The following is a 71,123-nucleotide window of genomic DNA, read 5'->3' as shown; positions in this document are numbered from 1 at the left end:
CTGGTTCCTAGTTTGACTGGTTGAGCTAGCCCAATACGGTTTAAAAAAATGCACTATTAACACTTTTAAGTAGATTGAATGAGGGCACATTACAAATGAAAATCATTCTTGAGCATTTACCAAATAAGACAAGCTTACAGGACCATGCAATGTTGTCAAACTCGTAACTCGGAGGCGGATCGGAGAGGGAAAAAAAACTCGTAACTCGGAGATCGTAACTCGACTCGGAAGAGTTACTATTCGAGTTTCTATACATAAGATAATTTATTAAACGGTCCAAATTAGTAAGCTATGACTTTTATTTAGGATAAGAAAATGTGTTGGAGATGAAAATAATTTGTAATTTTTTAGATGGGCCCAAAAAACCTAATTTTGAGTAAGCTTTTAATTTTATTTAGGGTTTCAGAGAGTAAGCTGGGAATTTTATTTAGGATTCCAGCTGCACATAACAGAGCACATCTCATATTTAAATTTTGAATTAGGTTTTATTAGGTTAAAATTGAAATGGGCCTTAGGCCCAAAGTTATGTCTCTTAAAATTTAGGTTTAGACATGTGCTGCCAGCATCTCTTCCTTCCTTATGCGCGGCGCCGTCGCAGCTCCTCCTTCCTTACGCGCGGCGCCGCCGCCACAGCTCCTTCTTCATGCTTCGCCGACGTCACAACATGCGTTTGCGGTGGTGCGCGAAGGCGGCGACGAGCACAAGCGGCGCATTAGGGTTTTTTTTGGACCGCGTCATGGATCGCGGAAGCTCATGGATCGTTCGATCCAACCCTTGGATTACTGGATCGCTCCGATCCAGAGAGGGTCCGATCTCACCTCCGATCCAACTCGTTTTTGCCTAAAAAGATCGTAAAAACGCAAGATCGGCGAGTTAACTCGCGATCTTGACAACATTGGGACCATGGTCCTTGACACCTAGGACAAACTAGACTAGATTGTCAAGAACACACTAGCCTAGGCATAAACAACAATAATACCTAGTGAAAAAATAAATAATCCTACCTTTGTAGTGACATGAGAAATGAACGATTGCCCAGCTTGACTACCTGCAGAAAAAAACCATTAATAAAAACCAAATATACAATTATTTCACCTTGACAATAGGTTGACCAACACATGGATTAGCACAAGAAAACAGGTCAAAAATTGAAATTTAATCTTGTGGAAGATTATTAAATTCTCAAAAGTTTGTTAGAAAGAGGAGAGGAAAGTAAAAAGCCATTGGAGGATAATGTATCCTACTGTTCTCTATAGCAAAGCATGTAACAACATAAAAAACATTTTCTCCCAAATCATTGTTTTATAGGGATTGAAAACCGAACAAACCGACTAGCCAGTAAATAATAAAGATTATTGGTCCCCATCTTGTCTTTGAAAACATATGGATTGATCACTACACATTCCTCCCCCGTTAAGAAGAGAAGGAATTGACTAGGACCTACTAAGTTTAGGGCTAAGCAATTAGAATTGAATTGAATTATTATGAAATTGAATTTTAAAGGTGATTCAACAGAACTGAACTAAATAGTATAATGGTAACAGCATCACGGTTTTAGTGAATTGAATCAAATTAAATTATTCTAAATTTAGAATTGCTTGAACTATATGAATGGATTGAATTACTACCAATGGACATTTCATTTTAGAATATTTTCCAATTTCATAAGTTATAGTCCAGATTAGTTCAAACAGTTTTATATAAGAACAATTCAGTCTTCAAAAATTAAACTAATACAACAATTCAGTTTAATTTTTTTATACAATTCAATTTAGAATCAATTTAGTTCAGTTCAAATATTTTTGAAAGCCCTAGATAAGTTTCGTATAAATGAAGAAATTGAAATTCATACACTGACACGAGAACCTAAGGTTAATAAAAGTCCTTAAAAAAGATTCATTGATAAGATATACTGGAATTGAGAAGAAAACCTACCATGGAAAAATGGAAAAGGATGTCAATGTTAATTGTCATTTAATAAGTAAAGAATAAAAAAGAACCCAGTGTACGAGGCTCCTGATAGTAAGGGTTGAGGATGGTAGATGTAAATAACCTTAGCCCAAAGAGCAGAAAGGCTGTTTACAGGATTTGAACACATGAGTCAGGTCACAAAGCAGTAACTTTATTGTTGCACCAAGGCTCGTCCTAATTTATGTTAAGTAATGAATATAAAATATTTTTTTAAAACAGATAAAAAAACAAGGTTTCAATATGTCAAGGCAGTGTAGCCACAGGTACAGGGCGAAGGTGCTTTATCAAGAAGTTAGACCTCAAGAATTGACATCATACAGAAGAAAATTTTAGTTTTTACTTTTTTGGAATAAGAGGTAAACCCTTCTTCAGGCCTTCCATTGAAGTTATAAATAAATTCCCTATCACTCAAATCAAGGTTCGATACAATCCAAAGCCTTATTTGGAGCTTGACAAGGAAATTTAATTTTTCTTCTTACATATAAAATAAATAAAATATATCTGAACATAAACTCTTCGAATCGAAGTTAAATGGCTTACCACACACCCGTCTGGATAATTTCCCCAACTCTGCTGCTGCTAGCTTGGCCTTTTTTCCAGCAAATTCTCTTTTTTCAACAGCATCAGAACTCCACTATAACAACACGTATAAACTCTACAATAAATATAGTACTTACTACAAATGATACAACTGAGAATCTAAAATTTCTTTACTATTTTTTTCATTAATGGTTACAAGTATTGGTTATAGGTTGCTTTTGAAAGACAAGCTTAGACACAGAATGCTGGAATTAAGAAGTACCTCTTGATCACCTCGCTGTGATGCAGAAATTAAGACATCCTCTAAAATTATTATAATGGGGTCCCAAGGCTTTTTCCATGGAATTTTTATGCTTAACTTTCCAACTCGACCTAGCCAAATTTTCAAGCTGTTAGGAAAGAAAAAATAGGAGTTCCAAAGAATTTTCCAGTACACTTCTTTCAATCAACCACTTTATCAGAAAAAATTAAAAACAGAACAGAATAGTTATAAATAGAATACAAAGCGTATGGAGTAGAAAAACAGGTCCAGATTTTTTATGGAAATGAGCTGCATTTGTTAGTTATATTTTGTAGGAGGAGGAATTTGCTATACCTTGTTTTAGTGCAAAGGGAAGCTGGAGATAATCAAATGCGTCAAGTATTACCTCCACATTTTCCAATAGTACTTCCTCTGTGAAATAATAAATGTCTCAAAAATCAGTTCGCCAAGAAAGAGGGGAAGCAGCATTGGCATCAAATCAACGTAACACTAGGGTAATTCCAACACGCACTAACATACTCCCAAAAGTTTAGTATCAAAACATAGGAAATATAATTACTGAATAAGCACAACGAGTAAATCACGTACCGAGCCTAATCTTCAGCTGCTCTTTCTGGATATCTTTGAAATATCGTCCCAAGTAACCCAGAAGCAACTGATGAACCAGTCCTTCAAACATTGCTGAAGAATTATCTTCGCAGTTGCAACATTAATATCTTAGATTGATTTCACTCAAATCAAATACCAATCGAATATGGTGTTATAGATTTTCGTGTTTGATATCGTTGTAGTGATTCGAGCGATGATCGTTGTGGGCGGAAGAAGGGAGCAGAGAGAGAAAAGAGGAAGCCAGTGCTAGTTTCGAATCGAATAGAAAATGGAATATGCTACTTTTTCTGTTTTATATTTATTTTCTCTCTTTTGTAGGGTTTTTTCGGGTTTTCATGGTAGGAGTGACACGTCATTGGCACTGGAACCCCGCGTTGGCCGAGGCGGGTAAGGAAATGGTAAAGCATTTCTTCTGCCTGCACAATTCACATTCTAAGTGTGAAAGTTTAAAAAGTTCTTTTATTCCATAATGATTTTACTTTTTAATCTAATTTGTATTGAAATTCATACAAATATCTTTTGCTCTATTAAAAATAAACTTATTAGTACGGCAACATAATTTTGTAACAATTTGTGTGGTCTCTTTATTAAACTTCAACTTTCACTATTTTTTATTATTAGACAGTTTGATTAAGTTTTAATATAAGATTTAAACTATTTTTACGCAATATAAGAGTTATATTACATAAATAGGTTTGATAAAATGATGGTTTTATCAATTTTTTTAATGATTTTATTACTGTACCGGTATGGGGCGAGACGACCGAGATGCCGAGAGCTTGGAAGACTTGGCCGAGAGGCCGAGACCTTTGGAGACTTAACCGAACGACCGAGAGTTTTGTAGACTTGGCCGAACGACAGAGATGTCGAGACCTTTGGAGACTTAACCAAACGACCGAGAGGTTTGTAGACTTGGCCGAACGACAGAGATATCGAGACCTTTGGAGACTTGGCCGAACGACGGCCGACGGCCGAACCCCATTTCAATTTTTTATTTTTTTTTTGATCAGCAACGAATTAATAGAATTAAAAGAAACACTTTAGGGGTGTTCCAACCCTTATACATAGACCTCCTAGTTAAGCATTGAACGATTAAAACAAAGTTAAGCGGCTCACCACTTAGAACCCCATTTCAATTAACGCTCAAACCGAGATCAGTGAAGTTAATCCATCATTAAGAATTAGGTAATGCAACCCTAAGCGGTACCCACCTCGATAAACAGGCCCAACAAGGAAGGCCCACTAGAATACTATAAATAGCGCACATCCCAGGGAGTAAGGTATGTCATTTATCACCCGCTTTACTGACTTGAGCGTCGGAGAACCTTCGCAGGTACCCCCACCATCCGGTGTTCAGCCGAGGCCGAGGGCCGAAGGAGAAGCAGGAGGGCGAAGAGAACCCCAGCTCACTACCCAGTCACCTGATCGACCGAAGGAAGGAGAAGAAGACTTCAATAGTTCTCTAGGTCCCATCTCCCTAGCAGGAACAATTACTATTTTAAGTCTTAATAGTGTTGGAAATTTCTTTTTTGTAATTTTTCATTTTTAAAACTTATAAACATAATATTTTGTATGTGTATGTTTCCTTCAATATTTTAATGTATTTTTTAAGTTAATGTTTCTATTCATTATTTTATATTTATAAATCTTCAAAATAGTATATTTTTAATAAATTAAAACAATGACCTTTTTTAAAAGATATTATGAAATTTATCATGGTAAACAGGTATTTCTTTGAAGGTTAAGAACTCAATGGTCATGATTTGCCACTAGGAATTGGCAAGGTATTTCACCTTCATTTGATGAAGCCATGACTATAATAATGGTATGTACTTGATCTTCTACTATGCATACCACTTGTTGGAGAAAAGAAAAACAAAAAAACAAAGAAGAGAATATAATGTTTCATTTATATAAAAATTGAACATTATTTATAACATACTTTATATTTGTAGAGCATTTTGGTATAGAAACTAACTTACTTTTACTTGAATTAATTGCCTCATGGTAAACAAAAAAAATTGAGAAACAATCTTACACTTATGTTGAAAACTAAATATTATTTACAATGTACTTTATTTATAAAGTGTCTTGTTATACAAACTAATAAATAATTTATACTTGAATTAACTACCATGTGATACCTAATTCGTTTTCTTTCATTTTCTTTTTTGAAAACTTTCTTTAGCATGCATAATTAATTTCTTGATATCCTCTTGAAGAAAGGACAATGTCGCAAAAGTGGTATCAAAACTAAAAGGTAATATGGTTCCAAATTTAATCGCCTACAAGATTAAGTTAAAATTTTAAACGATACAAGTATAAATATATCTATATCGTTCATTTTTTTTATTGAAATACTAATCGGGCATAAATATGAACTTAAATAACGTATTGTTTGAGTATGGAATGTTAATGTTCTAAAGAGGGATAGATGATGTTTCAACACCTTCTTTTTGAGATTTTCACAACAACACAAGGATGAGGACTTGTGAAAGGTATTTAAAAAATGGGAAAAGAAAAGGGAGTTTTTTTAGTCAAGAAGAGGAACAAAAAGGGTTATAAATTCAAATTCTTCCAAATTAAAGGGGTTGATGATGGTGTAAGATTGACAAGACAGTTGGATTAAATTTTCATAATGATCATGAAGGTGCATGTGAACATACTAAAGCGTGAACAACTAGATCAAAGACACACAATAAGAGTTGCGAATGAAAGAAATCAAATACAAGTAAAAAATATCCTAACTTAATCGAAATTATCTCTGTCGTTCGGCCATGTCTCCGAGGGAGAGAGAAAGGAGAGGGAGAGAGAGAGAAAGGAGAGGGAGAGAAACCCGCTTTTCTCATGGTGGTTACGGTGGTCACAATGGTCGAGGTGGTCATGGTGCAGAAGAGAAGACAGGTATTCCTGCGTATAGCAAAGACGACGCCACAACATTCTTCTTCTCCAACTTTCCGAACGGGTATGGTGAACTGGACATGCACAAGATTTTCCAGAAATGGGCTAGAGTGAAAGAAGTCTTCATTGCTCGAAGGCTGAACAAGTGGGGGAGACGTTTTGGTTTTGTTCGTTTCTTCGAAGTGGGAAATGCGGCAAGATTAGAGAAGGAGCTTGACCAAATATTCATTGGCAAAGTGAAGCTCCACGTCAATGTGCCGAGGTACAGGAGACAAGCACCCGAGTCTAGGGTTTACAAGTCTTCACCGGTGGTGCCTCATCCTGAGTCAAGGAGGAGGGGAGGGGAAGGCCAGGCGGAAGTACGGAGGGAGAGGTTGAAGGAGATATGGGTGAAAAAGAAAGGGGAAGAGTCTTATGCTGATGCAGTAAGGGGAGGCTCTCGTCAGGTGTGGAAGGGACCAACGTTCTCAGCCAAAAAGCAGATCCTACCATGGATGGAGGCAAGCGTTGTTGGTCAGTTGCGTGCAGAAATAGAACTTGAACAATTACGCGAAGTGTTCCTGAAAGGTGGGTTGAGTATGGTTTTTTTGCGTTCGTTAGGAGATAATCTTGTTCTGATGATGCCAAGGGAAGGGGAGAGTATGCAGGCTCTTATTAAGCTTAATAAGGAGTGGTTCGAGAGTGTCTTCGAAAGCATTGAACCATGGTCGGATAAGTGCATTGCGAGCCATAAAGTTGTCTGGGTAAGGTGCTATGGACTTCCCCTTTCTCTCTGGAACAAGGAGTGCTTCTCCAAAGTGGTGGGGGATAAGGCATCTCTAGCGTCAATTGGCAGAGCCACTCTTCTTTGGGAGAACCTGGAGTATGCTTCTCTCCAAGTTAGGTTGCCAAAGAGCCAGAGCGTAAGGAAGGCAGCAGACATGAAGATCAATAATAACCTCTATAGCATCCTTATAGAAGAAGAAGTTACATGCGGGAATGGAGGTTCATGCAGGTGCATCAGTGATGATGTTGGATCCTCGGATAGTTTTTCCTCGTCGGAAACCTATGTAGAGGATTCTGTCTCTGTGAACAGTTGTGAAGAGGAAGGAAAAGCCCAGGGTCGGTTAAGGCAGTGGCCAAGGGGGGAGGTGACCGGTGGCGAAGTTAACGGACAAGAAACCCTAATCGGAAGGGAGGTAGTAGGTGACGGTGAGGGTCTAGAGAAAAAGTCAAAAGGCTTGGTTCCTGGGCAAGCAACCTCTAAGGGTCTTGTCAGTCAGAGGGACAGTGCTAAGAGTTCCAATGTGGAAACAGTACATCAGATTGTCTCTGACGCAGCGGCGATCCTGAAAACCTGTAGTCAAGGGCCCACAGCTTCGCACAATAGCACCAACCCTCGGGCTGACGTGGCCAAGTTAGTTGTGGATGAGGAATTAAGCTGCTCTCAGCACGAGCCCTCTGTTGTTTTGGGCCATGAAGAAATCCGGACGACCCTTTTTGGTAAAGGGCTATCCCATTCGCTAGTCCAAGAGGAAGTAGGCGATGGAGAGCTTCTGAATGAGGACGCTGGGCCGATCAATAAGGGGGGAGCTTCGGTCGTACGGGAGCTTCGGTCGGGCACTAATCAGTTTATCCATGAGGGAGCCTCGGTCGTACGGGAAGTTGGGCCGAACGATAAGGGGGGTGCTTCGGTCGTTCGGGAGCTTCGGTCGGGATCTAACCAGCTTATCCATGAGGGTGCTTCGGTCGTTCGGGAACTGGAGCCAAGGGAACTCTCGGGAATATGTGGCCAAGAGGTCATAAAAGGGGGAAGTGGAATCAGGAACCAACCCCCTAGGGGTAGTCAGCGAACGAAGGGGCTGGGGGAAATGGAGGAACCAAGCTCCCTTCCACGGAGGTCAATTAGAGCATGGCCCGCTCAGGTAAGGTACTCCGCCTCTAAAGCTGGAACTTTGTCCGCAACAACCTCTGAAGGGGATACCAACTTCTGTAACTCAAGGTTCCGGGCCCTGGAAGTATCGGTGGAACCACTTAAGTTGTGGGAGATGGGAAAACAGATGGGAATTGTATGTCGTAGGATAGAAGAAGAGGTTGTAAAGGAATATCAGAATATGGAAGAGAGAGATGTGGAGTTTGCACAGAAGATACAGGAGGGGTTACAAAAGGTCTCCTATGCTGATAGTTAGCTTGAACATTCGAGGCTTGGGGGGAGGAACAAAATGCAGATATCTGAGAAATTTGATCTCAAGAGAAGGAGCAGAGTTTGTTTGTATTCAAGAAACGAAACTGAAGGGGCTTACTGATGCTAGATGTTTTGCTTTGTGGGGGGACAATGGAGTCGGGTGGATTCACTACGAAGGTGAAAATGGGGGTGGAAGCTTGCTGTCCATGTGGCACAAAGATATGTTCTGCTATGAGAGCCATGTGATGGGGAAGGGATTCATAGTTATCTTCGGCCAACACCTACGGTCTTCACGTAAGTGTGCTATTGCTAATATTTACTCTGCTTGTAGCCTAAGAGAAAAGAAGACTCTGTGGGAGGAGATAACTGGTATTAAAGGGGCGTCACAGGAGCTGGTTTGGTGTCTCTGTGGTGATTTTAATGCTGTAAGAAGCAGACGGGAAAGGAAAGGTGCTAGTAGTCGGGACGCAGCTGCAAGTGGCCAAATGAGTGAGATAAATGGGTTCAATTGTTTTATTGAATCTAATATGCTTCTGGACCTCCCTATAGTAGGGAAAGCTTACACGTGGTTTAGAGCAAATGGGTCGGCTAAGAGCAGGCTTGATAGATTTCTTGTCACCGAGGAGTGGTTGAGCCTATGGCCAAACTGCAAACAGTATGTCCAACAGAGGGAAGTGTCCGATCATTGTGCTTTGGTGGTGAAGGCCTTGGACAAGGACTGGGGACCCAAGCCCTTCCGAAACATCGATGCCTGGCATATGGATAGAGGGTTCAACGGGATGGTGAAGGGAAAGTGGCAATCTTATCCAGCTGAAAGGAACGCCATCTTGAACCTTAAGGTTAAGCTGAAGCTGCTCAAAGGGGATTTGAAAATCTGGAATAGAGAAGTGTTCGGCAATCTTAATACAACTAAGGATGGTATCTTGCGTGAAATCGAGGCTTTTGATAATCAAGACGAGGATGGAGGTTCGGTGGCTAGGGGGAGGATGGAGAGACTGGAATTACTGAGTCAGTTAGGGGAGGTTGACAGAAAGATAGACTCCCTCATTAGTCAAAAAGCTAGAGCTTGTTGGTTCAAGTATGGTGACTCGTGTACAAAGTTCTTTCACTCCTCCTTGAGATGGAGAAGGCTCAGAAACGAAGTAAAAGGTGTTGAGGTTGGGGGTCAGTGGTGTGAGGAGCCTGCTACGGTTCGAGCAGAGGCTAAGAAGTTGTTTGAGAACAGGTTTAAAGCAACAAGGGATTTCGGGGTTAGACTTGATGAAGTGGAGTTCAAAACTTTATCTCCAGAAGACAACCTGTTTCTTACTTCTGGTTTCAAGGAAGATGAAGTCAAGGACGCGGTGTGGCATTGTGAAGGTTCCAAGAGCCCAGGACCCGATGGGTTCAATTTTAACTTTATCAAGGAAAGTTGGGAGTTTCTAAAAGACGAGTTTGTTAAGGCCTTGGCTGTGTTCCACGATACAGGGTCTATTCCTAAGGGCTGTAATGCATCCTTCATAGCTTTGGTTCCAAAGGTGAAGGACCCCTGTTCGTTGGAGCAGTATCGACCCATCTCACTAGTGGGGGCTCTATACAAAGTTATAGCGAAGGTGTTGGCTGAAAGAATAAAGAAAGTGTTGAACTCCGTTATTGATGAAAGTCAATCTGCTTTCTTAAAGGGGAGAGGGATTTTAGATAGTGTTCTCATGGCCAATGAGGTGGTAGAGGATCTCAGAAGGCGTGAGAGGAGCGGAATATGCTTGAAGGTGGACTTTGAAAAAGCATATGACTCGGTGCGGTGGGAGTTTATGTACGATATGCTCTACAAAATGGGTTTCCACTGGAAGTGGGTGATGTGGATAAGAGGCTGCATGGAATCAGCCTCTGTGTCTGTTCTAGTTAATGGGAGCCCTACGGAGGAATTCAAACCATCCAGAGGTTTGAGGCAAGGTGACCCGCTAGCCCCGTTCCTCTTCATTGTGGTCGCTGAAGGCCTAGCTGGGCTAGTTAGGCAAGCGAACAAGGCCAACCTGTTATCAGGTGTTAAGTTCGGTAGAGGTGAGGTGGAGATTAGCATCATGCAATTCGCAGATGACACCCTCTTCCTTTGTGAAGCGTCCTACAGCAATGTTGTGGCCGTGAAGGCGATCCTAAGGGGGTTTGAATTAGCATCAGGCTTAAAGATAAATTTCCATAAGTCAAAGATAGCAGGTGTAAACGTGGATAACTACGCTCTGTCAAGCTATGCAAAAACTCTGAGTTGTGCCCAGATGGGAGTCCCGTTTAAATATCTTGGATTAGAAGTGGGGGGGAATCCAAGGAAGGTGAAGTTCTGGGAACCGGTGCTAACCAAGCTCAAAGCTAGACTCAATGTCTGGAAAGGTAGATTTCTGTCAATGGCAGGGAGAATTTGCCTTATCAAGTCGGTTATCTCTGCGATTCCGCTTTTCTATCTCTCTATCTTCAAAGCACCGGAATCTGTATATAAGAGCATTATCAGCATCCAGCGAAGGTTCTTGTGGGGATGGGGTAAGGAGAAGAGGTCGATACCCTGGGTTAGCTGGGAAATTGTTTGCAAACCGAAGGAGGAGGGTGGTCTGGGAATCAGAGATATTCGGATGTTTAATATCGCCCTCCTAGCCAAATGGAGATGGCGGATGGTATCGGAAGAAAAGGGGAGGTGGAAAGATTTGTTGATCTCAAAGTATGGGATGAATCTGGATCGCTCGACTGGTCCAGTCAAATCACAATCTTGGTGGTGGAGAGATTTGAAAAAAAGTGTGCACAGAGGGAGAAGGAGGAGGGTGGTTCAAAAATCAACTTGTATGGAAAGTAGGAGGTGGTGAAAAAGTGAACTTCTGGGAGGATGTGTGGATTGGCAATATCAACCTCAAAACCCTCCACCCAAGGTTGTTCTCCTTGTCCTTGGACCAGGGCCTAATGGTGAGTGAGGTTGGGGAGTGGGTAAGCGCCGTTTGGAGGTGGAACTTAAGGTGGAGAAGGGATAGGTATGAATGGGAATCACCGTTGGAAGCAAACCTTGTCCAACTCCTATCCCGAGTTAGTCCGTTAAGGGGTCACAAGGACGTTCAGACGTGGGGGTGTGATGGCTCGGGGTCCTTTTCTGTCCCTTCTGCATATGAATGCTTAGCTAAACAGGTTAGTAGTCCGCGCCACGAAATTTTCGAGCAGCTATGGAGAATCAAAGCCTTCCCCAATATTATAACAACTGCTTGGAGAGTCCTCCTAGGTAGAATCCCAACCAAAGTTGATTTGAGGAGGAGAGGAGTGTTGCTTAACACAGTCTTATGTGAGCTGTGTCAATCAAAGGAGGAATCTTGCCAACACATCTTCATAGAATGCCCCTTCGCCCAGAAAGTGTGGAGGTCATGTTTTAAATGGATTGGTATCTCCTTTGTGCAGCACAACGTCCTTATGTTGCACTTCGAAAACTTCTTCTTGCCTCAACTGAATAGCCAACAAAACCTCTTGTGGAAAGGAGTTTGGGCGTGTGTTGTAAGGAGCATTTGGGAGCATAGGAATTCGGTTGTTTTCAAACAAGGTGTTGTTGATGCGGAAGAGACTTTTTCGATGGCCCAACTCAAAGCATGGCAATGGCTAAAGCACAGAGGTCACCGCTGGTCTTATTCTCTGGCCGATTGGATCCTAAATCCCCTCATCTGTATCAGAAGCTTTAAGTGACGGACGCTGGAAGGTGTTCTTGAGGAGAGGATTTTGGGGCTGCAGGAACAGAGTTAAATGCAGAGGAGGTAACAACAAGAGCAGCAGTGAGGATTGCCAGTAAATTCAAAAGGGGAATGGAGAGTGTCCTAACAGATGGCAAGGACGTCCTAACTGTCCAGAAGCTGGTCATTAGTACCAGGGAGCTGCTGGTCACCACAGTGGTGCCTGCTGATGAAGGTGTCTCCACTGCTGGTTTTTCCCTCTAAATATTACAATAATCTGCTGTAATTGAGAGTGGAAAGATGGAAGCACAGGACCTAACAGACACGGTCGCATAAGGAATGGTTGAGTTTGGATGGAAGTAGAGGTTGTTGAGGCTGATGTTTCTAGTGTGCTGTTGCTGAGTAGCAGCTGATGGTTTCTGTCGCCTCTGCATATTTGTGAATGTGTGCCTCTGGATGCAGCTGAGTGCAGTGAGGTGTGGGTGTGACCGAAAGTGAGTAAGAGTGGAGGCCCCTGGGAGTTGTGTTTGAAGAAAGGTGTGGGTCTTTTGGGTTCTGGCACATGGAAGCTCTGTTATTCCTCTGCTCCGTTTTTTGCAATCCCTCTTTGTTGTTCTATGGGGTTTTTGCAGGCCTATGTTCCTGGCTGATTTTGATGATCGACCTCTGTTATGGTTCTATGAGTTTTGAGATGGTCTGGTCTTTTGCTTTTTCTGTGTCTCCCTTCATATTCCTTCTTGCTAACAAAATCAGCCTAAATCTACACTTCTCTAGTCTGCAGTCAAACATATGCTACAAACCTGCACGCACTGCTTTTTAATTTTTATCCTGGGCAAACTGAGAGTGGTTGTCCCTGGAGACCATCTCAGGAATGACTGTGGATGCTATCACTATCAGAACTGTGTGGTTTCAAGTTATTGTTTATAAAGGTTCTCCGATTCCTTTGAATTGGAATGAGTGTGACCACCATGCAGGAGAGTTGTAGGAAGCTGACTCTTTTCTGTGAAGAGTCGTCTTAATCTCTTGGAAGGGGATTGGATGGTAGAGAGGATGTAGTTTGGCAGGTGGATTGGAGGGAGTTTTTTATCTAATGTTTGCTGAAGTTTATGCAGGTACATCTGTGTAAGTGCTGGCATAAAGCACTGAGATACTTATACCCAGCATGGAGAGCCTGAAGTCACTCAAATCTCAGCGGAGGATGACGAAGTATGATGGGAGCAGGTTTGGGTGATGGTAGAATGATGGTGAACAAAGGCATTCGAATGCCAGGGTACAGCATGGCAGTTGTTGGAGTTTGCAACATCACCACTTTGCTGCTGCATGAACTTAAGTTGTGAATGAAGTGGGCGAGGCCGACCGACCGAATGGTCGAAACCCTTCGGAGAGTTGGCCGAACGACAGAGATGCCGAGACCCTCGGGGACGTGGCCGAACGACAGAGGTGATAAGACCTTCGAGGACTTGGACGAACGACCGAAAAGTCAAGACCTTCGTGGGCTTGGACGATCGACCGAAGGTCATAAACCCTTATAGTAGGAAGCTGTAATGTTTTATGTGTATTGTTCTGTTGAGTGTTGTGAGGCTGCGAGGTAGGCTTTGGGAGGCTTGCATTCTATATGTTGATGAGTGCATGATGGATAGGGAAAGGCAATCTGATGTAACTATAGAAAAGAATGGGGTTGCAGTAGGTTGTTTTCTTATGCAATAGTCTCTTTTCTTCCTCCTGTTTTAGGGGTGCTCTTTTTGAGGCCCTAAAATATGGTAAGGAACGTGTAAAGGGTTGGGATACCCCTTTGTATCCCTTTTTATTTAATTTCATTCTTTGCTGATCAAAAAAAAAAAACAAGTAAAAAAGGACATCAAGAATGATGTGAGGTATGCACAATTAGATCAAATATCATATGTATAAATCATCAGGACATCTATTTGTACACACTTGAGTTTTTGACAAGCTAAGAAAATCATTCCTTACAATTGAGGAATCAGAGGAGTGGAAAAGAATTATTCTTATCAACACAACGCTATGTAAATAATGGGTGGATGAAAGTTAGGTGGGGAGACTTTTATATGTCAAAATGCTTGACAAATCGGATAAGATAGGTGTGAAGGACCCAAAATAAGAAAATGGTAAACGTAGACTAAGGTATATATGAAATTATATGGTACTTATCATATGTAAAAATGAAGAAAAAAAATTATAAGTGTTGTACTTAATGGAGATGAAAAAAAGTATTATGTGAGCATTGAAAAATGGAGGTCGACTATGAAGTCATCCTACAAATTAACTTGTGATTCGTTGGTTTTAATGGATGAGGACACGTTGGATTTTGAAGTCATAGAGCATGTGAATGTGTTCATTATAACTTATTTCCCATAATGAGTGTGTCAAAAACAACTCATCAGTTTTAATGCACTTATTTCATGTGTATGGATTACAAAAGAGGAAGTTTGTGGGTGTTTCAGATGGAGATATGATTCATCAATGGGTTTGTTTATGTTAGACAATGTTAGTAGAGTATACATCTAGTCATTTTGTTTGAATTTGATGAGGATTGGCAAGAGAAAATGGATAAAGGTGTGAAGAAACTACATTAGTGAAGGTCTAATCATGAAGAAATAATTGTACAATGATCAATAGGTAATACCCAAACATCAATACAAACATGTAGGAAAAAATTCGTCAATGCATAACCAGTACAAAAAGTAACGAGTGTTATTATAGCTTGGTTTAGTATTGAAACTTTAATTTTCTTTCACTTTTTATGAATCGAGATCAAACAGCATGAATCTTAAAGATTCTCGTCACTAAACACAAATTTAATTCATGTGATTAAGTAAATGCAAACGTTTGCATCTAAAATTGAAACAAAAATAAAAACACAACAGTAAGAACACAATAATACAACATAACTAATTAGGACATAAATTCAATATTTTGAACAAAATGACATTAGGGCGTGTAATATTTTGAACAAATGTTACAAAAAATGTTATTTTGAAACTTATTTGAAAATAAAATGTGAAAATCATGTATAATATCATACTTATGAAATTGTCTTGTTTTTCAACTTCATAATATATTTAATTTTCATTGTGGTTAACCCTACCGTTGTAAATATTTCATCTGATAGTATAGTATCTAGTTAGAAAGTAACTTATATTTATGATTTGTAAAATGTTTTATACCATCATTATTCATGATAAATGATAATGAGATTTTTGGAATGTGTAGATTTTTTCTTTCCTCTAAGTTAAAGAAAGCAAATTGAAGACATTTCATCACGTGTTTCTGTCTTCTTCTTTTTTTTGTCTATAATAAGAAAATAATTATAGATGAAAAAAGGGTTTTAATAAACAATCATAAGAATTACACGCCCTAAAAAAAATGCAAATATTCTACTAACCAAAAAAATTCCCCAACCTTTGCACAAGTTCATAAGTTTGGTGTTGATTAATCTTAAATTTAATGGAGATGTATCTATTTGATTTGATATCTTACAACTGAGTAAATGTCAATGTCATATTTGTATTCTTTTCACCATTAATATTATTGTATAATTGTTTAATAATTAAAATCATTATTATTTTATGTTAAAATTTTATTTATATTTATTTTTCCTAGTTAAATATAACATTTTGTTATTAAAAATAATTTTAAGATGTAAGAGAAAAATGTGGATATCAAATGATAGAAAGATACAAGTGTAAAGTGATAATTTTTCTTTTTGTTTAGATTTTTATTTCAAAAATTTATTTATATTTATCTTTATTAATTAAATATAACATTTTATTACTAATAATGATGTAAATGATAGAAGGTACTACACCTTCCACGAGCATTCATAGTATACCTTATACCTTTTTCCTCAATTCTATATCTTTCTCCTCCACTTTCAATCTTTCCAAATACTCCTTTTGTTTTTTTAATTTGTAACTTTAACTTCCAAAAAATTATTATTATTATTTATTAGTGTACTTATTTGTAAGCTCTTGTTCAAAATATTGAATTTATGTCCTAATTAGTTATGTTGTATTATCGTTGGCCAAGACCTCTACAGGAGAGGGTACTCCCGTCCCCTCCTAAAATGCCTTAGTCCAGAACAGGTCACATATGTAATGACCGAGTTACACGAGGGGATATGCGGAACCCATTCAGGGGCACGAACTATGTCCGCTAAAATTTTAAGAGCCGGATACTACTGGCCGACCGTACAAGGGGACTGTACCGAATACGTTCAAAGATGTATAAAGTGTCAGGAGTTCGGCACCCTATCGCACCAAAAGCCAGAACACCTACACTATATCCTATCCCCTTGGCCATTTGTGAAGTGGGGCATGGATATTATCGGACCTTTCACACCTGGAAAGGGACAATGCAAGTTCTTGTTGGTTGGCATAGATTACTTTACTAAATGGATTGAGGCTGAACCGCTAACAGCCATCACCGCCCGGAACGTCCAAAGCTTTGTGTGGAAAAACATCGTCTGCAGGTTCGGCCTACCCCAGATAGTTATCACAGACAACGGCCGACAGTTCACCGACCGTGGGCTAGCTGAATTCTATGAGAAACTTCACATCAAACACATAACGAGTTCGGTCGAACACCCTCAAACCAACGGGCAGGCAGAAGCGGCCAACAAAGTTATTCTCAATGAGTTAAACCTTCGAGGCGCCTTTTAAGGACAAAACCGTGACGGAGCACCGACCTCCAAAGCGGACAATACCTCGGATGCCGGTGATTGACCCTAGTGATGCTGTCCAACGACTTGAGGTCGGAACATATATATATATTTAAAATACAGAACAAGAGAACATGAATCTATATATATAATTATGAATTATATAAATTAACAATTAAAGGTTTATAGATTTATGTATACAAGTATATTTCAGGTTTTTTAGTAGAAAAATATTTTTCATGACTGGTTCAAAAATATTTGTTCATTATTTTTATAATTATAATATTTATACAATAAATTTTAATTTTTTAAAAATTAATGTATTTTTTTTTTTTAAAATTGTGTTAAAATTATATTAAAAATTTAATAAATACTTTTTTGAATCTGATACTTTGTCAATACGTATTCTATGAATATCTAATATATGTCTCCGACTGAAACAATATTTAAGAAGGGTGTTAGATCCTCATTTCATATGTTTTTACATAAATTCTTTTGCCATTTTGATTGGAATTTCTTTTTGGGTATGTGACAAGTGCGAACTTTCTTTGGAAGTTGGGAAATTATAGAAAGAGAAAAGTTTAAACACTTATGAGACAACCAAAGAATAATGACATGTAATAATAATACAAATTGTTCAGGAAGCTCACTAAAATATGCCTGTACAGAGCATAATTGTGGCCTTTTTTAAGTTTAAAAATGATTTTCAATCAATGAACCTTTTTCTTTAAGCGAAATTAGCTTTTTCAAAGCCAGAGAATCATCACATGAAAATCTTTCGATGCTCACTGACAAATCAGAGTATTACATTCCATTACACTTTAAAACACAGGAAGCATTGTATCCTCAAAAGCAGGTTCACAGTTCTGCTTATAGCTTTAAATGAAAACACTTCAAACTCGTATAGGTTTTATAATAATCCACCCATTTACCCCTAAAACCATATATTTGTTGGAAATACTAACTGAAGAAAGTTATAGGTTGCAGAGGATCATTCAATTTGAATCCTTCACTAGGCCTATCCAATAGTGTCAAACGGCAACAAAACTAAAAAAAGTTCACAAAACACAAGTACTCAAAATGAGAAATAGCAAGTAAGCACTGAAGCAGTAGCCAGCAGAATAAAAAAAATTAAAAGGAATCAACAACACACACAATGATGTGACTAAATTTAACTGCAAAAGTCGAATAAAGAAGTTTAAATAACAACAGAATCATCAGTACCCGCTGCTAGTTATGATTCAGGGGTCAACAACACACTAAAATGGACAGTCATTCCACTCAGAAAATCAGTTTTTCTGCTACTTCCTACACGCTTTACACGTCTTTTACCTCTTGTGCCTAGTTAAAAACACTTGTACAAGTTGTTCTCCATCAATTCAGGACTAGTTTTGAGCTGATGTATGAGGTTGAAAAAATTGCTGCAGCTGTGGCTGTTGCGGCACCTGGGGGGCATATTGCTGTTCATACACCACCTGTGTCTGCGGCAGGGGCTCTGGCTGTTGATGAGTCTCTTCCCTCAATGCTGCCTTAAGATCCAAAGTTGACAGCACTTCCAGCTCTTGAATTGCTGCAATTGCAGTGACTGGGCTTTCATGGTTAAAGTACGGCTTGAGCATGCCAAGAGACTCCTTCACTTTGGCTTGCTGTTAAATCAAACAAGGGAGGCATGAAATATAAAACCTAAAAAAAAATCTGATAAACAATTCAACATTCAAATGGAAGCCAATTTCAACTCACAAAGTGTTCAAGCTTCTTCCTTAGATCTTCATTAGCAACCTTGTGTGCACTGATTGCAGCAGCAGTGGATCCCTGTTTCACGAGTAATAAAGCAACACAATATGCAAGAGAGAGCAATTCTCACTATCAGGTATAGCTGATCTAAGCGACAGAGATATGTACTTTAAATTCATAAACAGAAATATTTTTTCAGAATAAAAGATACTTAAAAATCACAAACATGTGCCTATTTTCTTTGTTACATGACATTCTTTAATCAAACTAAAGAATCCAGATATTTTCAACCTCCAATCCAAAGTCTACCTCCCCCAAACATAACAAACAAATAAGTCAGAAGAATGATACTGTAATGATATCAATCCAAAAAGGCTTCATTCGACCAGTATTTTAGAAAAAGTAGTTTTAGAAGATTTACTGCTAAAATAACTTATTCATATAATTATATTTCGAAAAAACAATATTTTAAATTATTAATTTTTTTAAAAAAATAAAATAAAATACAAATTATACGCATAACAGTAGTAGGTGTCTTTGGTTTAATATGAAAATCAATTTTAACTCACATTAAGTACACGTCTCAATCATGTCCAAAAATTCAAAAATAACATCACCAAAATCTAAAATAAATAGTCAGCAAAAGTAACATGAACATTCTCATTTACCGCAGAGGGCAATTCTGATGGGATGAAAAAGCTTCAGATATCACTTCAGAAACATATGATTATAGTAAAAGAAAATTCCCCTTCTGCACGGCAATTCTATTTAAAACAAACAACATCGAAACCGTACGGACCACTTACAGTACAAGATTAGAAGAACGCATTACAAGACAAACATGCTCACATCAGATACTCTTAATTTTTTTCGTACAACCACATCCTCAAACAAGACTTCCAAGAGACAACAAAAGTAATCCTATAGGAATTATGACAAAATAAAACATTTTTGTTATTCAAATGGTCAAAATTCAAAGCAATATAAACAATTTTTTACTCTCTGCTTGCTTAATATAAAAAAAATCAAAACATATGTACATATATAAAATTGGCCCACAATATTTGTTGCGAAAATCACTCATTAAAACAACATTTTTTTTCTCCACATTTTCATTGAGAAGTAATTGTTTACGAAAATAGTTACTTCAAAAAGTCAGCCATGATAAGGCTTAATTTAGGCATTCAATCTTCAACCTAGTCAGTACTTAAAGTATCAAACACCCCAAAATAATCATAACCATAAATAAGCGTAAATGCATCTATGCTTGTCTTGGAAAAATGAGAAAAACAGAGAGATGACATAAAAAATAGTGCTAATATACTAACACCCTCTACATTAAAAACATAAACTTCACAACCTTCACACTTCAGGTTACTTGAAGACCTGATATTAAGAAACAAAAAATGTTATTACCTTAGGGCGTCCCACAGGCCTTCTTGCAGGATTCTTAGCCCTTCCAACGGCGAGTTTCTGGAGCCGACCCGCCCTAATAATGGGCAAGACCCCACGTGGCCGTCCGCGGCCACGGGCTACACCACCGTCGGCAGTGGGAGTGAGCGGTGGAGCACCACCAGGAGGAACAATCTTTTTGGGGCGTCCTCTGGGCCTGGGAGACCCATTGGACACAGAAGCGTCTGGAACGATGGGCTGCACCGTGGGCTGGTCAGGAGCAACCGGAACCGCAAAGGGGATTACGGAGAGGTTGGATTTGGCTTTAGGCGGGCGGCCCCGTCGTTTGAGCCCACTGGAGATCCCCGAGACGGATTTGGGCTTGGGCGGACGCCCTAACCTCTTGGACAACTTAGATCTCGAAACGGAGCCCGGTGGGCGGCCCCTCCGGGCCGGCACTGCCGAGCCCGGGCTCACACCCAGGATCTTTCTGGGACGACCCGGGCCTCTCTTTTCGGATTCAGGAGCAGGGGCAGGGTCAGGGTCATCCGACAGGCCGAGTGAAGCCCAGACAGGGTCGACGATGGGCTGGGGCTTTGGTTTGGGAGGCCTGCCACGGGTCTTGTGAACTTGAGAGGGAGGAGATGCAGGAAGATTATCAGATCCAGGGAGCTTGTAGGACTTTTTGACCATGACGAGAAGGTTAACTGATCTCAAACGGTTGAGGTGGTGCGTGAGAAGAGCAGAGTGAGTGGTTGGAAGGTTCTTGTAGACTTGCTCTATGTACTTTCCTATTGCGCGTTTGCTCGACCCATCTTTCTCCTTCAGAGCCCCAATAGCCGTGTATATCATCTGACGCAACACCACACAGTTGTGAATCGCATGTTAGTGTCTGTCAAATTCAGAAAACAGATAAAGAAATTGAGATTAAGCGGTAAAGGTACCTCGTCGTACGGCGGGTGGTTGGGAGTGGAGATAGGGTCGGGCGGTGGGAGGTGGTTGTTGGGTTGGACGGTGAAGGGTACGGTGGCCGGAGTCGGAGGAGGAGGGTCGGAGGGTGGGTCCATGGAGGGAGAGAGTGAGAGAGAAGATTGGGAAAAAGAGAAATGAGAGTTGAAAGGGGTTAGGTTAGGTCATCTGAAAGATGTGTTTGGGAGAAACAGAGTGAGTCATGACTTAAGAGAGAATAGCTTAATCTTGTCTCAATCTTATGTCACCTATCCACCATTCTCCACCCTTGATTCTTTTCTCCATTCATTCACTTTCTTCATACTTCATCAATTCACTTTCTTTTACATATCAAAATTAAAAAAAAATCTTTCATATTATTCAAGTAGGGCTACTAAATTTATCGCTCCGGGACATTCATAATATAATCTCATATAATTTAGGAGGGGAGTCGAGGTCGAAAGTAATTTAAATATTTTTTTTTAATCTATCGAGACATCTTCTAAAAACAAAATCATGATGAAGGTCAAAAACTCGAAAGGAGACAATATCGGTGATTGATATTGGCGATCTATGAGACTCGGAGGCTCAGACACTCTTCTTAAATGACGACACTCGTAGGATATGTATTAGTAAAGTGTCAAATTCAAAAAATATTTGTTTAATTTTTGACAATTCTAGCACAGTTCTAACATAATTTTAAAAAATAAGAAATACATTAATTTTTTCAAAATTTAAACTTATTCTATAAATTTTTAGTATGATTATAAAAATAAAGAACAAATCATTTTAAACCAGTCATGGTACTAAAAAAACTTAAACATATTTATGCATGTAAATCTTTATTGTTCCTTTTTATAATTTTAATTTTAACTTTAATAAAAAAAATTGTATTATTTAACATCATTTGAGATCTCAAACTCATTTTTTCTCAAAATAATAATTTACATCTTTAACCTTTTCAAACATACTAGTATCACATTTTCTACCAACTATGGTAGAAACGTCTTCTAATATGTATTTTCAGTATAAAGTATTTTTAGCAAATGGATGAAATGAGACTTTTTTTATAAACACATATTTAACTAAATTTACAAGATTTTAGGTTATTCAATAACACTTGTAAATCTCATAGATTGAATATTTTTTTTAAACAATTATAACATCCAATTGTATATTTAACCACTCAATTATCATAAATTTGTGAATTATACTTTTTTTTTTTTTAAAAATCCTATCAAAGTCTTTAATTTGGGCATTTTTTTTGGTCAATTTTACAAAATGTTACTTGCATTTTTTTTAATATTTTTCTGTTAAATGTTTTTCTTTTAGTAAAGACATTATTTTACGTTGATAACTCTTACTATTAAATTTAATGTGCATATTAAAAGATAACATTTATCTATTTGGCCACTTCTAATAACATCAAAATAAGTACACAAACTCAAGAATTAGGTGTGTGTGTTAGAGTCATCTTTGGAAAGTGAGACAACTTTTTTTAAAAGATTAGGTGATTTTCATTTTTAAGATTTGTTAAGAGAAGTTCACGTGTTTGTGTAGTTTAACGGTTTCAAATGTGTTTTGATCATTTAGTTTGTATTCAATATTTAATTAAACTTGTTTGGTGTTGTGAAACTTGTGTCAATGTTTTTTTCATGACTTCATTTGTTCTCCATATTTTGTGTTTAAAGTTTTAATATAACTTGTGTTTATCTTATTTTCATATGTTCTTCATATAATATTTTCGATTTATCATCTCAAGCTACTTTGGTTTAATATTTAATGTGATAAACTCTTTTTAAAATGTACCTGATAGGTTCATTTAAAATTTATGTCTGACCATACAAATTTATGAATTTCAATAAACTTAAAATATTTATTATCATCGAAATCATTAATATTTTAGATATTTAATCATTATTAAAAATATTTATTATCATCGAAATCATTAATATTTTAGATATCTAATCATTATTAAGACGTTGATCCCTTGATATAGGATTATATTTAATTAAACAAATATACATATAGAACTTGTTTTTAAAATTATTATACTTTAATGTGCCTTAAATGATAAGGATTTATTTTATTTTATTTTTGTATTCTTTACTTAATTAAAGTTTCACCTTTACTAGTGAAGTGATTTACTATTTTAAGAAATACAACACTTGAACGATCAATAATGTTATATTAAGTTGCATAGTTTTTTTATGCAATAAATTTTACACACACCTACAACTTGGGAGAAAAATATAGAAATTACCATATGAACTAAATTTACTTTAAGATTTAATTTTATAGTTTCTTTCAATTATTGTCTTTTCTTTCCAAAAATCATAATCATGAACTTGGGTGCATGAAATCTTATGTTTTCATAATATGGTCTAATTAAAGAATAAAGAACAATTATTTTGATGCATGATCACACATCATTTAGAGTTAAATGTTAGTTTATTCTTCTTTTTGGATGTCTTCTTCTATCATTTTGTTTGCTTGTTTATCTTTCATACAATCAAACATACAATCAAATTTTGAATTTATTCAAATTATCTTAAATCAACTTAGTCACATTAATTTAATTATTGTTTTTTCGTGTAAATAAAAGTCCCACATATACTATTGAAGGGATTATTTGTTTTAACATATAAAAAGATATATGAACATCAATATTAGTGTAAGTTGTGTAGTTTTTCTATAGAAGAAATTACACATAAATACTTACTCATTAAAATATATGAGAAAAAGACGGATATCATCATGTTTAAACTAAAATTGTATTTTACAAATGCTTTAACTTGTGTTTTTATTTTTTTAAATTACAATCTTCATCGTGGTTGCACGCTGAGGTCCTAAATTATACGTGTAGACAATTTGTTAACCTAAAAAATTTGTTGAGACACTAGATGATTTGTGACTTACAAGACAATTTGTTGACTAAAAAATCATACATGGAGTTTATATTTTTATGTTTTGATGATAAAAACAACAACTAAGTGGTTTACATGTATTTTGACTATTCTAACAATGTTTTGTATAACTACAAATTTTAGTAAACCATCTAAGTGTTTACAACATATGCTAATGATAGACGTTATGATAAAATTGGTTGGTTACATAGAAGAATACATATTGAATATCTTATTTGTAATATGTTTTATTGAGAATGTCACTATCTTTTTATAACACAAAACAATTTGAATAATTCTATGAGAAAAACATAAATATTAGCTTGAGTGTTAAAATCACTATAATTGAATTTTACAATTTTTTAAAAAATATTATCTCTTCTTTCCTAAAATCACAACCATCAACTTGTCTCTTTTAGCTTTAGTTCTGAATTTATTCATATTTAATATACTGTAAGCAAAATTTGGCTTTTACTATGAATTTGAGTCTCATTTTTAACGTGAATTGAAGTGTCACATTTACAATTGCCTAGATTCAATACTTTAACATAAATAATGACTCTAACACTTTTAAACAACTTACCATAATAATCAAATTAAATATCAATAATAAGCGTATATCATATGAAAAAAATTATCTTTAACTTTTATAAAATCTGAACAACTTAATTATTTTTTTCTCCATGATTTTAAAGTAACAATTATTTTTAAATTTTAATTTGGCTAACGTATAATTTTTTTTTAATCTTTGGCTTATTAGTTTATTACCTTTTTATATATGGGTCAAGACCATTGATGAGTCATTATATTTTATTCATTGTTTAGCATTTTTTTTTTACAATTAATAATGCTTAAGATTTTATTGTTCTAATTCAGGCTTTAATTGTATTTTATGGTTTGGGCCTTATGACCGAAGTATTTTAAGTTTGTGCAATTTCTTCCTCCACCTCCATAGTTTATTTCTGCACCTCCTCCCTTTTAGTGAAAAATCAAATATATCTTTAATAAAAAAAAAATTAAGTTTAAGTATCTATGCACTTCATCATCTTCCCCATTTCATAAAAACAATATTTCAAATTCTACAATTTAAAATCATCCTTAAATCTAAAAAATAATTTTCAATTTTTAAAATTAAAAAATTATAATAATGTTTTTCAAATTATACAATTCAAATTTCATTTCTAAACAAAATTAACTTAAAACAATGCATAACACTAGTTTCTCTATTTATTAAAAAAATTAAAAAATTCACACACTTGCATAGGATCATAATAATGCTTATTATATATTATATAGAATGACATAAACGAATCAGATTAAATAAGAAAACGAAGTCGTGTTTAAATAGTAAAAAATAAAATATAAAAATTATAATGAATTATTTTTCATCTATCTTAATTTATTCTAATTCAAACCACTTTTTTTTTTGGATTTTTTCCTTAAAAATTTGAAAATTTACGAGTTAAAAAAAACCACACTAAATGAAACTTAATTATTTTGAACAAAATTTAGGTAACAGAATCATTCATCATCTAGATTAAATAAAATAAAACCTTAATTTATTTAAAATAAAATTTCACTTTTTTTATTTTCACGTGGCTACTGTGCTTTATGAATCTTTATGGCAATTCGTTTCAAAATTGGATTGGGCGTCTTAGAATCGCGTCCAATAAAAGAACTTCATTTAATCATTTTTTATACCAAACACTACCTGTCACTCATGTTATATGGCCACCTAATGCATTTTTTTGATTATTTAAATTTATTCTGTCTTTGACATTTTTTTGCTTTAATAATATATTAGCTGTGATTTAGTATTATATACTTGCACCATGCAATTTATTTTATTTATTATAATTATTAGTGGTAATAAGATTAATGTTGTTAAACAAAGATTGAAAAACAAAATTAATCAATCGTTTAATGGAAATAAATAAATAAATTTGAGGTTAAGGTTTTTAAAAAAGTTTCCTTTAGGGAAAAAAAATATTTTTTATGGTAAAAAAATTAATAACATATTAAAATGTTATTCGAAACATAACCCATTGCTTCAAACTCAATTATAATTAATGTTGTTACTTTTAAAAAAATATAACATCAATATTGATATCAAATGCAACAAAAAATAAGTTTTTTGGGTGCATAATATAAATTAAGTTCAAGACATGTGAATGTACGTTTAGTTCATATAAGTTTAAATATTACAAAATTAATTTAACGAACGAAATGAATATTTAAGAATAAATTATTTCGTTACCATTCAAGAATAATTTAAAAATTAAATGTATGATAAGGAGAGATTATTCTTTGTGCATTAGTTTGAATATTTCAAATAAAAAGATAATTGAAGCAACATTTAAAAAAAAAAAATAATACAAAAGTGAATAAAACCATCACAGACTATTTCACCTTATGACATAACGGAGCTATGATCTATATCATTATATAAAATAAAAGTTACACATTTTTATAATTATTTTTAATCAGATAATTTTTTTTTAAATATATTAAAATGATTTTTTTTATTTGATATATTTCGTAACTACATAATATTTTTATTAAAAAAATACTTAATTTCTACAAAATGGGTCAAGTTTTAGGTTACATTGTACTGTTTGAATATAACAGTAACTCGAATAAACAACTACCTACTCATGCTTTCCTTGTTTTTTTAATATTATTACTACCATATAATTAAATTATTTTAATTACATTAAGTAATGTCTTATTATTGATTAATATATATATATATATATATATATATATAACTAGAAAGAACTTATATTAAAATATAAAATATTTGATATGAGTAGCATATTTTGATTAGAATTGTTAACATTCCGTTAATTTTTGTATTTATTATGTTGTTAATTAGAAGAATGTAAAAGAAGTTTATGGCAGAAGAATGATTAAGAAAGATGGGCACACGCAATGATGAATGTGTGTTCCAAATCCAAATTAAGACCTAATTCACACGTCACCTCAAGATTTAAACATGTTCTAAAAGGCAAGTAAGTAATTACCACCTTAAACACCGCATACCAAAACCACGTAAGACCTTATATTCGTATAGTATGAATGTTGATAAGAATGTTTGTAACATATAAGTTACACGTCATCTTCACCAAACCAAAAGCTGCCATCTTTCTCTTTCTGTTATGTGTTATCACTCAGCCAATGATATTGGGTGTGTGAACTGTCATATATGGAAAAAGAGAGAAAAAAAGAAAAAAAAGTGTTTTTTCATAAAAAAAAGTGTTTTTTCATAAAAAAAAGGAGGGAGTTGAAGAAATATGATTAAAAACGTAACAGGGATAATAAAAAAATGATAATAAATAAAAGGGGTATTGGTTTGGTTGAAGTGGAAGAGAAGAGAGAAGAGAGAAGAGAGAAGAGAGAAGAGAGAAGGAGAAACGCAGAGAGTCAAAGGGATCAAAGAAAGAGTGAAGTGGTAATAATCTATGTGTTGATATTCATGGGTGGTGGAGGAACGCTCGTGGAAGGGATTCGACGTTTGTTTCAACGACGCGCTTCCAACTCTGTTGAAACCCACAACAATGCCAACAATAGCCGCGTCTACGTGAGAGATTTGCGCGCGCAGTTGCCTTCCATTCCCAACCACCACCACCTCGTTGACCCTGATTTCGATTTCTCCACCTTGAAGCCCATCAAAGTTCCTGCACAAATCCCCTTCAGACCCTCTTCTATGGATCTTCACAAAAAGGTTATCTTTTCATCGCCCCATCTCTTCTTTTTTCTTCCTGCAACCTCTTTTCTCTTCTCTTTTCCTTTTCTGTTTCACTTATTCTATTGGGTACTGCTCAAGTTTCGTTTTTTATTTTTTCCCAATCCACTCCTTTATCGTCTTCTGTGATTGTTCTTTTGTCTTCACCTCTGCTGGATCAATTTGGTTGTACCTTATTTTTGTTTCTCTCTCTCACAAGTAATTACCTGACGCAAAAGTAGTTTATCAAGTTATTGTTTAATTCCTTTCCCAGTCCCCTATGAAGTACTTACTAGCTAGATGGGGGTGTACCAACCAGAAGGGGCTGATTTTTTGGATCAAGATGTGTCGAGAAAGAAATGTCCACATTTAATATGTGATGTCGTCGGCACAAGATTGCCCTGGATGCAGGAAACACGTGAGAAATGAAGAGAAAAAGTTTTGTGGTGTGTGTTCTGCTTGTGGAGACAAAGTACTGAATTTCATGGCATTGTTAGTTTGTGTGAATGTTGTGTACTTTATTGATGGATTTTTTTGCTGTATTTCACACGTTACTGTAGCACTTGTTGTGGTAAAAAGAAAAGAGCAGATTGAGTTATAGTCTTAAAATTTTGTTTCTTATGGTTTGTGGTTATCAATCAGGGTGCCCCAGAGTCAGAGTTTTTCACCGAGTATGGAGAGGCAAGTCAATACCAGATCCAAGAGGTTGTTGGAAAAGGAAGTTATGGTGTTGTGGGTTCTGCCGTTGATGCTCACTCAGGTGAAAGGGTTGCAATCAAGAAAATTAATGATGTTTTTGAGCATGTATCCGATGCCACGCGGATCCTTAGAGAAATTAAGCTCTTGCGGTTGCTTAGACATCCTGATATTGTGGAAATTAAGCATATCATGCTTCCTCCTTCACGGAGAGAGTTCAGGGATATCTATGTAGTGTTTGAGTTGATGGAATCTGATCTCCATCAAGTAATCAAGGCCAATGATGATCTTACTCCTGAGCACCACCAATTTTTCTTGTACCAACTTCTTAGGAGCCTGAAATATATTCATTCAGGTACTATATCCTTGTTAGAACTTGGTCCTTTACTTTTTCAGATAATGATTAGTGTAGTGTTTTCTTGCAGCAAACGTGTTTCATCGTGATCTGAAGCCAAAAAATATTCTTGCTAATGCTGACTGCAAACTAAAAATATGCGATTTTGGGCTTGCTCGAGTTTCATTCAATGATGCTCCATCAGCTATATTCTGGACTGTGAGTACACCATTGTGTGACCATGTTGAACTGTTACATATATCAACTATGTTCTTTCTGATTTCTAAGAGTAGGAAACTGCATATTGTAATCTGGGTTTCTCCCTAACCCTGTGGCTGACTTATTTTATCTACTTTGAATAAGGATTATGTTGCAACTCGGTGGTACCGTGCACCAGAATTATGTGGTTCTTTTTTCTCAAAAGTAAGTTTCTACTCTTCTTTTAGCAACATCTTTTCTTCCTTTGTATATAATATAAGTTATTGAACAGGCTTGGTGTGTTGAAACAAGCGTGCAATTTTGAAATTCTTGTCTTTTGCAGTACACCCCTGCGATTGATATATGGAGCATTGGATGCATATTTGCAGAAATGCTCACTGGGAAGCCATTGTTTCCTGGGAAAAATGTTGTGCACCAATTGGATCTCATGACCGATTTGCTTGGCACTCCTCCTCCCGAGTGCATTGCAAGGGTTAGTACATCAAAATCTAATTTGAAGTTTTATGAAATCTATAGGGCAGGTTTATGTTGTGACATGGTGTAATTGGAGTATTTCTATGTTTCCAATGTTCTTTTTCTTTCAAATTTATCCTGTTTTATGTTTTCAAGATGCACCTTATGGCTTTATCCACTCTATACAATATCCTCCAAGTGTATAAACTTTTAATCTTAATTTTGCAGATTCGAAATGAAAAGGCTAAAAGGTATCTCAATAGCATGAGAAAAAAGCAACCAGTTCCATTTTCCCAAAAATTTCCAAATGCAGATCCATTGGCTCTTCGTTTATTAGAGGGCCTACTTGCATTTGATCCTAAAGACCGTCCATCAGCTGAAGAGGTTGGTCTCCTATCCCAATGGGAAAATTTCATTGATAATTACCTATGAGGTTTTTTCATTATTTCTCTTATGCTTGTGACACCAGGCATTAGCTGATCCTTACTTCTTTGGTTTGGCAAACATAGACCGTGAACCGTCCACTCAACCCATTTCAAAGCTTGAGTTTGAATTTGAGAGAAGGAAATTGACCAAAGATGATGTTAGGGAGTTGATTTATCGAGAGGTATGATCGTAGTACATTTATGTAACTCCTACTTTAATTAATCACTACAAGAAATATTGATGTTAGCCTCCTCAAAAAACCCACATAAGGACCAAAAGGGGCACTAAACTCACTATAATTATCATTTAGTGTCTCCCTTCTAGTCTTTGTGTGGATTTTTTGGAGAGGCTAACATCAATATTTCTTGTAGTGAATTGTCTTCTACTCTTTTTAGTCCTGTGATAATAATTCTTTAAATATTTTAAGTGAACAGATTTTGGAGTATCATCCCCAAATGCTCCAAGAACATCTTCGTGGTGGAGATCAAACTAGCTTCATGTATCCAAGGTAGATCTGCTACAATTAATATCCAAACCACTGTTTATAGTCCTGTCACAAGGGACAAACACTAGTTCTTCAATACTAAATAAGATACTAAGCCAGCTTTTACTGTATAACGTTTACTAACACCTACTTTTATATTTCATTTTTATTTATTTTTTTACTTTTTGGCAAATACTTTCAAAATCTTATTCCCTTTTGTATATAAATTTTAATCCTTAGAGTTAAAGTTTGTACTGAATACAACATTTCTGTCGGCTAATTTTCCATTTACGTTCCACACTTCATCTGAGAACTCTAACATGGAATCTGAAGTTTTTTGAAATTTAATCTTTCATCGTTTTGGTTATTAGTTGGTAATTCTATGTTGTCTTGTTGCATAGTGGGGTTGATCGGTTCAAGAGACAGTTTGCACATCTTGAGGAGCATTATGGAAAAGGTGAACGAAGCACTCCATTGCAGAGACAGCATGCCTCCTTACCTAGGCAAGTCTTTGGTTAAACATTTGGTTCAAACTTGTCCAACATATTCAAATATTTGATTGGCAACTTGCACATTAAACAGCCTTTTTGTCTTGTTCTTTTTGAGATTTCATATTTGTTATTACTCATGGATTTTAATATTAATGTCTGTTAAAAGATGAGTTTGGTAGACAAGCCTATGAACCTTTTTATTTTATTTTTATAAAAGTTTTCATGTTAGACATCACTAGCATATGAACCTTTTCTGTAATACTCAATTTCACTTTATGCAGAGAGAGAGTTTGTGCTCCCAAGGATGAAAGTAAACAACACAACGATTCTGAAAATCCAAGTGGATCAAATCTACAGAGCTCTCCAGAGTCTGATGCCACAGGTTCTCAAAATGGAACTTCCAGACCAAACTGCAGTGCACGTAGCTTGTTAAAAAGTGCGAGTATTAGTGCTTCCAAGTGTGTAGTTGTGAAACAAAATAAAGATCCAGAGGTAGTAGCTAACTATCTTTTCAAGTGCATACATTGCTTTATGAAGAGAGAAATTGTTATATGGTTCAAGAACATGAGGTTCCAACCAATCTTTAGCACCTGTAAACACATTCTTCACTTTGTACAAAAGTGTTAATAAGCGTGTCACCTAAAAATAGGTTGGAACCAGATGGTTTTGGATCTTACACTACAAGAAAATCATTAAATAAAAACTAATTTTAGAAACAAAAAAAATTAGTTGTTATATTAACTATTTAGAAACTATTTATCAATGATATAAACTAATTTAGAAACCAATAACTTTTTAGTTTCTAAGATGATATCTAATTTAGTCAATATAACAACTAATTATTTTTAGTATTTAGAATTGGTTTCTATTTAATGATTTTTTAGTACTGTCATTGCAATTTTTGTTGTGAGTAAAATATATTGATGTAATTGTGTATTTCTTTTGCATCAGCAAGAGGCAATCAGGGAGATAAATGATGAGGTGGTGGATGGAGTGAGAGATGTTGATGCCCTCCATGCTTGATTATGATTTTGGTCTTGCTTCGTTCCTTACTTCCATACTTTGATTCTCTGCACAATGAGAGAGAAGTGTTGATGGTGGTTTGAAGCACTGTTAGTGCTAGAAGGTCACTTTAGGACTCAGCTCGTTAGTCACATCATCAAATGCCATTTTGTTTGTATTACTGTTGTAACCATTTGTTTACTGTGTAACGAAAACAATGTATACTTCCCATTCATATGTTTTATTTTATATTATGAAACAGATCGAAAGAAGAGAATGTTAGCCAAAAAAACAAGCCTCATATACATAGGGTACCCTGCAGGGTGAGCAGTTCAAATTTATTAAATTTGCTGTAAGATATTAATTGTTTGCTTAATAATTTAGGCTTATTGCTTGCACTCTATGAGGCTTGGACAGTCTCTTAAATGATGTATCTGTGTTAGACACACATATCAAATATTGACACTCGTATAATACTTGTAGGATATGTATCGGCGAAGTATTTAATTCAAAAAATATATTAGATTTCTGACAATTTTAGTACGGTTCTAACACAATTTTAAAAACGATAAATACATTAATTTTTTAAGAACTCAAATTTATTGTATAAATTTTTATTAGAATTATAAACATAAAAGAACAAATTATTTTGAATCCATATATTTATATTGCATTTTATTGGACCAAATGTGAAGTAGTAAGTAGTGTAGGTCCATTTCCAACCATTGTAATAACTCCTTATCCATCAAGAGTCACATCTCCACTTGCATTCAAAGGGTTATCATCTAACAACGGTCTAAATAGGTATGCAATTTATCATCATTAATTATTCCTGAAATTCTATAATAACTAAATATTAAAATTAGTTATTGACCACACTATAAGATTCCATTCAAAGCATGCAGGATTATAAAAAGCTTTGAAGTAAAAGGATGGTTTGTTTTTAAAAGTTTTTATTTACAATTTGTTGAATCTTATAGTATAAATACTCGTTTAAGAAGTAATATTTGATAACAATTTTTTAAAACAATTTACAACTTATATTAAAAATAATTTTATCTATTATCTTTTCAATTATAGATATAATTTATACATTAATGATTAAATGATAAACTCTTGATTAAACTTTGTCTAAACCAATCATAATTATACTTTAACAAAAAAATTATTTGCTGATAGAAAAAACTAGGAATATTTCAATAATTTATCATCAGATTTTATAATAAGTGCATAAAAAGCAAGTACAAAAAGAGTATAACAAAAATTAATTGTATACTTAAAGTTGTATATTGTATATTATTACTACAAAATAAGAATTGAGTAGTGTTTTGCAGTAGATTGAAAGTCAACTTATTATCACTCTTTCTCCATGTCCCACCTCTGACCTCCTTAGCAGCCATAAGGGAATGTCAATAAGATAAATAAAATACTGTGAACAATAGTAGTAAGTATTATACGATTCACGATACGGTTCTAGTTGTTCGCAAATAAGAATAATCGTTTTTACTCTCGTATCACGAATCGTATAAAGCTCAAAACATTTTGTATAGCAACTTGGGATTTATTTTGGGTTTAGTTGTGAACCGGATAGACAAGCCTATTGTGCAGAGAGGATGCACAAACAACATTAAAATTGATGTGGTATTGCCTATTGTGACAAATATATACCAACAAAAGAATATGCATATGAAAAAGAATATTTCTTACAATGTATAAATGCTATAAGAATCCAAAGCAGTAAATTAGTGTTAGATGCACAAGGAAAACCAAGAAACCTTGTCCTTGTCAATTGAAGTAAAGAAATGCTTCCACCCACCTCTCCAACATTCACATATTCACTTCTGCCAGTGCAAGTTGCTGCAGAAACATTCACTAACAAAGAACCTACGTTGTTGTAATATGACAATTTGCTATAAGTGGTCCAAAAAATCTAATCAATATAACAATTTTCTTTCTAAATATAGGCTCAAGCTTCAAACTTTTAACTTGTGCTCAATCAAATGCAAAAATTAGTCCATTTATTCATGCTAGATGTCACCATAAAAGAGATGAATATAGGACATAAAGTTTTCAAATTGGTATGGATGTATTATACCTCCTAGAATTGTTACCCCTTGACCTTGGATTTTTTGAAAACCAATACACCACATTGCTGCACCACCCTGTGACATGCATAGGTTCACCATAGCATTTAGTGAGGTCACATATAGTACATAAAAGTTGGACAATACAAAGTAATAAAGTGTTCGTGAATAACAAAATGCTATCAGCAATATCTGTTCTCAAGACGCTCAGAGAATCTAAGAAATAGCAATTGAAGTTTGAATACTTACAATAGAATTTTGTTGTATCAGGTAGTCCCGTGATCTTAAAAGCATAGATGCCCCACCAGCAAAGTTCAGACTTACTTGAGGAAAAACGTTAGTGACACTAAACACAGTACATACAAAAAGGATTTAGAAAAACAGACTATCAAGATGATCCACTTTTTAGAACCCAATTACCAATGGGAAAAATAAAATAAAAAAGAAAGTCCAAAAAAGAGAAGCATAAAATACTCAGTCTAACTTAGTGGTGAATAAGTAACATTGATTTCCCCTGGAAACAACAGTGCGTAAGATTGTAGAATTGTAGTTGTAATCTGCATTAATGAAAATAAGCATTCTTGCCATCAATAATTGATAAACCTCCAACCTAGCAAAAAAACATGCAATGATTAATGATTGCTAATTATTGCATGACGATAAACATTAAAGCAATATATGTTTTAGATAAACTGAATTATTTGAAATTACCTAACTGAAACTCATCGAATTGACTAAAGGATCATAACCCTTTATTAGATTGAGTTTCTCCAAATGATCACTAAGTATGCATGTACTATGCAAAACATCCATAAACTTCTAGGAAGAATGATATGCAGAAATTTATCAAGTAACAACCCTGAAAATACCTTTTTATTTGGTTATCTTATCATGAACTTGGTTTCTTGGTGTCTTGCTCTTAACTTGAGGCTGAGAAACATTAAGCTCCAGTGAGCAGTTGGCATGAAAAACAAAGAATATTATGATTTTTAACATCTAGTAATTTTTCCTTTTGGGTTCCTTCAGCTTCTTTAAGGTTTAACCTTTTTTCAGATAGAAGTGACCAACTAATTACTAAAACAAGTGTTAATCACATTGCTAAGATGTTAATCTTTCTAAAACAAATGTTTATCATCTTCTTCTATCTACTTCAAGTGGAAAAAATTAAAGATAACTCTTTTTTTATTCCTAAAATTGTATATCAAAATGTAAATATGAACTTGTCCTTGTTTATATTAGAGAATCCCAACAAACATTGCATGATTGTTGAAATGTAAATGTCTACAACTTTTAAAATATTGGTATGCATAAATTGAAGCAAAGTGCAACTCTGAAAAGGCTTATGTTAAATACTTTATATTTTTCAATCAATTACTTTAGTCCTTACCACTAGGTGGTACAATTGCAAGATAACATTGTTTTCCTCCAATTCTATAGCTATTAGATTTATTTCATTAAGTCCCTACAAAGGTATACAAGTGTTATTCATTCCATAAAGTGAACATCACAAGCATCTATACAAACAATTATTTTATAACCAACACATACCAACAAATCATTTATACCATCATCACTTGATATGAAAGGAGGAGGCTCAACCGCCACCTCCTCCTCCTCCTCCTCCTCCTTGGAATGTACCTCTTCATCTGCTACCGAATCTTCCTCATTGACTTCCTCATATTGTTCTCCATTTTCATGAGGCTCTCCAGTTTCACTGGATTTTGAATCTTCTTTAGATGATTCATCATTTTCTTGATATTCCTGATGTTGAATGACATTTATTACATTGCAAGTATAAGTACTTTTATAGTGAAAGCATTAGAGCAAGTTTTTTTATGAAAAATGATCACTTTGTAATAATGACATTGATAAATTTTTGTTAACTATAATTCTGAGAAATAAATTGTGAAACAGGTTTTGGAAAAGGGAAAAAAAGATACTTTGGAAGCCAATGCATAGCAAATTAATATCTCTAACTTGTTTAATTAGCAAATAATGTTCAAGAGTTTGCATTTTTACATGTTATAAAACATACTACATACTACATTGAAGGTTTGTTTAGCTCCTGCTCCTTGAGGAAATGGCTTAAGCCTCATTTGCCAAAATGGAATAGACTCACAAGTTTTATTATTATGTTAGAAAGAGATCCTAACAGTTCATTAAAATTCACATACTAACATAAGAATATGTATGACAGACAAGTTTATTCCTAAGGAATTTGTGGATATTTTTTTCTTACCAATCTTTTGTTAACATATCCTGTTTGAGATGCTTCTCTAATGTATTCTTCCATAGTTGCAAGGAAAGAGGGAGGTGACTGTTCATTATATAGTAAAAAAAATTGTTAGATTCTTCTTTTCACAATATCGCACATGGCTTAGTGTAACAAACAAAAGGAACCTGACTCAATGTTGGAAACTGGAAATTCCTAGCAAGTTCCAAGCCCTTGCAATATTCATAGAAGTCAGCAAGATTCTCAGCCTGCATAATGTTCATAAAAAAACATCAACACCTTATAAAGCACAAAACTTGATGCACATTGAACATCAATTAAAATGTGTTTGAAAAAACATTATTGTAAACCTGTTGACCAGCTTTTTTATAAATGTTTAGAGCCTTCACTGTATCATACCTTATCATACCGAAGAACTATAATTTTCACTAGTTAGCACGATTTGAATATCCTATAAAATTATCAAATGGTAAATTAAACTATGATAGGAACTACCATATCCACGAGATTGATGATTCCATCATTGAGTGCACAATACATTTTGAAACTTCCTATCAAAACCTATGACATTGCCCAAAACCAAAAGTAAATGACAAAATGAGACACAAGCAAAAGATGCACAGAAATAATCAATTTTTTCAGGCTCCCATAATGTGTTGAAGATGAATCAGGCTCCCATAATTTTGAATTACAGGAGATGGAATTCTTTAAAAGTAGTAATTTCATTGTGTAATTCACCAAATCAGTGTGATCTTCTTTTATGAGTGGAAGTAATTTGTTCAGTGAATTTGATTCAAGGGTAACATTATCTAATAGCAAGAATCATGCAAATATGAATTTAGACAAAAGTCAGATGCAAATCCCTAAGTTACAGTTTCACTTTGATAATTCCTGTAATAAAGATTGACATTAAAAGATCATTCTAAGTTAATAACATAAAAAACAACTAATTAAAGCAATTGAATTATCCATATAATAGCTCCTTGTTGACAGATAGTAGTTCAACTATGAATACTATGACCACAAGTAAAGGTATTCATCACTATAATCACGTTATTGCAGATGATACTCAAATTGCTATTGTGTTGAGAGTGCAAATATTGAACAATAAAATGCATACCAGGGCCAAAGCATATTGCACTAGATAGTTGCTATAAGAGCATCCTTCAGTTTTATTTTTTTTTTCTTTCATTTAACAAAGTGACTATATAACTTAGCCAAATCCAACCATTATAATATTAATCTAATCTAGTTAGTAATGAATCTTACAACTCACGATACGAAACAATTCACAATTCAACTACCATGTTGTGAACTGCATTCAACTTACATCAATCATGTTAGTTGGTAGTTGCTATCATGCTAGTTGGGGGTTTAGATTTATCAGGTACCAATACATCCCCACCCTGCCAAATAACTCTGTGAACTGCATTCAGCTCACTCTTCCATTTATTCTTTGCATGTCATGCAATTTGATTAACTTCTCTGTGATGTAATTCTAAGAAATGCCACATTCCAACTTCAATCAGATGATCATACTTTGTGATTCTGACTAAGGTGGTTGCAATTCAGATTATCTGATCACCCTTGTCAGCTTTATACATTCGCATGGATCAACACAGACATAAATGGGTTTCACATTGCTTTCAGCACTTCTCAAATAGTACAACTATTCTTTTAGTTAATTTCCATCGTATCTGTCTATTCTTACCAATAATCCCCACAGGAACAGATACCGTCATTGAAGTGGTGAAACCGGTTAGAATCCCTTAAGATAATCAATCTTCCAACAATCTTGGATATGTGTCTGATGGCATTATGACAGTCTTGACAAACACGTAAGTTTTTCATGACTCGTATTGGTCTGCCAGCAGGAATAGTCAGAATTCCAAATGCTACAGCCAGTTTCTCACTGTGATACTTGAGCATGTGCTCCTTTTCTTCCTCTTCCACATCATGCAAAACCAATTTTGTTGAAGAAACATACCCGTCACGCCTCATTTTCAAATCTAGCTCTTCTAAGAAGGCATATATTCTATCCTTTTCTGGGTGGAAACAATCCCCAACTGCGAATGTATGAATCTTGTTTTGTACCTCAACCCAACTATATCCAGTTACCTTCTGCACACCAACTTCCTTCATTCTTGATCTCATCTTGCCAACATCAACCCACCTACTAGAAGCCGCATATAGATTTGAAAGAAGGACATACATCCCTGAGTTGTGAGGTTCCATCTTAAAAACCATCTCAGCAGCCTTCTCACCCAGTTCAATGTTACCATGAATCCGGCTTGCACCTAAGAGAGCTCCCCATGATGCGGCACCAGGCTCAAATGGCATTTTTCTCATTAAGTTCTCTGCTTCTTCCAGGCGGCCAGCTCTTCCAAGAAGATCAATCATGCAAGTATAATGTTTTGAACTTGGTGTTACATTGTAATCACTATTCATTGAATAAAAGTATTCAGTTCCCCTGTCTATCAAGCCAGCATGACTACATGCAGATAAAACACCAACCTGAAACATAATTAGAAGAATAAACAGAAAGTTAAAACACAGGAAAGGGTTAACGAAGGCATGCCACTAGTGATTTGTAGAGACAAACAAGATTAACGACTCCTTTGGTTCTTTTTTCGGTAATTAATTATATTTTACAGGGCTAAGAGGAAAGTACTTGAACAACTATTAGTTGAATTGTATTTACAGAAAAAAAAAAAAAATTACTAAAACAAGGAGGTTGTAGTAAAAATGAAGATACCACACAAAGGAGGAAAACTAACAAGTAAAAATGAAGAAACATAATCATCACAATATAAGTAATAGATTAAGAAAATGATAATGTATTACAGTATTATTAACAAGATTAATTTCATATCAAGAGAGATAGCAGGTTCTAGAGTATGAGATACTGAGTACAAAGAAAACATGAGAACGAATGGTCCAAGGGAATTCAAGAGATTTCCACGTCTTCCCAATGCCCAATCTAATTCCAGCCTAAACCTTCCCAAGCTTATACCTCCTAGAAACCAAACTAGATGACATATGAAGTACATGCAAACAATAAGCTCTAAATGAAAAATCTAAATTCTTATGAAATGTAAAGAATGTGTACCATTGTAATCTCATCAGGTTTAACACCTTCTTTCTTCATTGATTCAAATAAAATTAAAGCCTGTCCACCAAATCCATGCCTAGCATAACCAGCTATCATTGTGTTCCAAGAGACGACGTCTTTCTCCTCTATTCCTTCAAACACTTTATTAGCTTCATCTGTGCTGCCACATTTAAAATACATCCCAAGAAGCGCATTTCCCACAAAACAACCAGTCTCAAATCCTGCCTTCACCGCCTGCCCATGAACTTGTCTCCCTAACTCCAAGGCAGCAATATCAGCACATGTGCTCAAAGCACAACTAAAGGTAGACCTATTGGAATTTTCCCCATCTCGTTTCATCAACACGAACATGTTAAGAGCCTCCTCAAAGTGTTCATTCTGAGTATAGCCAGCAATGATCGCTGCCCAAGATACACAATCGCGCTGAGGCATCACGTCAAACAGTTTTCTAGCTTGAGTTATACCACCATTTTGACAATAGCCAGTAATCATGGTATTCCATGAACTTATATTCCGACAAGGCATTGCCTCAAACAACTCCCTCGCAATGTCCATTTTCTTGTCTTGCACATATCCCGCAAGCATTGCATTGTATGAAATTTCATTTTTTACAGGCATCTCGTCAAAATATTTTCCTGCTTCATCCACCATTCCATTCTGCACATATCCAGAAACCATTGTCGTCCAAGTGAACACGTCCCGAACTGGAGATTCATGGAACAACCTCTTAGCCTGAGACAAATCTCCAACCTGGGCATAACCAGAAATCATAGTGTTCCAGGAGATGGCATCCCTGACAGGCATCTGGTCAAAAATCCGCTTAGCATCACCCAACATGTTTCTCTTCGCATACCCACCCATCAAACAATTCCAAGAAATCAATTCCCAGTCCGATTGGGACTCAAACAGTTGCCGTGCCTCCTCAAGTCTCCCGTTGTGAACATAAGCTGCAAGCAGCCCATTCCAGGAGATGGAATTCCTGTGAGGCATCCTATTAAAAACCTCCCTTGCCTCATCAACAAATCCATTCTGGGCATACCCAGACAACATGGCATTCCAGGATACAACATCCTTTTCAGGCATAAGGTCAAACAACTTGCGGGCTTCCCCGAGCCTGCGGTTCCTGACATACCCAGTGAGCATAACGTTCCAGGAAAACAAGTCCCTCTCAGGCATTTTATCAAACAGGTCCCTTGCGAGGGAGAACCTTGCGTTCCTCAAGTACCCAGATATCATGGCGTTGTAGGAGACAGAGCTGCGGCGAGGCATGGAGTTGAAGACGCGAAGAGCAGAGTCGCAGTAGCCATTGCGCATGTGGGAAGAAATGGCCTTGTTCCATGTCACAATGTCAGGGTCTTTGACTTTGACGGAGTTGGTGGTGGTGGTGGATGAAGATTCGCTGCTTCTGCTTCTGCTTCGTCTTTTACTCCTATAACTATTGGTATGAAGATAACGTGAATTACACATACGCAAGTGCCGCACAACATAGATATGGTTGGTGTGCATTATACTATGCTTCACGCACAGTGTCTTCTTCACCATGCATCGACTTCTTCAACCATCAACAAAACACATGTCACTAATGTTAGCAAAAAGAGGTTTTTTTTCTCTAAACCCTAACGTGCAATTTTTTTTCATATTCCCAAATTGGGCAAATTATTATTTTATTTCTAAAATGGATCAATTGTCAACCACAATGAAAATTTTGATAGAATAAAATCATTAATGATAATTGAAATTTTGAAAAAAATTAAAAATCATGCATAGATTTATGATTTCTAACTAAAATCGTATTCCACATATACAATTTTAATATTAAAATATATTTTAACATATTAAATTTTTTTAAAAAAAAATCGTATATATGAAATAAGATTTCAACCTACGTTTATATATAATAATATATAAAATTAAATAATATTATCTAATCTAGATATATATATATATATGAAGGATTTTTCACTGTTATAAATTGTTTTCCTATTTTATCATGTTTAATATTTTGTTTTATTAATTTATTTTGGTTATTTGAACATTTTATAATATTAGAAGTTAATAAAACAGTTTTTTAATTTTAAAATTTTATTTTATTTGTTCTAACTTAACTGATAAGATAGTGAATTTTTTTTTTCACTAACATAAGAGTGGATAGATTGGTTACTTTTTCTGTTTTAAACTGATATTATTCTTTATTAAATAAGTAATTTTTTAATTTTATTTTTTTTGTTCTCACATAACTAATAGAGAAGTGGAGAGATTGATACCTTAATTTTATTTTATTTGTAGTTAGGGGAGAGATTGATTCTCCAATTTAAAATAGTTACTAGAATCAGTTTTAAATGTAAAACAATTTTTAATTATTTTTCTCTGATTTTATCTCTCTCCTTACTCAAATTTCTTGAAACCAATAGCATAAATTTTATATTTAAATAAATATATACATAATCTATGTCTATATATCTTCTATCTATATATATATATTCTATATATAAAGGGGATTTCTCAATTTAACTGTTCTCAAATATATTTTTTTCTATTTTATCCTTAAATCAATTTAAAGGGCATTGCGTCATTTCTTATTTTTTTAAAATATTTGAAATAAATGGAGCAACCGCTTTGAATTGAAAAAGGTAATTTATTTTGAGAATTAATTGCATAATGGGAGGAGTGTCTGTTTTATGATAGAGAAAAAAATTTAAAAAAAAAATTTGAAATAAATGCAGTAACCGTTTTGAATTGAAAGAAATAATTTATTTTGAGAGAGAAATAAATTTAAAAAATATTTGAAATAAATGGAGCAACCGTTTTGAATTGAAAAAGATAATTTATTTTGAAAATAATTGCATAGGAAGAGTGTCTGTTTTAGGACAGAAAAATAAATATTAGGAAACTTAAATAGTAGCCAAATGTGAACAATTTTGAAAAAAATTCATTATTACTGAGCTATTACAAAAGAGTAGTTTCACAGTTACATCCACTTCCTGGAGAGTGGTTTTTAATAGTTACATCTACTTCTTTAGAAAAGTATAATTTTCACTTGTTACATCCACTTCCTTTTCTCTTTAATAATTTTTTTTTTTCATTTCTCAAGGAAAACTGTACAATTTACTGTAATCAATTGAAATAAAAACTTTATCAATATATATTTTGTTATATTAGTTTTAATTTTGTTAATGATAAAATATTTTATATTTATTCAATTCAAGGGAAGGTACAATTTGTACTTATAATTAGTTTAATTTTCGTCATATTTCACACTCTTACCAATAATCCCCACAAGAACAAATACCCTCACTGAAGTGGTGAAATCGATGAGAATCCCTTAAAATTATCAACCTTCCAACAATCTTGGATATGTGTTTGATGGCATTATGACAGTCTTCACACACTCTCAAGTTTTTCATGACACGTATTGGTCTACCAGCAGGTATAGTCAGAATTCCAAATGCTACAGCTAATTTCTCACTGTGATACTTTAGCATGTGCTTCTTCTCCTCCTCTTCCACATCATGCAAGACCAATTTAGTTGAAGGAACATACCCTTCTTGTTTCATTTTTAAATCTAACTCTGCTAAGAAAGCATATATTCTACGTTTCTCTGGGTGAAAACAATCCCCAACTGTGAATGTATGAATCCTGTTATGTACCTCAACCCAACTATACCCTGGTGTTTTCTGAACACCAACATCCCTCATTTTCAATCTAATTTTACTAACATCGACCCATCTTCCTGAAGCTGCATATAAATTTGAAAGAAGAACATACATTCCCGAGTTATGAGGTTCCATCTTGAAAATCATCTCAGCAGCCTTCTCACTTAGTTCCATATTGCCATGAATTCGGCTTGCACCTAATAGAGCTCCCCATGTTGCAACATCTGGCTCAAAAGGCATGTTTCTGATTAAGTTCTGTGCTTCTTCCAGACGACCTGCTCTACCAAGAAGATCGACAGTGCAAGTATAATGATTTGAATTTGGTTTCACACCATAATCCTTATCCATTGAATGAAAATATTCAGTACCCCTGTCTGTCAAGCCATTATGACTGCAAGCCGACAACACACCAACCTGAAATATTATTAGAAGTAAAATGATATTTCTTGTAGAATAGAGTCAAAAGGCAAGCTAGTGCATTATAGATAACACAATAATATTCCTCATTCATAATTGATTTGCCATTTGCTCCTGCGAAAGATAGGGATAACTTTGGAAATGGAAATACCAAATAGAGGAGGGAAACAAATTTGTATTAAAAATGTATCATTCGTATATAGGTTGGATTTATTTCCGTTTAACTTAACACCATATATTATGCCTATGGTATTTTCCTTTTGGACAAATGACAGCAACAAATACACTACTAGGGTGAAAATAGATAGATGATAAGAAAACAACAAGCTTTGTTCCCTTCATGGAAACAGCCTGGATTCAGAGAATCCCCTAGCAGCAACCCAGGCATTTCCTTAGGAGATTATTAAACCCTAAAACTTTATCAGAAAATTGAGTTATAAATCTGTGTAAGTTAAAAAAACAATTAAGTGAAAAGTAAGCAATAATGACAATTATTCACAAGAGCGTAAAATATGTGTACCATGGTAATCTCATCAGGTTTAACCCCGGCTGTGATCATTGACTCAAATACTGTTAAAGCCAGCCTGCCAAATCCATGCCTAGCATAACCAGATAACATTGTGTTCCAAGAGACGATATCTTTACGTTGTATTCCTTGAAACACTTCATAAGCTTCATCTATGCAGCCACATTTACAGTACATTCCAACAAGTGCATTCCCCACTAAACACCCGTTTTCATACCCTGTCTTCACCACCTGTCCATGAACTTGTTTCCCTAACTCCAAAGCAGCTATATGAGCACATGTGCTCAGCGCACAACAAAGGGTGGATCTATTTAAACCTTCTCCATCTCGTTTCATCTCCACAAGCATGTTCATAGCTTCTTCATAGTGACCATTCTGAGCATAACCAGCAATAATAGCTGCCCAAGATACAGAATCACGCTGAGGCATCCTATCAAACAAGTTCCTCGCTTGAGCTACATCACCCTCCTGACAATAACAACTTATCATGATATTCCACGAACCTATATTTGGAAAAGGCATTTCCTCAAACAATTCCCTTGCCATGTCCACTCTCTTGTATTGCACGTAACCAGCAATCATTGCATTGTACGACATCTCTCTTCTCTGTGGCATTTCATTGAAAACTCTCCTCGCTTCATCCAACATTCCATTCTGCACATATGCATACACCATCGCTGTCCACGTGAAAACATCCCTTACTGGAGACTCCTCAAACAATCTCCTAGCCTGTGACAAATCTCCATCCTGAGCATAACCTGAAATCATGGTATTCCAGGAAACTACATCCCTAATAGGCATTTGATCAAAAAGAAGCCTAGCATCACCTAACATGCTTCTCTTCACATACCCACCCATCAAACAATTCCAAGAAATCAATTCCCAGTCTGACTTGGACTCAAACAAGAGACTACCCTCCTCGAGTCTCCCACTCCGAACATATGCTGCAAGCAACCCATTCCAGGAGATGGAATTCTTGTGAGGCATCTTATCAAAAACTTCCCTTGCCTCATCAACGTGCCCACTCCGGACATACCCAGACAGCATGGCATTCCAGGAAACAACATCCTTTTGGGGCATTGAATCAAACAACACGCGGGCATCACGGAGTCTGCGGTTCCTAACATAGCCAGAAAGCATTAGATTCCAGGAAAACAGGTCTTTGGGCATTCTGTCAAACAGGTTCCTTGCAAGGGAGAACTCTGCGTTCCTCAAGTACCCAGATAGCATGGCGTTATAGGAGACATAGTTTCGAAGCGGCATGGTGAAAAAAATTAAGCTTTTTTAATAAAACAATAATATGGCATGCACCAGATAAATCATATCCATACATAATGGTGAAATAAATAAAAAATTATGCAGGAATATCTGTTTAGGTTTAAAGAGGCAATGTAGACAACGTTATAAATAAGTTTGAATACACAATTTCTTAAAACTCATCATTGTGTCTCTCTATAAGTAATGTTGAAGAATTTCTTTTTAATGTAAATGCATAATGACAAATACTAAAAAATAATATATATTTTATTATATCTAAAAGTAAATAATATTTTCTGGTCCAATTCCAACTTCTGCTTCTGATTTTTTAATTTTTTTTTACATCTCATTATTCAAATCATTTTTTACCAGATACAAAACAAAACAATAAATATACCACATAAAACTTAAGTAGTTACATTCTTACTGTGTAGTCAACAAAATTAAAGTGACTAATATTATTTATTATTAACGTATGTAACTTTAAAGATATTTATTTATTTTTCCCATTGGAAAGACTAATATAAATTGAATGTAAAAAATAATGTTAAAAACGTTAAAATATAACTTGTTTTAATTTTTTTTAATACTACTTTGGAGTTATGACATACCCAACTTCTTCTTGATACTAATGTGTAGCACACGTACACTCATAATGGATGAATAAACATTACAATAATAATATAGTATTTTTAAAATAATATTAAAGTATTCAAAATATGGTTTTAGTTTATGTAATTTTATAAATAATAAATGTTTCATACCTCCAATATAATTTTATATCCGTTAAAAATTTAGATCTAAATACATTTTCTTTTAACCAGTCAATACGTGTTCTAAAAACAAAATAAGTTCAAAAACTCCAAACAATATTTCATATGCGAGGATTATTCATAGTCTCAACAACTATATATCATAAACACTAACATGAAAATTGATACAGACACAACAATACGTATAATTTATAAAATGTAAGATACAGGAACACAAATCTATATATTTATAATTATGAATTATATAAAGTGACAATAAAGATTTGTGTGGACATCTGATTCAGTTTTTTTAACAAAAAATTATTTTTCATAGCTGATTCAAAATTATTTGTTTCTAATCTTTATAATCATAATAAAATTTTATACAATAAATTTGAATATCTAAAATTTAATATATTTTTCTTTTTTGAATTTGTATTAGAACCATGCTAAAATTGTCAGAAATTCAATAAATATTTTTTGAATTAAACACTTCACTAATTACGTGTGTTACAAATATTCGACGAGTCGATGTCTAATACATATATTCAATATAAACATACTATTTAAAAGACGTGTAACAACCTCATAAGTCACACACTTGATGTGGAACAAAAATATGAAATAATTTACATAAATAAAGTTTTAAAATTTGATTATAAAAAGGAGAAGAAGAGGAGGAATGGAGGGAAGGAGCAGTTTAAATATGCAAAGCTCCTTTTCCGATGTCATGAAAATTTTGAGCGGTGGAGTTTGTGGGACCGTCTGCGTTTGAAAATTGAATCCCCAAAGTTAGAACTGAAACTCAAGAAAAGCACCAAAATTTAATGCAAACAATAAACAATCACCACTACCCAAATCACTTCTTCTCCTTCAGTTTCACCAAAATTCAAAATTTCACAGAGAAACACCAATGGGGTGCGTTTCTTCCAATCTCCTCAACCAAGACGATGAATTCACCCAACTCGGTTCCTCCGCCTTGGGCCACCACATCGTCTCCCTCACCTCCACCACCTACGGCCTTCTCACCCTCGACCCACCGCACACCGCCACCCCCACCACCCCTCCTTCACGTTTCACCCTAGCCTCTCTCTTCCCCTCCGACCCAAACTCCGAACCCAAGTCCCTCTGGTCCGAACCCAGACCCTTCCGATCCGAACCCGAGATCATCAACTCCTGGGAACTCATGTCGGGTCTCGACGCCGAAAGCTTCCGTTTTTCCAAGGAAAACGCCAACCCTAACCTCCTCACCCCGACCAAACCCGGTCCAACGCCACCGAACCGGTTCGACCGGATATGCCCCCCCAGAGGCGAAAACCGCGTGGTGATCTACACGACGACGTTGCGGGGCGTGCGGAAGACGTTCGAGGCGTGCAACGCCGTGCGCGCGGCGTTCGAGGCCCTCGGCGTGGCCGTCTGCGAGCGTGACGTGTCGATGGACAGCGGCTTCCGAGAGGAGCTTCGAGGGCTGCTGAAGGGGAAGCAGAAGGAAGCGGTGGTTCCTCCGAGAGTGTTCGTGAAGGGCCTCTACATCGGCGGCGCCGAGGAGATGCTTAGGGTCGCCGAAGATGGTGTTCTCGGCGAGCTGCTGAAGGGGTTGCCGAAGAAGAAGGTTGGTGCGGTTTGTGAGGGTTGTGGGGACATGAGGTTCTTGCCCTGTTTCAACTGTAATGGGAGTTGCAAGAGTGTTGTGAAGGAAGAGGGAAGGGTTTTTGTTGTTAAGTGTCTTCATTGCAATGAAAATGGCTTGGTCTTGTGCCCTCTTTGTTCTTGATCACTTTCCTCCCATAATAACATTACTCTCTTCTTCTTTCTCAATTCATCTCCAATGCAATCAAAATGGAATTGCAGAAAAAACAGAGACATGGTCACAATTCTAGCATTCCATGTGTACAAGGAAATTTTTCTTTTTAATGTTGTCCCAGTTATAGAACTAACAAGTTGTTGAAATGAATAATTCAAAAAATGTTATGTTGTGGGAGAAATCTCTGTATGTACAAAAGCCTTCTCTGATACTACTACTTATAAAACAGAGAAAATAAGGTTTTGTTTATGTTCTGTTTTCATTGCTCTGTTTATCAATTACCTCTTATAATATAAAACAGAGAAAATAAGATTTCTTTATGTTCTGTTTTCATTGCTCTGTTTATCGATTACCTCTTATATGTGCAATTTCTTCCTCTTTGGGTATTTATAATTTCACTTTTTGTGCACATTCGTAAGTGTTTGGTCTTGAATTTCAATAAAAGCGATATCAAAATAAAGATTTAAAAATTCATCTATCTGTCCTCATTTTGTATCCTCGCTTTTTCTCTATCATTGGACAATGTAATTCAACTTTTTTCTTCCTTTTTTTTAGGTTTGTAATTTACTTAAATTTGATATACGAGAAAAAATTTAATAATAATTTTTTGACGGATGTGTTAGGTGTTGAAATTCATGAAAATTGATAAGAACAAAGGAGTCAAATTGAAGTATTATAAAGTTATAAGAGTGATGACTTAGAAAAAGAAATACATGATATTAGTTTGATGATCTGATAGCAAAAGTTGGAATGAAGTTTGATAGAGGAAATCTATACTTTTGGCAACTCTAATGCTTATAGAGTAGGTTTTAATGTAAGACTCATATAATAGTTGTTGATAGTGTTTTATTCATCTCTTGAATTCCAAGGAGAAGACAACAATAAAGGAAATACTGGTATGTTTTTGTGAACTAACACATCAAATTATATGTATTTGAATGTAATTTAAGACATTCAAGCAACACATTCACGGTGTCATGCTTTTACGAGTGAATAGGAAAATATTATTAAGAATATCAGTCAAAGTACAAAATTTTCAAATAAAGCATGATGGAGTGTTGGATTCACCTATGACATGGAGAAATTCTTTGAAAATTCAGTCAGGATTCTCACGTGAATCAAACTATGTTGTGAAGGAAAACACATGAAGGAAAAAGCGAAAATGAGTTCAAGTGAAACTCGTATTCCACATTGGTGAGCTCACTTGAAACTCGTATTCCCATTGGCGAGTTCAAGTGAAACATGTCCACCATTGGCTTGTTCTATTTGATGACACAAAGTTGAATTGGGTCGTTCAATTTGATGGCCCAACTCAATTGGCTCATTCAATTTGATTGCACAATTGAATTGAGCGAAAACACACTTAAAAGCATGAATTGAGTGAAAACACCTCACAAATTGCACAAAGAGCACAAAAAAAAGTCAATAAAAATAGATGACTATACTATATAGAACAAATTGAATTCACGGAAAAACTTATTAAATTATTTTGATTAATTTAAAAGTCAAAGTAACTATGTTATATATATATATATATTTAAAACTTTAAATATATATATATATATAAATATTATAAATTACATAATTTAGAATTTGTTCTAATCTAACCATAATACAACACTTACACAAGAGTGACAATACCACATATGACTAAAGTAACAATGAACAAAGACATAATTTAATCTTTTATCCACTCTAAAATAGCTATAGAAGAAACTATAGGGTAGATAAAGAATGAGCATTAATTAATAAATTTAAGACGAAACTATAGGGGTAGATAAAGAATGAACATTAATTAATAAGCTTAAAGTGAAAGTTGGTTTTCGTGGACCATAATTTTAATTTTGACATTCGTTCTTATCTTTTACTTTTAATACATATATAAATTTTGGGATTCCATTTTTTTTCATAGAATTCCTCATTTAAATTTACTTAACCTAATTGGTCCAAAAATATGACACTTTATTGTGGAATGGTAACTTTCAAAGTATTTACTTTAATTTAATTAAAAACCATAATTTTAAGTGAACCACATAAAGCTCACAAACTAAAATGAACTTGTGTATAAATTATTTTTCTTCTTAAATTGAATCGCAATTTTAATTTTTTTTTTTAAATAATGTAATTTAAAACCACTTCCCAACACATACATAATTATAAAAAAAAGTAATTGTTCGTAAGACATTGCCGACATGACAGTGTCTAAAGACAAAAATACCCTTTTCCTTTATTAAAATACCCCGACATTCCTCGGAAACTATATATAAATTATGCATTTTGAAATCATTATTTTTTTTTTCTGAAACGTTTCTAGAATATGAATTTGGAAAATTTCAGATAATATTTTCGACCAGATCAATTATATCTTGATATTCCAACAAAACTATAAAATAAATTGATATTTATTATTTTGCCATTTTTTCTTTTTTCTTTATAGTTACAAATATTTTTTTTTTCCAAGTAATTGTTTCGAAAAGACCATTTTCCTTTCTAAGAGGAGTAAGATTTTGAAATGTGATTTTTTTTTCATTCCATTATAATAAGAAAGTAACTGTGGGGTACAAAAATCAATTGGCATTTGTTGGATGATATTATTTAGGCCCAAATTGATCCCACATTTGAGCATCTCCTCACAAAATTCGACACATCATCAATGCTTCAATACCCTTTCCAAGGAGGGTGTTTAGAAACAGATTCCTATATTTATTTAAATTCACACATTCTAAAGCATGTCTAATTAATATCAATTTTAGGGTTAAATATATATTTTTTTTCGTTATAATATAAAATTGTGTTTTTTTTAAGTAGTTTAAACTTTAATCTATAGTATGAAAATGATTATAATGATTGTTATTTTTTTTATAAAAACTTTCATGTTAAACAACTTGATATCTGAATTAGTCTGACATATCAAGTAATAACAATCATCTGTCATCAAATAAAAAAATATCATTAAAAGAAAAAAAATAATAAAAAAAATATGATGATTATATCAAAATTCATATATTTTGTTAATTTTGATATAATCATCATATTTTTTTGTATTTCTTTTTTTTCTATTATTTTGAATTCATAACTGATGAAGTGAAATATCAAATTAAATCAGTTACATATAAAAAAAGATTCACTTCAATCATTTTTATACTACAAACATCTAGATGATGTAAAGTTCGAATCAATAACAAAAAATTAATTTCGTGTTATAGTATGGAACGAAAAAACATATTTAACCATTAATTTTAAATGTGCTAAATAATAATCAAATTATTACCTTGATTATCTCAGTATGTGTTATTTAGGGTATGAGAAAAGTTTTGTTGACCCTATAAATAATAAATAACATACATTTAATATTGGTTTTTAATAATATAATAATATTTTGAAATTAAAAAAAAAAATATTAATTTATTAAAATGTAAAGTGTATGTTTTACTATAGAGAGGGTGTTAATATATCACACCTAGTATTTATTACCCCATGTTGTTAAAGTGGTGATGCATGGTTTGAGACAAGAAAACAGAGAGAATTGACAAGAGATGAAGATGATGGTGGAGACATATATGATAAATCGCCCGTGAAACATACAACTGTCCAAAAATAATGGCACCACAACACCCATTTTTGTCCCTCCAAAACCAACCACTGGTAGCTATCAGCACATGCATATGCAGACCCACCAAAATCAAATCATGAATTTTGTACCAAACACATTCACCCAATTCAATTAACACTCCTAAGCACAAAGCACGGATTCAAATTTACAAATTCCATGTCTGGGGGTGCATTTGAGTTAGGTGGATAATTATAATACACTGAAATAATGCATTCCTAGTAATAACAAAGAGAGAAAAATTGATGCTTGGAGGTAGCTTGAACAAGATTCATCTGACATTTCAGATGAATCAACAGCAAGAGGCATTCCATCACTGTTTAGAGTGCATGATTGTGGGTCAGACCCTTCAGTGCTCAACATCAGAGCTCGAAGAACCCCAGAAACTGTGTGCATGTAAGCTGTTCGATTCTTTGCCATAAGCCATGTTAGACCCATCAGTTCACAGTCTTTGTTGTGGATCTTGCTGGTCCTGTCTTCTGACTTGCTTGAATTTGAAGACTTCTTTCTAAGCTGCAATTGCAACAACCAAAGCCTTGTTAAGTTACAGTCTTTTATTATATTGCTGTAACACTACAACAAGGGTCAAGCTGCACATCAATGCTATCTATTACCAACTATTTATTTAGCTTAGAATGGTGTGGTTTCAATACATAGGATTGTGTGAAGATTGTAATGGTGGGACATTATGCTATGATTCACTTGTTTTTTGTGAAGCAACAACCCTGAACAATATTCAGAGCATCTTAAATGAAGTCCAAGTTTTTTATATAATGAATTTAAGATTCTGAAACAATGCATGGGATTTTATACGTGGAAAAATAGGCACAAGCAACATGCTAAATCAAATCAGAAGCAGGCACGATAAATCCAAATATGGCTACAAATATTAAATCAGCTAATGGCAGTATCTATGGATTAAGCAGGAAATGTGTCAGGAAATGTGCAAATGCTTCAGAAGAATGAGCAGGACAATCAGATCTCAGTTTTACTCATCGCAGTCAATTTACTAGATACATGTCTCTACGCTTAAACCATCATTAATGCCCCGTGACAAGAGCACTAAATTCACTGCAATGTTTCTTGCATTTAAGAGATGAAACTTTTCTCGTGAACAACAGCTTGTTTTACACGACAGAACTAGTTTTAATGCTAAGTGCTGGCAGCACAAATGTGTAGACATCAAGAATGTCAAAACTTCAATTTATTTTGAAGACAATATAGGGACATCACATGTGCTTAATCTATTATGGGTACACATGATTTGACAACATTCGAATCATTTTCTGTAAACGTTCGTGAGCTACACTAATCCAAAGCCGTGCAAAGCAGAGTGCCAATCAAAACAACAGTAACTGCTATCTAAAGTAAAGGGGAAAAAAAAGTTCCCAATCATCAAGCATGAAGATGAAAGATTTAATTGAGATGAAACCTTGATCAGCTTCATCATCATATTCGAAGATATAAGGTCTATCCATCACATGAACAATGGTAAAAGAACACAGCCCAAAACAAAATATGAAGGAAGTGGCTGAAAACTTACTGAATAGAGACTGTGCAAGCACTTGGAGCACCCTCCTAGGCCGGGAAACTTATTGACATTGGTGCTGCTACTCAAGCAATCTTTTTCCAATCTTTTAACACTTTCATCCACCACAAGACCCCCACTTGGAGTAACTGAAAAAGATTCGGTGCAGGTCAAAGGGTGCAGCCTAATGCCGCAGTAGCAATACACCACATCACATGTCTCATTAGGCTGAACAAGGTGGATTCCTCTAACTTTCAAGGCCTTCCCCAAGTCACTCACACATGTTTCTGAATCATCAGGCAACAAGGGCATGTCATAGGATGTGGTATGGCCTTGTGAGGAACGTTCATGTTGCATTCCACCACTAAGGGCAGTGGCTGAGTAAGCAGAATAGAGCCAGGCAGCCAGCACAGGACAGCATCTGCTACGGTGGAGGTCCTTATCTACAGCATCTTTGCTGGAGCCACATGCGCTCTTTATCCCTTCATAGTGCTCATCCGAGAGGTTGAGAGGGCACCCTTCAACATCAGCTTGTTCCGGGAATGCAGGGATTGTGCCTGTTGAAGAAGGGTGTGGGATGATAGGGTGAAGTGAAGCTGAAGCAGCAGCATCAGGATCAGAGAGAGCAAGGTAGGAGGGGAAGAGAGTGAGGAGGAAGAAAAGGGTGTTGAAGAATGGCGATTTTGGAGGAGGTAGTGTCAGTGTCATAGTGAGTTTAAGAGGGTCTAACACACTGAATTCAGAAGAGAAAGGGAAAAGAAGGGTGTGGAGTGAATGTGGATGTGGTTGTCTCTTGTTTCTGTTCTCTCACCATAAAGAAGAGAATATTAGGATGTTAAGGACGTGGTAGACTCTGTTGGGTCAGAACTCACAAGCTAGGAAAGGTAAAGGGAAATAAAGAGGGCAAAATGGATAGTGGGGTCGAGCTAAGTTTGGCTCTATGCTACCTCATTTAGATCTGATACCAACTTATTCTGCTAATTTACCTCATTTACCTCTACAAACTTTCTTATAGGGATTAGCACGTACCTTCATCATGACATCATTCGTGTGGGAAAAATGAGTTTGATTGAGATTAGGTGTAGGTAGTAGGTGTTTCATCGTTTTAGAATTTTCACTCTGCTCATTTTCTATTTTCTTGTCACTTTTTTTAATCTATCTCGTGGTAAGTATTTTCACAGAAACATAATATGTTATAATAAGATAAAATTATAATTAACAGCAAATAAAACACTCTCTGATTTTAAATCTGTCATGGTGTTTTCAGATATTTTATTATCATTATATAAATATGTTAAGAATGAGTTAATACGTGGAATTGTGTGTAGATGAGAAGGGTTAAAGTAGAGATTTGTTGTGATATTCTGTATTGTACAGCAAAGACCGACGATGAGATCAAAAAGGTACCAAGTGCAAAAGTCTAATTGAGTCTAAAGTTTAATAAGTGAGTATTATAAATAGGTGATCAATCCAAGAGATAAGTATAGTAAATTTTATCTGATAATTAACTAAAATTGATTCTGACTTTATCATAGGAGAGTTGATACTGAGATCAGAGGTTGAGAGTTCAAGTTGATCTAGTCCAATAAGTGAAGATCCATAACCTACTTCCAAATCCAAACTCAGACCAATAAACAACGTAACCGAAAGTCCAAACTCAAATCAGTGAACAACGTAGCCGAAAGTTCAAGCCTGGATTAGAAGACTGTGAAGCCGACAAGTCCAGAAGAGAAGAAGTTATTTGTAAGCCCAAACCCAAATCAGTGAACAACGTAGTCGAAAATCCAAACCCGAATTAGAAGACCGTGAAGCCGACAAGTCCAGAAAATAAGAGTTATTTTTTTTTAGGCTCTTTAAGAATATATTCTATTTCTTAATATTTTTGTTTAAAGTCCTACACCTAATTATGAAAAACAATTATGTGGTGTCCTGACTAATCATCTATGATTAGCATGTTGAACTTGATAACAGTGTTGTATTCTCCAAGTCTTGACAGCAACTTGTGTTTTCATGTGACAAATCATTGGATGAGCAAAGTTAAACAATATACGGCAAAGTTCAATACTTTTGTTTTTGGTGCTGGGATTAGATGATGATTGATGAACTAATGAACTATTTGTTTGGAAGTATTTCAAAAGTAAAAAGAATCCTGAGGGTAAGTCTTACATTATTCAGAACTAGATTTCTAACATGTTTTTATGCTTTCATTAGATATTAATTCAACAAAACTTAGCCAAACCTTATCCATAAGGCATGAGGACAACGTTGGAGGAGTTTTACACTAAATTAGAATGCTTGCAGGCTCAATTTCAGTATCAGTACATAGAGCACTAGAAGCCACTAAATGTTGAAGAATGGCATAACTTGGAACCCAATTTTAAATTGATGGGGTCAAAATAAAAATTGACTACATCTTGATTGTCCTAAAAGTGATTTCCAAGAGGGGCATCATGTCCTAAAAGTAACAAGCTTTTTCTCTCTTTTCCTCACTGATATGTCTTGGATCAAAACTGTGGCTACTGCAGCATATCACATCACATGGCCTCATCACATTTTATATTGCAAAGTGTGACTTATAATTAGTTACTAGTGAAATGGTACATGTTGATTTAACAAATTCTTTTATTTCTTTCCCTCTTAGTAGTTTTGCATTTTATTTCATCGAATTCTGTGTTCTTTTCATATTATTGTATTCTTAAGAACATATTCCCACCTTGGTCTAAAATGGTTTGTTCTGATGTAAGGATTTTGATTTTCAATTGAAGAAAATAATATTGGTAGGATAAAATTATTGTAAAGAGAAGGAGAATTGGTATTTATAGTGAGAATAGTTTATTATGATGACATAGGAGAATTACCATAGATGATTGCTACTTTAGTAAGGATCAATAGTGGGAGATTTGTGATATAATCATTGTAAATTACTTGGTGGGACATAGAATAATTAACTTTACCTCAAATCATAAAATTTTGATTGAAAAAAGTATTCACACAGATTAAGGAACCGGTCCAAAACATAGAAGATGTGAGTGTTGTTGGGCTCAAAACGGGACCGTTTCTTGTCATTAAATCCATTAGATTCAATTTTATTGAAACCTTTTTCAAGTGGTTGGTGAACACCTTTTCCCCTAAATGCAAATTCTTCCTTCAATTCCATACCTTTTCCCATTAATTTTGAAAAATTAGTTTTAACTTTTTTTAAAAATTTATTTATTTTTAAATAAAATATGATGTTACATTTTTAAATAACTTCAGCTCTATCCGGTAGATCTATACCTCCTTTCCAGTTGCATACATAATTTACAATCGCAATATTTTCATATTTTTCCAATCGTAACTTTTAAGAGAGTAGTTTCATCATTTGAGCATATGTGAGATGATTGACGAAAAGATTCGTTGTACTTGATGTTCTTTAACTAGAAGATACTTTTTGTTTAGTTTTGTTTTTTATTTATTTTTGCACCTTGTTGGTTTTTTTTATTCTAGATTTTGTAGTGTAATTTTCAAAAAAATGAAAAAAAAACCTAAGAGATCTAAAACACAATTGCCATTAGTAAAAACAATGCAAAACTTATCTCAACCACTAAAATTAAAATAAAAAAATAACCAATTATCATAACTTAGAATCTAGTAAGCTGTGTTTATGGTAATTCAAATAATGAAGTAGAAGCAAGAAAATGATGAGAATTTCCAATATCCATGAAACCTTAAGTAAGGCTTAGAATGAATGTGTTTTCTTCATCACTAACATAGGAATGTGTTTTCTCTATATATAATAATCACTATATATATATATATATATATATATATATATATATATATATATATTATTTGTGTGTATTTACCAATCGGTGCAAAACCAAAAAGTGACAGAAAGAAAAGCCAGCTATTGCCATTAGATTGTTATCTTATATTCATTATGAGGATTGCCTTCGGATATCTTTTTGTTTTGTTTTTCTTTTGTTTTTTTCCATGGTATAATAGTTTCTTACTTTGATTCACTTTTATAAAAAAAAATTGTCACTTGTATAGTATACTTGTATACTATAAAATGAATTTTAACTCTAGTAAATAAAGGATCTCCAACAACTTTCCCTTTCAGATTTTCTTTTCTTTTTGTTTATTATACGTATCTGTGTTGTCAATTTCTCATACATATATCATTATTTTATCAGTTTGATTGTTGAATGTGAGATTAGACATGGTATACTAGTGTTTGATGAATTTATTTATTCCATGTCTCTGTAGCACGCTTTGCAGTCTAAAAAAGCTGTCAAGGAGACTAAAATGGCAGCAAAGCAAAAGGGCACACTCTCTTTCTCATCATCAAACTTTTATTTCATCATCAGTTATAGGTTTTGTCATCTGAAACCCTTTACTGCGTATTCTGCATAAAATAAACTTTTTTCCCCTGTTGTTAATACCAGTAGCAGTATACAAACATGATACTTTTTCCTTATTTCTTTCATCTTAAAAGGGTATTCATAATTTTGAAACTTTGGTGATGAATACTGCAAAAAAGAAAAGAGCTTAAGGGTATCTATGAACAGTTTGATATTTTGTGTGAATGGAATTTGTTTGGAAGTATGAAAGGTACGAGGCATGGCGTGAATCACGACACTGTGATGTTGGGGTGAGAGCCTGAATCCACATCAGTTTTAGACAACTCAATGCCACTCTCTGTGCCAAAATTGCAGAATCAATTATTAACTTTTATTGCTTTTGGAAAGCTTAGCAAGAACCTCAATGGTGAAGTTGGAGGCAAGTTTTTATACTTTTCCAACATTTTAACAGAGTAACAAAAAATGGACCATTTCACTTTGATTTGTGTGTCTGTTCTCTGTGCAAATTAACTATGTAAGACCACCTTAAAAACTTACCTAACTTTAACAATAACTGTTCATAGATTCTACTCAATATAATTACAAATTGGTTTAACATCTTTTGAAAATCATAATCATGGTAGCTTTTCAAAAACACTGGCATAGTAAATAATTTGTGAGACTGATTATAAACTCAGCCAATAATTCATAATGAAGTTTTTTTTTATCTATATATAGAATTCACATTCTTTATGATTATTAATTAATAAATAACATAATGACAAATAAATATTAAACACAGAGTCCGTTACCAATCTCAATAATTATATAAGATTTAATATTTATTTATTTTATAAACTAACTTCTATGCACTCAATTAATATTTATTCATGTCAAATTGTCCTTAGAATATTCGTTTAGCCTTTTAAATATATATTTTGTTTTAAGGTGTATCTAAACTTATTAAGGTAACAATGTAATATGTTGTTTCTTTCATATCTTCTCAAATACTGAATTTTAATTAAATTTTTTGCCCGAATTAAGTACTCTTTTACGTTGAGAATTCTACTAATTATAATTTCAAATTCTCAAGATTATCTAGTTTAGAAATTAAATAAAACTGAATTTATTGGATAAATCTTAAATCATAAATTAATAACTAATGGTTTACCTTTAAAATACTCTTTACTCAATTTTATGTTTGGTTTAAATCAACTTTAACATTAGTTTACCATTTTAAATCAAATTTAAAACCCAAATCAAATTTGAGAAAAATATTATTTTATAAGTGAAGCTTAAACTGATTTTAAAAAATTTAAATCAATTTTATTTAGTTAGATAAATATGTATTTCAACTTTAATTTAGTCAGATTTTTAAAAATAAAAAATTGTATTGAATAAACTTTTATTTCTTCTAACTTTTTATGCGTGGATATTCTCCCTCGGGTAAGCTCGTCCATTTCTTAAAAACCTCGTTATTGGGCTTCAATAATAATTCTTAGGCTTCAATAATAACCCGAAACCGATCTTTTTAAATAATAGATACAATGGAAGCCCAAAACCAATTTTCTTAAATAATAGATATAATAAAAGCCCAAACCGATTCTTTTAAATAATAGGAAGCCCGAAACGATCATTAAATAATAGGCCCACACGAGATTCGGTTCTTATTTAACAAAACCCTAATAGAGATTCTTATGCTCTCCTTTCTCGTATTTTTTCTTATATATCCTTATTGATACAATTGTATGTGATAAAATATGATTCTAATGACAAAATGTAAATAAAGAGATATACTGAAAAATAATTACTCAATAATAAAAAAATAATAATAATTGAAAGAAAGTTATGAAAAAATAACCTATATAGAAAATATATAGCTTTCCCATTACAGAGATGTCTTTGTTTTTTACTGTTAACTATAAAAATACCATTTCATTTTAATGTAATTATGCTTAAATTTGAAATAAAAACAGTAAAAATTAAAGCCCTAGTAATTAATACAATGTATTAAATAAAAACTAACTTAAAAATGAAATGATAGAATTTTTAATTTTGCAAGAAAAAAAATATGCTGAGGACAGAATTTGTTAATGATAATAATTAACTTACAATATCAGAATCTAATCAATTTTTAAATTAAAGTTAAAGATAACAAAATTGAATAAAAACTAAATCAAGTTTTGTTTTTCTCCTGTTTCATATGTACATGGTTGCACATATGACATATATATGCACTCTTATTTATGATTACAGTAAAATGAGAAATTTGAAATAAAAGAGTGTATTTCTATTTTTATTCTTATAATACTCATTTTATTTGGATTTTTTATTTAATAGTAAATGCAACTGTAGTAAAGTAAAGGAATCAAAGAAAGATATAAATCAACTAAACAACATTTTTTTGGGTGGATATATACAAAATTTGTTTTTTTTTTCTAATGATATATATATATATATATATATATATATAGAATGAAAGACATTAATGATCCACTTAAAATTAATATTTCAAAGATAAAATAATAATACTTCTTTAATTTGAAAGTTAATGCTTGAATGCATGAAGTCGTCACCTTCTACAAAGTGACATAAACCATTAATTTATCTCTTTATGAGTGTTAACTCCATTGAAGAATCTTCCACCTCATCTATGACACTACTCCTCTTTATGAAAGAACCAAGACCCCACTCCAACATAGAAAAATGTAAAACAAAACTAAAATTGTTCCCATGCTGCACCATCCACCATAGCACAACTTGCAGCCTCATTGATCCACCTGTGGACTCCACAAATCACACATTTCAACCATGTAAGTTCAAAATGTACAATGATGATGCCAGCTGTCCAAAGCACAGAAGATGATCACTGGTTTTGATCACTGTGGTCTCTGACGTGTCATCCATTGCATGTCTCTGATTCTGCGAGATGATGGTCCATGCATGAATTCATGGCTTTATTAACTCAGAAAGTTACAAAACAAAGGTCCCTGGTTTTTACCCTAGCTTTTCATTTCAATCAGAAATTTCTCTATATAAACCCTATAGAGCAAGAGCAATATCACCAACTCTCTCTAGTTCTAGCATAAGCTCTTTCTTTGCTCTACTTGTTGTTTCTGAGTGTGTTCTTGTGCACTTTCTTTGCTGCCATGGCTGCATCTGTTGACCCTCTTGTGGTGGGTCGAGTAATAGGTGATGTGGTCGACATGTTTGTCCCCTCAGTCAACATGTCTGTGTACTACGGTTCCAAACATGTCACAAGCGGATGTGACATTAAGCCATCCATTGCAGTCAACCCACCTAAGCTCACTCTAACTGGAAAGAAGGAAAACCTTTACACTCTGGTAAAAATTTTTGGTCTGTTTTTCTTTTTCTGATTAGAATCTGATTAGTGTCTGATGTATCTGTTTAAAGAGTTGGTGATTCTTTCTGAGAATTCTGATTGTGAGAAATTGTTAGTTGTTTAGATTGTTGTAGACTTTTATAATGTATAAAGAGTTGAAACACCTTATTCATATTTATTTAAAGGAAAAATCTCACATGCAAGAGGTTTTTTGATTTGCATGCAGATTATGACTGATCCTGATGCACCAAGCCCCAGTGAACCAAACATGCGTGAATGGATCCACTGGTGAAAGAATTTCTTTTACTTGTTTCTTTGTTCTAAGAGTTTATAGCTTTTCTGGATATATAATTAAGGTGATGTTGCTGTTGTAATTTTCAGGGTGGTGGCGGATATACCTGGTTGCACAAATCCCTTTCGTGGTACTTAATACAAAAAAATTCTGAGATCTGCTTTACATTTTCATTTTTGTTGCATGCACCAGTTCTAATTTTTTCTTTTAATGTGGTACAGAAAATAAATTGATCTTTTGATCTGCTCCATTGGGATGATAAAATAAAGTTTAATCATCAATGAAGTTGAATTATGTTGCATGCACGGTTAACGAGTTTATTTATTTTTTCTTTTCTGTGACAGAAAATATTTGATGTTGATCTCTTTCATATCTTAACATCTTTTTACTTTTACTAAAAAAAAACAGTTAGATTATGTTGCATGCACATGTAAGTGGATTCAATTCTATTTTTTGTTATGAAAAATAATGAGAATAGGTGTCGAAAGATCCACTGCCTTAAACTTACTCTCGATTTCAGAACATTTTGTTTTCTGATGTTTCAATTCATCAAGTATTTTTTCTACACCTGTGCTACAATTTAACTACAGTGTCTTTGTCTTCCACGTGCCTGTTGTGAACATGAGTCACTAGAAAATATGATCTAAATTCTGAAAGAATTACAAGTTAATTTGAAGAGTTAAATTGAAAAACCATTTTACTAAATCAACTTTTTATTGTTTTTTTTTTCTCAAGGCATGCACCAATTCAGCTAACAGGTGTTGGCCAGAGAATCTTGTGATATACTATGTTCACACGTGTCCTTGCATGTCCCCAAAATGCACTGTTTTGTTTCAGAATCATCAATGTGTCAAACACACTCCAAAGAAAAAAACAAATTCTGAAATCTCTGCATTATTAGTAGCCTAATATCTTCCATTCAACATTGTTTTGTAGCAAACAACTATAATTCTTTTACATGCAAAAGAAAACTAATAATGAAACTTCTTTTTATCATCATTAATCATTAATAATAGATCTAACTCTTATACAGAAACAATCAAACACTTCACTCTCAGAATCTACAAATACATCACACCCAGATGAAATATAATGAAAAGTAATAATGGAGTAATCGTGTTGCGTGCAGGAAAAGAAATCATCCCATACACTGGACCAAAGCCACCTGTGGGAATCCATCGTTACATCTTTGTGCTCTTTGAACAGAAAGCACCAATGGGTCCTGTGGAACAGCCAGAAAGTAGAGGGAACTTCAGCACTAGAACTTTTGCAAAGGACATGGATTTGGGTCTCCCTGTGGCCACAGTCTATTTCAACTCTCAGAAGGAACCTGCTTCTAGGAAGAGATGAATCATCACCTTCTTTCAATCTATGCATCTATCAGACACCAACCATATCTGAATTAATCTCTATCAGTGTGTGTAGTTACATAGTAGGTTAGGGTTTTGGGTGTTGTGCACTTCATTTCACTACCTTTATCTACTTTTGTTCTATTCACATGTCTCTTTTTCCTTCACTTTTTCCTTTGGTTTGTAATAACTCTTGGTGTGTATCTCTTGCTTTATATCATAATCTAAAATTATGAGCCTTCATGTTTATATTTGTATTGTTGTGCAATTTATCATACCATCACTTTAATCATATCAGTAAAGGAAAATAAAAATCAATAACTCTGTGATAAAATAAAAACAAATAATATATGTTTATAATTATATATAGAGAATATTTATTAGGATGTACTAATATTGAATTTAAAATGTATATATACAAAGAAGAATAAAAATTGAATTTTTATTAGTACCTATATAATTTACCCAGTGATTGGATTATTTGGTAAAATATTTGTATATTGTATTTATGTTTTGAAAATATTGATTATATTCATAAGTTTTATTTCTTTCTATTTTTTTTAAAATATTTTTTATTAATAAATATAATAAAAAATATTTCAAGAACTTTGTACACAAGATAAAACTACCATTCCTTCCAACTACTTAAAAAGTTAACCCAACCTCAAACTATAAGTAAACTATTTTAAGAAAAAAAACAAAAGTATAAAGTTGTACATTACAAGAACTTGGACTTGAAAGTCCTTTGACACCCCTCCATTCCAATTGAGAAGGACTTCCATCTTTAATACATATGTACTTCATTCATTGAACCTCAATATCAAGATCACAATTTTGCACACTTCAAAGTTTATATTAGTACTACCTACCACCTATCCTAAATTTGGCAGTTGGTTGAAATGCAAATATGCAAATTTTTGCAAATAGTCCAACTCAAAATCTTGGTGGTTAATTAAAATGTAAATTAACAATTTTTTTTTCTATTTGGTATATGTAATCAATTTTATGTGTAAATATTTTGAATGAATTGTTGCTTTATGGATATATGACTGACTGGAAAGTATATTTCTTTAAGCTATAGATAATTTAGATAGTCAGGAAAGGTTTTTGTTGGTAATGCAGTACATGACTAAAAAGATGTGATTTAGTGGTCCAACTGGAATGCAAAATCTTGGTATTACAGTCATCTTTGTAAAATTGTGCAATTCAATCTCGTACGCATAATTGGGCTTGAACATTATTCTTATGGATGGGCTAAGTGGAAGTTGGGCTTCATAAGATTATTAATATGATTATTTTGTATGCATATCTTTTGTAGTTTATGTTGTTTGTACTATAAAATATCTATATTTTGTATAAAGTTGTAAGGACAACTAGGTATATCTAAAATAAAACTTCTTAACTTTCTTCACGAAATTATTAGTGGAGCATTAAAAAAGACTTCAATTTTCTTCATTTAAGAATGTTGAAATCAAGTCATAAATCTCCATTTCTCAAACTCTAACAGAATGTTATAATTTTTATTTTAAAGTTTTTTTCTAGTTGCCTTATTGTAAAATCTGTAATGGACTTGGGCCTATTCTAAAGGATTAACTCTCAGAATGGATTATTTATAATGGACCATTCATAGTAAAATATCATAAATAATAATTGAATATAACTTTGGTTCAATAAATATAGGTTATTGTCCTTATATATGGTTTTAACTAAAGAAGTGAAATATGCATTCATAATGTAAAATAATTTTACATTGAGGTTCACTAAGAAACATCATATATATTTAAATTTATTTTGCTTTCATAATAGTTATTTTAAAAGCCAAATTAACAATAAATTGGTTATTAAATTGTTGTATACTATATCAACTCATCCACTAAAATTGAGTTCAATTTCAAGTTCAAACCTTTTATATATATGGGTTCACCACTTGAAGAAAAACTTTATAATAAGAACCTAAATTAAAAGTATCAAACATTAAGAGTATTTAACCTTTGTTTATAAGTGGAAAAATGGTTCAGAAAACATACAAAGAAAATTTAGGAGACTGTCTTGAGAAAAATCCCTTAAATAGCTTAAGCATAAATCTCCATAATTTATCCAATTTTTCTTGGATGAGGAACTCTAAATCCAAGGCCTAGTTATCACTTTTTCTTGAAATTTCCACATAGTTACTCAAATCTTCCTACTTGAACAACTTCAATACCACTACTATACAACTTAAGAAAAAAATAGTTTATCTTGTTCCAATTATTATCCTAAATCCTAAAACCCTAAACCTAATCATAAAGTTTTAAATCATTTTAGTTAATATTTACTATGTCCATATATATATACATCAAATTTAGTTAGTATTTTCTATTAAGTTCTAAAAAGACATTAATTTAGTACATTTTTTTAAATCCAAACCAAAATTATTTTGAAGTCTCTAAACTAAATTTCCAAGTTAGGAACTCACAATTTAGTCTATCATCAAGTCTAAAATATGCATATGAAAATAATTTCAACAATATATTACCTTCACATATGACAACAAATTTTACTATATCATACCTTCGTACATTCATTCAAATTACATCAAATAAAATTCTCAATCATTAAATAATAATAATAATAAAGACCCAGAATTTACTCAAAACCCACAATTCAGTCTTATTAGTTCAGCAAGTCAACAGCAACAAAATCTCAAAAACAACCAATTTAACAAAATTATCAATTTGATTCTTAACAATTTTTATATGTGAGGACCTTATAACATAACCTTAAATTATCATTAATAGCCAAAATTTGAATTTAAAACAAAAGTAGGTTTTCTTCTCTTACCCTAGTATGTGTGTATTCTAATAAAAAGAAGAATATGAAGCAAAACACAACTCATTGATTACCTCAAACTTCATATCCTAGCCTTCAACACTCCATCATTAAGCTCAAACTCACAAAACATGCATGGGAAATTATAGATTCAGGAGAAGAAACTTGCCTAATATTACACTCCAAAGTTGATATTATACACTTCCTTTAAGTAATATGTAAACAATTTCCCCAAAAAAAAATTCTGAGAGATATCTCCAAAGAGAAAGGGAGAGAACAAAAGAAGAGCAGTAGATGAATGATGAGAACAAAAGATTTTCATGCTAAACATTGTGAAGCAAACAAAGTCTTGCTAGAAACTCAATTTCGCTGTCTTTCCGACCTTGGGAACAAAAATGGCATCACTGAGAGAGAAAAGTGCAACGTTTAATGTAACCAAAATAACTTTTTCAGTATGCTTTTACCATTATTCCTTACACTTTTTTTAACAAAACTTATATATAGATCTGCAATATCTAACATCTATGTTAATCTTTTGCGTTTTATCAGACAAAGATTACGAACCATAGAAAGATAATATTTGGTATATATAATGTTCAGTTGTGTTCTCACTGAGGGGATGGAAAATATATTCAAAAACCAACTCAAAGCATCACAAAATTCTCAGTAAGCATTTCTTAAGAAAACAAAAGAAATTATAACCTCCTACTTTGCATGAGGTTGTCAACTAGATATGGAGTTACGTGTGGATAACAGTAGTATGAATTGTACAGACATAAAAATCAGAAAATTTTCAAAAAGAAAGGATAGATTACATAGAAATCTTTACTATAGGACAATTGAAGGTTTGGTAGTGGATTTCTTCAAAAATTCGTTTAACTAGTTTTTCTTATTCTGATTGGTATTCACAATCGTTACTTTGCATGAAATTTATAAAAAAAAAAAAGTAGTAAGTGGAGTAATGATAAATTTGAATCTGTACAGCAGTGTTAATAGCTTTAAACTCTGAAATATCTTTATTATTTATTCATTTTTACTGATAAAAAAGCTTCCAGTAAAAGATAAATCCCATCAAAAAACCAGAAGTTATATATGTTTGTGTGTGGACTCAAGGTCGAACAGACAACGAGATAAAGATTAATCTAGCAAGAGAGTGTTCACTTGACAAAGGAAAGCATAAAAATCACTCACCACACCACAGTTGCTTCATGAATATTTGTTAGAAGCTCTTTCTCTTTGTTTGTGAGGTGAAGATTAAGGTGGTGAAGAAGAGCATTGGAAGGTGAAATGAAGCAGAGAGAGAAGAGGAGGTGATTAGGTTTGGCATGGCCATGAGTATAAATAGAGAGCAATTGCAGTGAAATATGTAGCAGATGACTAACCAGCAACCTTGACTTTCAGGTATGTGTGATGCAACAAGCATGGAGATTTGAACATGTATACAATGGCAGAGAGAAAAGGGGTAGATACAAGAATTTCAAGACGTTGAAGAGTAAATGAAAGCAACCACATTCACCAACTAGATATCCTACCAAATTGTTTAAGAATAATAATGTTATCCAAATTATTCTTAAAAGCTTTTAAACTTTTTAGAAAGTTACAACATTGGAGTTTTATGGTGAAATTGATGTCAAATGTCACACCTACCCTAATGCATATTTACTTCAACTTCTTTTACAAAAGCCTTGATAAATAGTAATTTTTTTCTTTTCTTTCTTTCTCAATGGAAATAATGCCAAAATTAATTCCAACAGTTATATAAAAAATTATGCTTGTTACTTTTCTTCTTTTTCTTAATATCCTACTTAATTTTAATTTTAATAAATAATTTGATTTAATTTACTAACAACTCAAATTGAAATTTTCTTTATTCACTACAATTAAATATCAATTATTGTAAAGATAAAAAATAATTACTCATTATATTAACTAATTAAATATATTTTATGAACTAAAAATAATTATTGGTGTCTAAAATAGTTTCTATTATTAATAAAAATGTATAAAATAATTTTTAATTAAATTGATATTTATTAAAGTTTTAACTACTAAATACTTCATATTGTAAATTGTAAATAAGTTTTAATTAAGTAGTATATGAGTACTTGTGTTCCTATTTATGTTTTTATTTTTTATTATTATGTTAGCTAAGTATTTTTTTTTATCCAAATAATGTGTTAAGTGCTCTTAAGTATTTTGACTTTAAACGTTAGTACCACTATTTTTAGTATGTTTTGGCTATTTTTTCATTATTATGTTATTTTCTCTTTCTTTATTTTACATTGTTTATCATCCCTCTAAAATTTTTACATCAAATCATATAGTTTTTACATATGTAAATAGTTTTTTTTATATTATATTTACCTTGTAAAAGTTAAATTTGCGGTAAGTACTTTTAGTTTAACATATCTTAATTTCTCTTTTTTTATCAACAAATAATTAAATGAATTAAAAAAGATAAATATTTTCCTTATTTTAATTGCTCTTTTAGCTTATTCAACATTTACATTGGCTTTTGGCTTTGTTAATTCATAAAATTTCTTCTCACAACTAAGATTATTCTTTGATAAGAAAATTGTTCGGTGAAATTCTTTAGATAACTAGGATTTTGGTACATTTCCAATCATTTGTAAGTTATTACTTTGAATGCAAGTAATTTTAGGTGAAGAAAGTTATCTTTGATAATGTGTATTGGAATTGAATTTGGTTACACTTCTATATTTTCTTTACTTAGTATTAGGAGGAGTCCAAGTGAATTGGTACTAGTTAAAATAGGTAAATTGTTCTTTTATTGAGTTCTTGGTGGTATTTTAAATTTGTTGAAAATAATTACATTTAAATAGAAAATAAATTAGGTCTCAATTGCTAGGTTTTGTAGACCTTATTGTTTCTTCATATTTTGCACGAGTGTTAACACTCAAAGTAAGATTACTAAAATCGAGTTTATAAGTATTATTGTTTAAATAACTATTTTGATGTTCAAAGTTAAGGGTGCTTAGAATCGAATCAAATAAAAAAAAAATCAATAATTATTTTATTGATTTGGATTTTTTTTCTAAATTGAGTGATTTAGTTAAATTTAGGGTTTGACAATTTAAAATCGACTCAAAGTAAATAGAATCAAAATTAATTATTTAAATATTATTATGTTACCTATTATTTTATTAATATATGAGAAATATATGTGAGAGATAGAATGGCCTAACATGTCTAACTTGATTTATGCTTATAATTTGTGACATGGACCAACATAGTATGTTTAACATAAGAATAAAGTGGAGGAAAAGTTGTCTTAGTGGTGTGAATATTACATTATTAACCCCAAAAAAGAAAAGTGCAAAAGCAAAATAATACGTTACTAGAAATAAAATAATATATCTAAACAAATAGTTTAATAATATACATAATAGTGTAAAGAATAATATTTAATTAATTATATTGGAATAGAAAATGAAACTCTTTATCATGATATAACCTTAAACTGTCATGTGAATCTGTTAGATGTTGAGTTGGAGAAATTGGAATTACTTATATAAGAGTTGAGACAACTAATAAAATATGTTTTAATTTATTTAATATTATTTGTAAATAAAAAAAATAGTGTGAAAACCGAACACATATTAATAAAAAAAATTATATAACAAATCTGCACAATTGATCTAAACCAAACTGTTATTTGGTTTTGTTTAGATTTTAAAAAATTGTCTGTCAATATTTCCTATTACATATATATTTGAGAGTTATATCTATTATAGTTAAAAAACGAATTAGTTATATAATAAATTATTATTTTATGTATAGTCATACGCGTATATGACTTATTTATAAAATTGATTTATGCATGTTTTGTAGTTCACTTTTTTTTTTCTTTTTATGGATGTATATATATTTTGTGTGTGTATATTCTTTAAAAACATTTTTAGTTTCACAAATCATATATTAAGTAACATTTGTATTAAATTATAATTACATGAAATATTCCGTGAATCTTTGTTACATTATCTTATTATTGGTAAAGAAATTTCTTCACACTTCTTCATTTACATATATAGAGAATGATTCAAAATACTTCTTGAGAAAAGTGGAACCATGTTATATAAGGTGAAGAATAAGCAAGGAAAGTTTTATGCATTAGAAGAGTACTCATAGTGTTATGATATGGATTTGATGAATTGAAGTTTAGAAAAATATAGTCTTAGATAAATTAAATGTATTACATTGATTTATTTAGATTGTAATTAATCATTAATTATTTCAAAAAATTTATATATAGTGTAGTGTGTAAAGTTGGATAAACACTTTAGTGCTTTTTTTAGATAAATAGTATTTATACAGATATTTAAGAAGTGTCTCAATCCTTATACAGAAAGTGATCAAGGTCAACCTGCTCAACACCAAGACAATCTTTAAACTCTACAAACTACCAAACTAATTCTCAAGATCGAAAAGGAATGGTAGGTCACATCAACGATAAACAATCTAGTGTATAATGGATAGATCATTTAACATATGTTTCAAATCAAATCATTTAGTATGTAGTTTGTTTATAAACCATCTATTCTTAATCTTTAGTTGTTTTAAGATAGATCATTTATACCTAATTTTCTTTATTATATTTTTTGGTTACCATTTTTTTCAATAGTTATAACTCTTGAGTCTATATATCTATATATGTTATTATTGTTTTTCTTTCATAAATGTTGCACGATAAAATGTGTTTTTACTTTTTTTTTTTACATTTGATGTATTTCAATTTTTTTTTCAGTCAAGTTTAACATCAAGATTGTTTTTAAAAAATATTTTATAACTAAATCAGTTTCAAGCGTGAAACTTCGAAGCAATATATGAATATACTTTGCTAATTGATATTCTCTCTTTTTATTTTTTAGTTAATTTAAAATGTTTTAAAATAAATAAAAACATAAGAGATTATATTTAAAAACGAATGTTAATTACCACAAGAAAACTCAAACATTGAAAATAGATCAATATTTTATTATTAGTTAAATTTATGTTGATGATTAATAAAAGTTTGTGTATGATTTTTCTAAGTTATTGAAGAACAAATATGAATTCAAGAGGATAAATAAACTTATAGTGACGAAATTAATTAGAATTAACCCATCTTAAGTAAACTAGACACTATTGAGTTACATGCAAGTTTATTCTAACTTACAAAGATTTATTAATTTTCTTTTTCTTATTTTCTTCTTATAAGGGTTTATTTGTTTATCTAAATATAACATTTTTTACGAAGCTAATTTAGGATTTCAAAAAGAAAAAATTACTTTTCCTTTAACTTTGTGAAAAAATTATACTTAATCTTGAATATAATTTCTAAAACAATTAATAAAAAATTGACCATCCTCCTTTACAAGATAGTAATTAGAAAATATAGTTTATCTACTCCGCAATAAACTACAACTAACTAAATTCTCTTGTTAAAAAAATAATAAATTAAAATATAAACGTTGTAACATTTAGACACGTTTATTACGTGTGTCGAATATATGTATCGAACACCAATCCTTATAATATATGTATTGGTGAAATATCAAATTCAAAAAATATTTATTGAATTTCTAATAATTATAACATAGTTCTAATACAATTTTAAAAATAAAAAATACGTTAATTTTCTAAAAACTTAAACTTATTGTATTTAATTATAATTATAAAAAAACAAATTATCTTAAATTACAATAAAAAAACTAAAATATATTTAAAAATAAATATTTATTATTAATTTATATAATCCATAATTATATAATTTATAAATATGTTTTTTTATTCTACATTCTAAAAATTATACTTTCTCCCTTTTAGTGTTTACTACATTTTCTAAAATGTTAAATTTGGATTAGTAAATAAATATTTATTTAATTGATATAATTATTAACATAAGATGTTTAAAAGATGAGTGAACATCGTGGCATGTCTCAACTTTGTTGTTGAAACAGAGCTTGGTCGGTTACAACATCGTGCTCTGCAACTCTTTCTCTCTCTCTCTCTCTCTCTCTCTCTGTTTTCACTGTGACTGAAGCCGCAAAGTAATTTCTCTGAGAAGAGAAGATGAGCCACGAGTTGAAGGAGACGTACGCGTGCATGCCCACGACGGAGCGTGGCCGCGGGATTCTGATCTCCGGCGACGCCAAGTCCAACTCCATCGTCTACACCAACGCCAGATCGGTGGTCATCATGAACCTCCAGAACCCCCTTGACGTCTCCGTCTACGGCGAACACGCCTACCCCGCCACCGTCGCGCGCTTCTCCCCCAACGGCGAATGGGTCGCCTCTGCCGACGCCTCCGGCACCGTCAGGATCTGGGGCACGCGAAACAACTTCGTTTTGAAGAAGGAGTTCAGAGTCCTCTCCGGTCGCATCGACGACCTTCAGTGGTCACCCGACGGCCTCCGAATCGTTGCCTGCGG

The 71,123-nt window shown here is 33.4% G+C and overlaps 9 protein-coding genes across 11 annotated transcripts in view; 4 read left to right on the top strand and 5 right to left on the bottom strand.

Moving 5' to 3' along the window:
* LOC150029272 (intermembrane lipid transfer protein VPS13-like) overlaps nt 1-3,696 on the bottom strand; it is a 5,194-nt gene extending 1,498 nt beyond the window's left edge. Inside the window, exons 1-5 of one of the 2 annotated variants that reach the window (XR_016518973.1) lie at nt 3,362-3,696; nt 3,107-3,184; nt 2,774-2,883; nt 2,512-2,626; nt 1,005-1,048 (exon numbers count right to left, since the gene is read on the bottom strand). Coding sequence is in view for 1 of the 2 variants with exons in the window: in XM_090299315.1 (XP_090155441.1) it covers nt 1,005-1,048; nt 2,512-2,605; nt 2,774-2,883; nt 3,107-3,184; nt 3,362-3,452 (417 nt within the window). In the remaining variant the exon portion in view is untranslated. The remainder of the gene's footprint in view (nt 1-1,004; nt 1,049-2,511; nt 2,627-2,773; nt 2,884-3,106; nt 3,185-3,361) is intronic. The other variant, XM_090299315.1, reaches the window with a different exon arrangement.
* Nucleotides 3,697-17,955: 14,259 nt separating this feature from the next.
* LOC137813025 (uncharacterized) lies at nt 17,956-21,190 on the bottom strand. Its single transcript, XM_068615302.2, has 4 exons — nt 20,864-21,190; nt 19,944-20,771; nt 18,534-18,605; nt 17,956-18,439 (listed from the first exon to the last, which is right to left on the bottom strand). The coding sequence occupies exons 1-4, from the start codon at nt 20,984-20,986 to the stop codon at nt 18,179-18,181; spliced, it is 1,284 nt and encodes a 427-aa protein (XP_068471403.2). The 5' UTR covers nt 20,987-21,190; the 3' UTR covers nt 17,956-18,178.
* A 5,644-nt stretch (nt 21,191-26,834) lies between these two features.
* On the top strand, nt 26,835-32,005 carry LOC137813024 (mitogen-activated protein kinase 9). 2 transcript variants are annotated; one of them, XM_068615301.2, is made up of 11 exons: nt 26,835-27,497; nt 28,140-28,548; nt 28,619-28,746; nt 28,891-28,950; nt 29,069-29,218; nt 29,428-29,583; nt 29,669-29,806; nt 30,060-30,133; nt 30,511-30,612; nt 30,882-31,092; nt 31,552-32,005. In XM_068615301.2, the coding sequence occupies exons 1-11, from the start codon at nt 27,099-27,101 to the stop codon at nt 31,621-31,623; spliced, it is 1,899 nt and encodes a 632-aa protein (XP_068471402.2). In that variant the 5' UTR covers nt 26,835-27,098; the 3' UTR covers nt 31,624-32,005. The 2 variants fall into 2 exon arrangements, 1 of the variants encoding a protein (XP_068471402.2); XR_016518971.1 differs by having other exon boundaries at nt 26,916-27,497; nt 29,709-29,806.
* A 3,920-nt stretch (nt 32,006-35,925) lies between these two features.
* On the bottom strand, nt 35,926-40,669 carry LOC137813023 (uncharacterized). The gene is made up of 4 exons (XM_090299314.1): nt 39,029-40,669; nt 37,250-38,433; nt 36,092-36,167; nt 35,926-36,003 (listed from the first exon to the last, which is right to left on the bottom strand). Exons 1-2 carry the CDS (start codon nt 40,571-40,573, stop codon nt 37,627-37,629), a joined length of 2,352 nt encoding a protein of 783 aa, XP_090155440.1. The 5' UTR covers nt 40,574-40,669; the 3' UTR covers nt 35,926-36,003; nt 36,092-36,167; nt 37,250-37,626.
* A 1,592-nt stretch (nt 40,670-42,261) lies between these two features.
* LOC137813021 (pentatricopeptide repeat-containing protein At4g02750) lies at nt 42,262-45,058 on the bottom strand. Its single transcript, XM_068615297.2, has 2 exons — nt 43,622-45,058; nt 42,262-43,098 (listed from the first exon to the last, which is right to left on the bottom strand). The coding sequence occupies exons 1-2, from the start codon at nt 44,888-44,890 to the stop codon at nt 42,292-42,294; spliced, it is 2,076 nt and encodes a 691-aa protein (XP_068471398.2). The 5' UTR covers nt 44,891-45,058; the 3' UTR covers nt 42,262-42,291.
* Nucleotides 45,059-46,324: 1,266 nt separating this feature from the next.
* On the top strand, nt 46,325-47,700 carry LOC137813020 (uncharacterized protein At5g39865). Its single transcript, XM_068615295.2, has one exon. It carries the CDS (start codon nt 46,550-46,552, stop codon nt 47,408-47,410), a length of 861 nt encoding a protein of 286 aa, XP_068471396.2. The 5' UTR covers nt 46,325-46,549; the 3' UTR covers nt 47,411-47,700.
* Nucleotides 47,701-50,977: 3,277 nt separating this feature from the next.
* Nucleotides 50,978-53,448, bottom strand: LOC137813018 (putative GPI-anchored protein At4g28100). Its single transcript, XM_068615293.2, has 2 exons — nt 52,594-53,448; nt 50,978-51,563 (listed from the first exon to the last, which is right to left on the bottom strand). Exons 1-2 carry the CDS (start codon nt 53,284-53,286, stop codon nt 51,243-51,245), a joined length of 1,014 nt encoding a protein of 337 aa, XP_068471394.2. The 5' UTR covers nt 53,287-53,448; the 3' UTR covers nt 50,978-51,242.
* Nucleotides 53,449-59,962: 6,514 nt separating this feature from the next.
* On the top strand, nt 59,963-62,133 carry E12A11 (PEBP (phosphatidylethanolamine-binding protein) family protein). The gene is made up of 4 exons (XM_068615292.2): nt 59,963-60,244; nt 60,470-60,531; nt 60,625-60,665; nt 61,665-62,133. The coding sequence occupies exons 1-4, from the start codon at nt 60,050-60,052 to the stop codon at nt 61,883-61,885; spliced, it is 519 nt and encodes a 172-aa protein (XP_068471393.1). The 5' UTR covers nt 59,963-60,049; the 3' UTR covers nt 61,886-62,133.
* An 8,456-nt stretch (nt 62,134-70,589) lies between these two features.
* LOC137813015 (actin-interacting protein 1-2) overlaps nt 70,590-71,123 on the top strand; it is a 5,008-nt gene continuing 4,474 nt past the window's right edge. The window contains exon 1 of the mRNA XM_068615291.2: nt 70,590-71,123. This exon is cut by the window's right edge and continues 36 nt beyond it. Coding sequence (XP_068471392.2) covers nt 70,765-71,123 — 359 coding nt within the window. The 5' untranslated portion in view covers nt 70,590-70,764.

Source organism: Phaseolus vulgaris, chromosome 2, assembly GCF_051622355.1.
Source record: "Phaseolus vulgaris cultivar YP4 chromosome 2, ASM5162235v1, whole genome shotgun sequence".
Taxonomy (NCBI): Eukaryota; Viridiplantae; Streptophyta; class Magnoliopsida; order Fabales; family Fabaceae; genus Phaseolus; species Phaseolus vulgaris.
Note: the sequence above shows the minus strand (reverse complement) of the source record. Positions and strands in the feature narration are given on the sequence as shown.

Bases quoted from the DNA above. Each gene is read 5' to 3' on its own strand.
- LOC137813025 (XM_068615302.2), bottom strand. From the start codon at position 20,986: ATGGACCCACCCTCCGACCCTCCTCCTCCGACTCCGGCCACCGTACCC. The intron at 20,772-20,863 runs GTACCTTTACCG...GTGTTGCGTCAG, and splicing joins ACCACCCGCCGTACGACGAG to ATGATATACACGGCTATTGG. The intron at 18,606-19,943 runs GTAATAACATTT...CTCGTGAAACAG, and splicing joins GGCCTGTGGGACGCCCTAAG to GGATCCACTGCTGCTGCAAT.
- LOC137813024 (XM_068615301.2), top strand. From the start codon at position 27,099: ATGATAATAAATAAAAGGGGTATTGGTTTGGTTGAAGTGGAAGAGAAG. The intron at 28,951-29,068 runs GTAAGTTTCTAC...TGTCTTTTGCAG, and splicing joins GTGGTTCTTTTTTCTCAAAA to TACACCCCTGCGATTGATAT. The intron at 29,219-29,427 runs GTTAGTACATCA...TTAATTTTGCAG, and splicing joins CTCCCGAGTGCATTGCAAGG to ATTCGAAATGAAAAGGCTAA.
- LOC137813023 (XM_090299314.1), bottom strand. From the start codon at position 40,573: ATGGTGAAGAAGACACTGTGCGTGAAGCATAGTATAATGCACACCAAC. The intron at 38,434-39,028 runs GTACACATTCTT...ATTATGTTTCAG, and splicing joins AACCTGATGAGATTACAATG to GTTGGTGTTTTATCTGCATG.
- LOC137813021 (XM_068615297.2), bottom strand. From the start codon at position 44,890: ATGCCGCTTCGAAACTATGTCTCCTATAACGCCATGCTATCTGGGTAC. The intron at 43,099-43,621 runs GTACACATATTT...ATAATATTTCAG, and splicing joins AACCTGATGAGATTACCATG to GTTGGTGTGTTGTCGGCTTG.
- LOC137813020 (XM_068615295.2), top strand. From the start codon at position 46,550: ATGGGGTGCGTTTCTTCCAATCTCCTCAACCAAGACGATGAATTCACC.
- LOC137813018 (XM_068615293.2), bottom strand. From the start codon at position 53,286: ATGACACTGACACTACCTCCTCCAAAATCGCCATTCTTCAACACCCTT. The intron at 51,564-52,593 runs GTAAGTTTTCAG...TTGCAATTGCAG, and splicing joins GCTTGCACAGTCTCTATTCA to CTTAGAAAGAAGTCTTCAAA.
- E12A11 (XM_068615292.2), top strand. From the start codon at position 60,050: ATGGCTGCATCTGTTGACCCTCTTGTGGTGGGTCGAGTAATAGGTGAT. The intron at 60,245-60,469 runs GTAAAAATTTTT...ATTTGCATGCAG, and splicing joins AGGAAAACCTTTACACTCTG to ATTATGACTGATCCTGATGC. The intron at 60,666-61,664 runs GTACTTAATACA...TGTTGCGTGCAG, and splicing joins TTGCACAAATCCCTTTCGTG to GAAAAGAAATCATCCCATAC.